The 72,089-nt window shown below is 38.6% G+C and overlaps 4 protein-coding genes across 4 annotated transcripts in view; all 4 read right to left on the reverse strand.

Annotated features, from left to right (window-relative positions):
- The window catches only part of LOC102026169 (ice-structuring glycoprotein-like), a 7,699-nt gene extending 7,363 nt beyond the window's left edge, over positions 1-336 (reverse strand). The window contains exon 1 of the mRNA XM_005392788.1: positions 251-336. The gene's annotated coding sequence lies outside the window, so the exon portion shown is untranslated. The remainder of the gene's footprint in view (positions 1-250) is intronic.
- A 6,137-nt stretch (positions 337-6,473) lies between these two features.
- Cabs1 (calcium-binding protein, spermatid-specific 1) lies at positions 6,474-7,782 on the reverse strand. The gene has a single exon (XM_013518486.1). It carries the CDS (start codon positions 7,708-7,710, stop codon positions 6,583-6,585), a length of 1,128 nt encoding a protein of 375 aa, XP_013373940.1. The 5' UTR covers positions 7,711-7,782; the 3' UTR covers positions 6,474-6,582.
- A 22,753-nt stretch (positions 7,783-30,535) lies between these two features.
- On the reverse strand, positions 30,536-31,660 carry LOC106149476 (vegetative cell wall protein gp1-like). The gene is made up of 2 exons (XM_013518472.1): positions 31,336-31,660; positions 30,536-31,263 (listed from the first exon to the last, which is right to left on the reverse strand). The coding sequence occupies exons 1-2, from the start codon at positions 31,658-31,660 to the stop codon at positions 30,536-30,538; spliced, it is 1,053 nt and encodes a 350-aa protein (XP_013373926.1).
- A 9,977-nt stretch (positions 31,661-41,637) lies between these two features.
- Csn3 (casein kappa) lies at positions 41,638-49,146 on the reverse strand. Its single transcript, XM_013518493.1, has 5 exons — positions 49,088-49,146; positions 46,659-46,720; positions 45,434-45,478; positions 43,788-44,259; positions 41,638-41,753 (listed from the first exon to the last, which is right to left on the reverse strand). Exons 2-4 carry the CDS (start codon positions 46,713-46,715, stop codon positions 43,810-43,812), a joined length of 552 nt encoding a protein of 183 aa, XP_013373947.1. The 5' UTR covers positions 46,716-46,720; positions 49,088-49,146; the 3' UTR covers positions 41,638-41,753; positions 43,788-43,809.
- Between the last annotated feature and the right edge of the window lie 22,943 nt (positions 49,147-72,089).

The following is a 72,089-nucleotide window of genomic DNA, read 5'->3' on the forward strand; positions in this document are numbered from 1 at the left end:
TGATAAACATTTCTTTTTTTCTCCTCATGCATTTAAAACTCTTGTCTCTTAGAACTCTGTGGAATTCTATGTAAGCAGATTTAGAGATTTTCAGTCCTTCCGCTAAATAGAAAATAGACATATCCAAATCTAAATAATTTTTCTCCATGCCACGGATTGAATCTAGGACCTTGCACGTACTTAACCAGCACTCTATCCCGAGCTCCACTCCCAGCTTAAGAAAATTGAAAATTTCAAAATCACACCATACCAGGGGTCCTCCTTCTGCACGTTTAGCAGTCAGGTCTTGCTCAGCTTCTGAGGTCCACAGGCTTGGAGGACAAGCACAGGGGATTCATGCCTTATGAAGAGCCTTTCTTTTATCACTTTTATTTTGCTAAGAAAATTATTACTATTATTTTAGCATTTTCTTTTCTGCTAATCCAAACTATTTCCTGGAACATAAACAAACAAGTTTTATAATCCTCAAAAGCTGACATTTGTCCTTTCCATGTTTCTTGGAAACCTCATGCCTAATTAGGTATGCATCAGAAAAGGATGGTTTATCATTTATAAATTAAATGCAATGCTTGAGCCAACTTCTTTCCTTTATCTGATACATTTTCTTATCATTTTACTGGCAAGTGATAATTATTACAGCTGGTACAAAGCCTAGGCCTAGTGAATATTGTCGTGATTAACTATGCTTTTTTCAGTGAAATGATTTACTGTTTTGTGCTAACGTGGGCTGTGAAGTAATAGAAAATATACAAAGATTATAGCTTCTTTTATGTTCATTTTTAGCTTTTTCAGGTAAAATACTTCATTTTTGGAATTTTTAATGATTATAACATTAACTCAAACAGTACTGAAGTCAGCTTAAAAATCAATTTAAACACTGTGCTCTTTTCTTGACAAAAATGAGAAAAAATTGATTGATAAATGATTTCTACGCCTTTACCATGTGTCTTTTATCACCAGATTCATAATCCTTTATTACACAGAATTTTGGATGATTTTGTCACAAGACATGAGCCAGTTATTGTAGAATACAAAATATGAACATTGTGATTTGACGTTTGTTTTGACATCAATAAATCTTGGTTGCCACAAAAGTGCTCATAATCAGAAAGAGAGGAAAACATCCCATGGGAGGCCTGCTGTAATCTCATTTATTATGCTCTTCTTTCAGGCTTGCTGTTAACAACGGCATATCCGCTTGGCATTAATTCACACTGCCATACATTAAAGAGCAGAGGAGAACCTTTAGACTTTATTCAAAAGGTGAGTTGGAGGGCACTAGATACGTTTCCTTTTCAATTTATTCATATCATTTATTTTTTAACACCTTTTTTAAGGACAGTGAATTAGAATAAGAACAACTGAAAATCTAAATAGGGACATAGATACAGACCCACGTGCTTTTACCTAGATAGTATTTTGTATATGAAGAGACTGATTTGATAAAATAAGTGATTTTCTTATAGTTTCAAGATCTAGTATTTAAAACTAGATATATTTGATTCTACTACTTTTACTTTACCTACAACCAAGGTACTTTTCAGTATTTTAACTTCTGTTGAGAGAGTTTCTGAGTAACTATTATAGTGAATCAGCTATGAGATTCTACAAGTTTTTTGTGTGTTTCTGTCAACTAGTAGATTCATTCATTTCAGTGAAACTAGCTCAGAGAACATAGGCCACCAGGTATGTAAGATTTTAAGTATATTTCTATTCATGGTGTGTGATTAATTGCATAATTTTATGTGCCATGTTTCCAAGGCTACTGTTTGGTCAACTACTATTCTACATGTTATAGTGTAGGACTGATGGATTGATTGATTTTGTGGGGGTGTGACTAGCAATAGATTGCTCTCCATAATGTGAGAAAATATCTTGTAAGGAGTTGAAGGCTTTTAAAACAAATACCAAAAACCTTGAGAAAGAACAAACTGTTCCTGAAGACCACAAAACAGAACTGTGACTTGCTCTGTGGATCTCAGACTTAGCACCACCAGCATCAACTCTTACCTCAGTTTCCAGACCACGCCTCTTCCTGCCTGTGTTTCCCGCTTTGTTCTTTTCTCCAGTGACGCCTGACTCAGATAAACTGTGATATAGTTTGATTGTTTTTCTGATCTCTTTGTAGTCGTGTGGGTCTCGAGTGCCCCCGAGTATCAGGTAATTTGTCTCAGCAATGTGAAAAAAAAAAGAATCTTTTCTTTTGAAACTTTTTTCTTTGTAGGTGTTGGGTATTGTTTCTTAGCAACAACAAAGGTGTCTAATACATTGTAGATAGAAATGTCTTGTCACACACGTGTCTTTTATAAAAAGAACACAACACAGATGTTCCTTGCCTTAAGTTAGAATTACATTCCATCATAAACTGAAAATACCACAAAGACTACATTTAACATACATATGCTACCTATCTTTGGAGCAGTCATAGCTTAGCAGCACAGTGACGAGAGTACACCCCTGGAAATGCGTAGATGAGTGGAACTTGTCATTTGCTGCCACTCCATCCATTGTGAGAGAGTATCACACTGCATGTCGTCAGCTAGGCAAAGATCTATGGTGATTAAGCTCAACTGCCAACTTGATGGGCATGGAAGCTGCCTAGGGTTTCAGGAAAGCACACTCTGGGTGTGTCTGGTGGGTCATGGGGGTGTGATTTTTGGGTCTCTTATTCTGCTTCCAGCTGCCATGAACTTAGCAGGTTTGCTCCTCCGTACTCCTTTGCTGCGAGCTTCTGCCTTGGAGCCAGCCGACCATGGACTGGCTTCCTGCAACTACAAGCCAAATGAACCTCCCCAACTTTAGGAGTGTCAGGTAGTTTGTCCCAGCAATGAGAAAGGGGATAAAACAAGATTAAAATTCAAAATTTAAAGTATGGTTTCTATTCAGTGCATATTTTTTCACACCACCATAAGCAGAAAAATCATAAGTAGAATCATCCTAAGTTGCTATCTGCCTATGTAATATAGGCGGTGTGACTGCAGACTGTATATAGTGGGATAAAAATCAGATCACCCTGCTTAGGTAGCTAGAAAACGTAGTGCATGAAAAGGTGAGTGTGGACAAATGATTGTGTTTGAAAGTGCAAGGGGTGCTAAGCACAGTGAAGAAAGACAGGGGGATTTAAGATATCTTGAGTTGGCAACTTCAGGCACTAAGTGCTTTCAGACTAAGTTCTTTTCAGGTATTTATTTCCCAGACACCTCCTATACCCCAAAATGCCTTAGCCTCCTTCCCCTGACTGACTGATGTGCTTCCTCCTGAATGACTGTCAAGGCGTCTTGGCCACAGAGGGTTTAGCTCATTGTTGGAGTTGAGAGTGGAGTCTATCTCACTTAAATCACACATGTGCATGTGCATGTGCGTGCATGTGTGTGTGTGTGTGTGTGTGAAAGGGGAAGGTCAGTGGTACAGAAAAATCTGGAGCACAATTTATAGCAGGAGAGAGTTGGAAGGAAGATGAGTAATACTTTAATGTTAGCATTAAAAAACCATTATTTACTTCTTCATGCATTCATTTACAACAGTTTATTGAGTGCATACTATGTGCTAGGTGCTCTTTTGCTCTTTGAGTGTGGTCTCTTTTCAGTCTTGTTGCTAAATCTTCCTACAGAGCATAGTGAGTGAAGACAGGACAGATGCACTGTGGGTTATAGGTAGGGGAAAAGATGTAGGGAATTGTGTGACTTGCTAAGGGATGTGACATTGAGGTAGGGTAGCAAGTAAAAGGCTCTAGAGAGGAAATGAGTGCTGAGGGGTAGGTGTAATTTGTAGGGTGCAAGACCAGAAGTGAGAGGACCAGCTATAGGAGAGTGGGGAGGCTGATCAAGGGGTGGGGTTGAAGAAAGAAGGGCAGCTGTGTTAAGACAAAATGATTCACTGTCCACACAGAGCAGTGTGACCGGTAACTTGGGCTTGGGTGTTGTGCAGATCAGCAGAGCTGTGCTTTGCCACACACTAGTGTGGTTATGTTGGTGCAGTGAGGTCTCTCTGGTTCACTTTGGTAATCTATAAAATGTGAGTGTTCCAGGTGAACATTCACTGTATGACTGTTGCTCCTTTCTGTTTATTATAATTGAGAATCAAGTCTCTGCCTATTCCATTATCTCAAGAATTGCATATTCAAAACCTTGTCTTTTATAGACAACCAAATTTCAGGCAAGTACCAACTTTAAAATAATTATGTCCTCCCAGGGTTAGCATGAAGTTGAATACAATTCTAAATCTAAATATTTCTGATCTGTATTAAAAGTGCAATAACAGCTATTTCATGATGTCTGATTTAAAAAAAATTCTTAAGAGATAAAATCTGTAGAATAGCTAAGATCAAATGTCTCTAATAATATATCTATCTATCTATCTATCTATCTATATATATATGGCCTAATTGACTTCCAGTTTTACAAAAAGGTTGAAGAAATTTGGAGGAAGATTAGAAAATTAGTAGGTAATGAATATTTTTAAATGATCATTGCCAATTGCCAGATGGCTAAACTGTATGCAATAGCTTTAGTTATATTTTCTTGAATTTGATAATTCGATATTTTTTATGTGTTGATTGATAATTTGTCCATCAGTTATTTGTTTATCTCTACTGCCCATGTAAAATGTTTGCCTGTAGGGGCTATCAACAATAATATAATCTTTTCACTGTCATGTATAATAAAAATTTATTTTTGGATATAATTTTAATTATTGATGGTATCAAATTAGTGAGTTTTTCTTATATGTTTATATTTCTCAGATCTGTTGGATAGATATACAGCCATTTTTGTATAGTTTTATTGACCCATGGATAAATACTTTACAGGAATGTTTTAAATAGTGCTCCAACTTAATTTTTCCCAAATATTTGCTTGTTTGAGCAAGATTAATTATGATATCCCTTGGTTTGTTGTTCATTTTGTCTTGTATCAAATTTTTGTGTTATAATGTGTTTCTGAGTTTCAATGCACTGCTGTCATTATTCTAGTTCATATTCTATATAATGATACAAATCTCTGTACTGCTCCTCTCTTGCATGTTTACTATTTAGCCAGTGTTTTGGTTTTTCCTTTCTCTTTCTTAATATAATAAGATTATGAATATGGAATGATTCTACTTTTGGTTATTAGAGCTAAGTTTTTCTTTGAACAAAAATTTAACTCATAACAGGTAAATATTGGAAGTGGCTTATATGTCCATCAACAACTGAATGGACAAAAAAATGTAATATTTACACACGGTGGAGCACTACTCCGCCATACAGAGCAGTGAACTAGAGTCATTTGGACAGTGGATGCTCCTTGAGATCATAATGTCAAGTGAGATAAATCAGACACACAAGTTGAACCATCTCTTGGTTTCTCTTAGATGAGAAATCCAGATTAAAAATTAAAAACAAAATAAAAACTAGATAATGGGAGGTAGGGAGATCATTCCGAGAGGAGAAGGGGATCAAGAGAGGGAGCGGGGGGAGAGAGGGGAAGGACAGGGGATTGAAAGAAGGAGTTGGGTATGTTATGTACACGTACCACTGCCATACAAGGAATCCACAAGGTCATAAAGAGGGAAGGGGGGGGTTAAGAGATGTGTAGAGGGGAGAAGGAAAGGAGGGAAAAGGGATGAAAAAGGAATTAAGATGTGTTCTGTACATGAACCAACTCCACATAAGGACTGTAAACATTATGTACGCACACATGTACCAAGTGAATTTTAATTTACCTATATCTTACGAGTTAAGTACTAGAATATCAAACACACCAGCACACAGTGAATAAGCTGCTGTCGAATGATTTATTGAAATCAGCGAAGTGAAAACAGACCCACTTAACAAGTCTGTGTCCAAAAAGAATGAAGATATATGACCTCGAATTGCTAACCAAGCACATAAGATGAGTACAGTATTCAGTGTTAGGACCTGAAAAAATGACAAAAATTCAGGATATGGATATTAACATAAAGAATATTAAATTGATTTTTATACTAAAGGTATTTCACACACAACTGAACACATTTGTGAAATGTCACTGTTTTAATTTCATTCAGTATAAGACCAGAGCCCTATCTTGTTTCTTACACGTGAATATTAAACAGTTACTAAACAGGTTTAATTTTTATATAGTGAGATTTGCAAATATGTTTTTTAAATAGAAGAGACTCACTGGTGGGACACCACTGAAGAAAATTGTTTGTGATATCTTTCAGTACTACAATAATTTTACGATGTTAATTTGATTTCCTTTATATCCTTAATTCTCATTAAAATATAACATTGAGGCTTAGCTAAAATGGCATACATCACTCCAGGAAGTGGCCTCCTTCAGTGCTGTCTCCCGTATCGGATATTTTCATTAAAACAAGTAACTGTTAGATCACTAAACTTTCACGACACTGGGGAAGCTCTTATGCAGCTGGTGTTTAAAACGTCTGCAAGATACATTCTGCTATAGGACCCCTGATCATATGCATCTGAACTTGCTAAGTCTAATACTTGCCTTAATGGCTACATTCTTGAAAGGTTTTGCTGGCTGAAAAGCCTTCTTGCAGGTGTGAACTGGCTTCCAGGTTACTGTGCAGCTCTGCGTGTGGCCCCTTTTCCTGCTTTCACATCATGAGCTCGTCTGGGTCTTCTTTCAATAGTTTAAAGATGCCCGTCTCGGCTGTGGAGGTGTCTTCTTCGTAGTTTGGAGGGTCGGAAAGCAGCTCGGTGTCCTCGGGCACAGATTCTGTTGTATTGTTTTCAGGCAAATCTTCTGTGGTGTCAGCAGTTGACTCTTCTGTGACCTTCACAGCTGCCGACAAAGGGACACTAAAGTCATACCTGGACTCAGCGGCGGTAAGCAAAACAGAATTGCTCTCTGCTTCCTTTATTGTGTGTTCCTGCATCCAAGCGCTGACTTCGTCGGTGGCCTCCTCATCGCTTAGAGTCTCTTCCAGGTCACCTTTGTCTTTCTCAGCAGAGGTGGTCAGTTCAAACACAGTGATGAGCTTCTCCTCATCAGTGTCACTTGGGGTAACCACAGCCTTGGGGTCGTCCTGGGAGGCTATGAGGTCAACTTCAGTTATCTTCTCTTCTGCGAGGGCTGTTATGTCGGGAATCGTGGGGAAGTCGTCTTCAGTGGAGGGGGCGACTTCATCCTCAGGAATGAAGGAGTCAGCGGGTTTGAGGGAGGAACTACAGTTGTTAACATCAGTCTCCCCTTTCTCAGCTGCAGAAACAGGGCTGCCAGTGCTCTCTGCCAGGGTGCCGGAGCCTTCAGCTGGCTTTGTGGGGTCTTTGGCCCCACCATCAGCGGTAGCCAACAGGATATCTTCTTTTGCTATAGTGGAGAAATCTATTAACGAAACAGTAGCAACTGGGGATGAAATCTTGCCAATGTTCACTGGAATGAAACTTTCAGCATTATACTCCTTAGCTGTGGAGTTTGTAGCGCCAGTGGGAGTGGTCATTTCTCTCTCCAGAGGAGCTGTTGACTTAATGTGGGTCTCAACTTCATCTTCTGATTTTTGTTTTTCCTTTGTAGATGCAGTCTTATTGCCTGTAGTTGGTGAAAAATCACTTTCTAGCATACAATCATTTGCTGAAGTAACGTGATCTCCTTCTGATGTGATAGTTGTTTCTGATCTAGGAATAGTGTTGTCAGCCCCAAAGAAAACGGTTGCCTCAGCTGGTATCTTACTGCTTTCTGTTGGAGGATGTGAATACATTTTTGGCAGTCCATCTTGAGCCATGGGTCAAGCAGCAGTGTACACTCCCCTGGGTCTTTCTTCTGGCTTAGTGGCACCTCTGGCCAGGACAGCAGTGCTTATCCCTGTGACAGGGGTATTGGTCATCATGGGGATTGTTGCATCAGCCCCAGGGCAGGGCTGCTGCTGTGCTGGGGTAGTTTCATGGCTGTGATTGGACAACTACTTGCAGGAGAACTGGGGTTAGATGGAAAGAAACTAGAGTCTTCCATGATTACAAAACAAAAACTCACACCAAATATTTCATTTGTGGGAATTTAGGATTGACTGTGTCTCTGTTTACAGAGCTGCACCTTCGGAGCAGAAATTGAAGCAGACAGAGCTGAGCCTGCTAGGTACTTGGTGGGCTTGGTGTCAGTGATAGGACCTCTAGAAGGGATGGATTATTATTAGCATCACCTTAAGGTCACTTATCTTCCAGGAGAGTAACAGGGACTTTTTGTCATGAAGCCACCTTCCCTTGAGGCTTATGGTACTTATCTGTCCAAAAAAATTAATGGCAGTTTTGGCAGGGAGTGTAGCTGAGGAAGGTAATGAAGTAGCATAATTTCAGTTCTTTTTTTCAGAGAGAGAGAGAGAGAGAGAGAGAAGAGAGAGAGGGAGGGAGGGAGGGAGAGAGGGAGGTCTCATGTTTTCACTAGGAATAATAAGGCATCAGTTACTGGACTGATAAGAGTCACTTCAGAGTGAGTGTGTTGTCCATGAGAGTGTCCATCAGAAGTTGTGTTGGTTGCTTTTCTCTCATTGCTGAGACAAAATACCTGACATCCAGAATTAAGGAAGGAAAGGTTTATTTAGCTCACAGTTTGCGGAGGTTTCAGTCCATACTTGGCTGGCTCCAAGGCAGAGTGGCATATGGCAGAGAAGACAGCAAAACAATGAGAGCGAAAAGGGAGAATCAGCCAAGAGCAAGCCTCTTTCCCTCCCTTATATTGTATGCGAACTATCCACCCCAGGGTGGGTGTAGCACTCCCACCCGTAATCCCAGCATTGGACTATGGATCAATCATAAACTCTAAAAGCCTGCCCTATGACTGCATGAGGCTTTGTGGGGACATCCAGTCACAACCCATAACATTGATGTGGAAACTGAAAAAGGCTATTGGGAGCTGAGAGGCTGTTGGGAGCTGAGGAAGGCTGTTGGGAGCTGGTAGAAGCTGTAAGGAGATGTTGATTCTCTTGGAGGAGTTTTCCATGCAGGTTTTCCTGATGAACTTGGCTGTTTTCATCCTCCGAGGAGCTCGGGACCTTGTTGGCACTGAGAATAGCTTCAGTTCACTTTGGGGGAGCTCTGGTCCTCATTTTGAGCATTGCTTCCTGGCTCTGAGGAGAAGAAGGTACACAGCTCAGTCTCCTGAAGAAGCTTGATTCATTGGCTTTCCTGATAGGAACTCAGCTATTTTGATCGTTGAAGGAGCTCGGGACCTCACTGTTGCTGAGGATGGCTGTGAAACCTTTAAGGGGAGCTCTGGTTCTTACTTGCACATGTTGCCTGGCTCCAGTACAGATCCCTCAGCCTGCTAGCACAGATCCTTCATTCTGTTGGTACAAACATTCTAGATTCCACCACTTACCCTTAGGCCTTCCCAGTGCAGATCTGTGAAAAAGGCCTGCATATGATGTTGTCATAGGCTGTGGTCCTCTAGTTGAATTAGTGGGAAGCATTGTTATGGGATCTAGGTCTTCAGCTGGACTCATGCAGGACATTATCATGGGATCCAGGCCCTCAGCTGGTTTCTTAGTATATAGTATGTGGACAGATTTCCTGCACTCTCTTGTGTATGATTCTTTGGGTGACTAGTATAAATAATCTTATAAAATATGTGTCCTTTATTATATTGTTCTCCCTTGCAAAACATAACTGCCAAACCAATGCAGAAGTATATGGTGAAATCCTTAGGAGACTGCACACATTTTAGCAGTGTTCAAGCTGACTTTGTCAAAAGATATAGTATAATCTTCCTTGACCAATAAATCATTGCCACCAAGGATATTATCTGACTTATAGACAGAGAATCAGATTCTATAGATAAATTTTATTTTATTTAAATAGTAATTTCTTTTGTGAGGATGTGTATCCATTAATTGGCACATTTAATGTTTTTCAGGAAAGTACTTAAATTATTATGATTTACTCTTTTTTATTAGTACATGTTTGCATCCTTAATGAGTGCAGTCATCATAGGGAGTTGGTCCATGTGCGTAAGGCACCGTCATTCTTATTACTTCCCCTTTTCCTCCACATCCTCCTCTCCATCTCTTGTTTCCTTTTCCACTTGTAAAAGATTATATCTCTTGATATATCGTTCAGAGCTTATATCTGCCGTATGCCAGCCACTGTAACAAAATCTTATGTGGCTAAAAGGTATTTTTTTCTTGTTCTGAAAGCTGAGATGTTTGACTCAGTGCCTTTTTAAAGCTCCAATATTTTTCCAAGTTCATGATAAAAAGCCTTTTGGGCTTTTTGGGGAACCTACTAATAAAAATGAGAGATTTCTTAAGAAGGCTACAGGAAGGCACATTTATGATCTTCAGGTATGACTGGCAAGTGAAGGGGTGCTCAGAAACAAGGTTTGAAAATCCTGCTATCATAGTGATATCCACCATTAAGGCTTAGTGTGGAGAATGTATTGTGATTCTTCATAAGAAATATTGTGTGCAATTTAAAAGAATCAACTATTAGACAACTGCTATCTCTCAAGGACATTAGAATTCCTGTTTTAGAAGAAGCTTATGTATTTCCAGATTTTTAAAATTCGTTAGAGAAAACACAGCTCTGAACCTTTGGTTGTGATTATGATCATTAGAAGTTTCCTAAGGAAGTTTCATGTTTGGTATCTGCGCTCACAAATAATTTCCATCTTCAGGAACAGTGAAATAAACAAGAGGATCAGCCTCATTTTGAAAATTATTTATGTCAACATCCATGTTTTGTTCTCTTTCCCTCCAGTGGTTGGAATGTTGGGTTCAGGACTGAGGTCATCATATTTATTTATTTATTTATTTTTAATTTATTTTAAAAATAAAAGAAGGAAAACATTTTTTTTTTTTTTTAATTTTAAGGATAAAAGGAGGGAAACATTAACAGACATACAACATTTTACAACATATCACAAGCACAATACAGACAATACAGAGTTACAAACAAAGTGGTAGGGTATTAACAATGGTGGTTGTATTACATATTGATATCTTCAAAGTGGCTAAGGAAAACATATTAACAAACAGACATCCATTTACAAAATAGCATAAGAACAATATAAGCAATACAGAGTTACAGACAAAGTGGCAGGAAATTAATGATGCTTGTTGTATTATGTATTCATATTTAAAGAATGTGTTGTCCTGTGGGGTCTCTACTTCTCTGTCCCAGGGAAAAGGCCTTACAGAAGAGTCAGTGGTACTAAGTCAGATGTACTTTTTTTTTTTTATCAGCTCCTCAGGGATATTCTTTAGGATAATTGTCTTTATCTGTAACTGAAGAATATCAGTCCCTAAAAGATGTTTTCCTAAAGCTTCTTGTTAGCTTGTGGTACAAGAGAAATTTCTTGAAACTTAGGTAGTATTTTTTTCTATCACGACAATGGGCTTTACAGTGACTTTTGTACTTTTTGAAGTTTGAAATTCAATATTTGCTGCTCTGATAATTGCTTCTGCCAGGGAAATCATCTCTGGGTAAGGTGAAGATATTTTTATTGGTAGGAATAATTGTAATTATTTCTAAAAGCAAATTCAAGTAGTCAGCCACAGAACTGGTTTTGTAAGGAATGGATCCAGCTTGGAGGGAATCCTGGGCTATAGGAAAGCTTCAGTAAATTGCCTCTGAGGCACAGTTAAAGTCTGTATTGGCTGATTTATCATCAGTGATTAGATTTTATTCCCTAAACAAAGGAGCTAAACAAAGAGTATGTGTTTGAAGAAAGAATGACTTCAAATATCCTGACTAATTCAGCATTTACTTTGTAAGGAGTCTTTCCTTTCAACCACTTTCCAGACTTAACTTGCTGTCAGCCTTGTTTAGAAATGCATGAAGACAAAACTCAGGCCAACAAAGCCCAAGTCCAAGGGAGAAACACAGGCTCCTAGATCTTCCCCAATTGTAGTGGGGGAGACAAAAAGCAACATGTCTACTGGGTTGCTTCTGAGTTAATCCCAAAACAAAATAAAGGAAAAGGCAAGTCATTCAGCTCTTTGTGCTTGAATCGCTCAAGTACAGGTGCAGCTGTGAATTGACCTTCAAGTTGAAAGGGGCAGGCCTCATATTTTCAATATCATGAAGCCTTTTAAAGATTAACTGTAACATCTAGTGTCATTTTTCTTTAAAATAAACCTCCTTTTCTGCTTTATAACAAAATATTAGTTCATTATAATCACATTTTGCATATATTGCCATTTACTAATCTACATATGGATTCACCTTAGTGGGACAGAATTGTGTTTGGTTTAGTGTCTGAAAAATATACTCATAATATAGGAAAAGGAAGTAGTATTTAAAAATGGCCTATAATAATAGTTTTTCTTTTCTGCATGATTTATAAAAATTTCATGTTGACCTTTTAAGCACCCACTTCCTTAATAAACTTGACACTGGTAAATATAGTTGATTTCTCTAGTTTCTGAAGTTAATAATCTATGTACATAGAATCAAGCAGAATATATCACCTTTATTGTGTCACCTGCTGGGATTATTCATTGATGCATACTCTAAAACTTCCATATAAATCTAAACTTAAGTAGTTCTTAACTTTCAGGCCTTTTTAAATTCCAGGCATAGTGTAACAGTACGTTAACTGAACAATACAGAGGTTCAACCTGAACTTAGTTTTCTTGCTATCCCTTCTCACTCCAAGACATCTAAAATTTACTTACTGTTAATTAAAACTTTTAAAAATCTATAGGTTTCTTGTACACAATGTAAATAACCCTAAAATTCAGTGATTGTAATATGCAAGTCTTACCAAATAGAAAAGCAAATAAGTTCAAATGTTTGTCATTTACATTTTTTTGTTTTTGTTTTTTTGTTTTTTTCCGGTACTGGGAATTGAACTCATGACCTCGTGCTTGCCAGGCAGGTGCTGTGCAGCTGAGCTAAATCCCCAGCCCCCTCATTTACATTTTTTAAAGCTTCCTCCCTTTTCCTCATCCTCTGGCTCATTTTAAAACATTTCTGTAGCTAACATTCTTTTATTACAAATTGGAACAAATACAAAATCTCTACCATTATATTCAAGACCATCACTGAATTTGAATACATTTATTCATGTATGACAATCTACGTTAACTCATTTATTCATGAACATGAATCTACATGTATTCAAGTACAGTTATGTCATCCTTTGGAACATCATCATATCTCTCTAAATCCTGAATTTCTTGTAACTCAGTTTCCTGTAGAACCATTGACCCCAATTCCTTATGTTCAGCAACAGAGCACTCCTTAAATGAGTGCTTCTTCTCCACGTAGCCTGCTTATAGTACAACACAGATGTCAGTGATTTTATCCCATGAATTCTTCACCCAAGTCATGACCTCTTACAGCCTGGGTATCACAAAATTTCCATTAAAGTAAGTGTTAACTGAAAACTTACAAGATGGGAGTGGCAACAAAAATGATGACAATTAATAATGATGGTCCATACAAAAGTGACAAAAAATTGCAGGCCCAAAAATTTAGAATATATTTCTTTATTTCACATGAGAGCATTAAGTATGTCTGTTATAACACACGATGTATTGAATTGTGAAGGTCATATTAGACACAGCCACCTCCATAACGTGTGCACGTTAGTCATGCCTCGTATCTGTCTTGCAATGGGTCATTCTGCAGTAAGTCTCAAGTTCATCTGTTTACGTAGGTGTCCACCACTCATCCACAGGCACTTGCTTGAGTATTTACAAGTACTTAATTATAATTTATATGGTCATTTTAAACATTAATGTTGATAATATTATTTATTTATATTTAATTGTATGTTAATACTATTATTTTATAATTTAACATGTCTGTTGTGTGTTGTAATGGATACTATTATTTTATAATTTAACATGTCTCTTGTGTGTTGCAATGGATCTATTAAATGTGTTCATCTGTCTGAGGATCTTAACTGGAGCCTATTTCTGGAGTAGGGCTTATATTCTGAGCATTCTGAAAAATCATGCCAGGTCTTATTTTCTGTTCACGTCTAATTTCAAGGAAATATGGTATAAAATGAAACAGCCAAAGAAGACTATTCAAGACTTCTTTCAAATAAAAATTGGGGAGAAAGACTGGAGGATGTCAGGGAGATGCTGGTCAACAGCACATTAGTCAACAGACGCTGGTCAAACATACGCCTGATTACTGACCCTGGAAATGTTTTTCTCCGTGAGCATGTGTTCTGTTTTTGCTGACTGGTGCTTACTGGTTTTGCTCTCCGACCTTCCCAAGAATGAGCAAGGGGAGCATTTCTTCTTTGCTGATTGCATTTCAAAGGAACGGCTCCCAGGTCCTTAACAGGGACCCTCTTGGATTGTAAAACCGACAGGAAACCTTTTAAAACATTTACACAGCAAAGGCTGGGGAAATAATTTACAGCTGGATTTATTTAAAATAAGGAAACACTCTAAAAAAAGAGAGATCATAGGCCCAAAATCAAGAAGAAAATTGCCTAAAGTTTAGTCAAGTTGAGGGGAACATGAAGTTCTTTATCAACTTTATATTTAAATATTGACCTTTAGGAACTTTGTAGAAGCACAAATAAATCTATTTTTAAACTGATACATAAAATCATAGAAATTTTACAATTAGCATATGACTTTTTAAACTCTTTCCAAATGTATGCAGGACTGATAAAATGCATACAAGGAACAAATCAGTTTTAAAATGACTTACTGAACAAATGCCGGAGACGTGCAAATGAAAACATCTTTTTAAAGGGAGAAAGTAAAAGAAGCAAAATTTCTAGAATAACCTCATTTTCTAAGAGAAATGATAGTAAATTCTTTAACAGTTTTGGAACAAGTTAGGGTCAGAAGTGTAACTCTACTGAAAAAATATTTAGGCCTACAGAAGTTTTGAGAAATAGAAAATTTATTCAAAGTCCTAACAAAATTACCTAGCTTTTTCAAAATTACTACTTTATATTTCTCAGATACCCCATTGCATAGAGCCTTTAGCACTCTGCTTTTGAAAGGAAAAGCCAGTGGACATTTTCCCATGAGGTGCGACCCTTCCCCACATTCTGCTATGAAGCCCCGTAATTATGAAGCCATTAAATCTATTTACTGTGCAAAACCTTCCACATCAGTTTCTAGAATAGGAAACCCTGGGGAAAAGGACCTGAGCTAATGCCTACAGACTCAGGGAGCAGGTCCCAAGAGCAGCAGGTGTAGTCTCCTTCCTTTCACATCTGTAGCTCTCTTTCTGTGATAAGAGAGAGCTGCTTTTGACACTGTGGAACCCACAGCTCTTCTCAGCTGTTTATCTTAAAGCCTGTCCTTGATGCAAGCTTTTCTTCTCTCTCCTTTTATTCCATATATTTTTACTTTTCTGACAGCTTGTAATTCTGTTAGAAGAAAGCATATCCGGTTACATATTTAGGTACATGTTTGATGTTTAGAGTGCAGCACACTTAGTTTGTGATTTTCAAGATTTTATCCATCATTACAGTTACTTTGGATATTTTCATCCACTTTTACCAAGAAAACCTTACATGAAATTTTAAAAACCTGTCCTAGCAATTCTTTCTCTAACATAGGTATTCTTTTGATCTTAGAGATTATTATTATTATTAGTAGCAGTATTGATAGGAGAAATATAACTCAAAAAATGTGCTACATGTCAAATAGTCTGAGTTTGTGTCTCTCAAAATGGAAGAATGATTTCCAAGGGACAGTGGAGGTTAAGAATAGGAAAGGTTTATTTAGAGGTAGGGCCTGAGAGACAGGAGAGGTCCTGAGAATGGGTACCACCAAGGCCCTTTGTCAGGGGTAACTTATACAGCAAAGTCACAGTGTAGGAACAATGTGGGTCAAACTACAATCAACCTATATGACTGCTAGTACAGCAGCTTGGTTACTGTTGATCCAATAGGGAAATCAGTCACATAGTAAGGGTACATGGAGAGAACAAAGGCATTATGGGAAGGGTTTGGTCCAGACACTCTGGTCACTCACGTGGGTGACTGATGTGTATCTGGACTTCACTGGACTAGGTAATACCAACCACAGTACAATCTTTAGTAACTGTTTATCCCTTAGAGAGGTGTGTAAGTCTGGTCATTGCATCGTTGTCTTGAGGCCCGGCCTTCAACGGATGCTTCTCCAGCCAGTTTTGGTGTGTTCTTATCTTTTACATTGACTTTCTTGAGGCTCTGTCCCTGCCTGCCTATTAATTTCTGTGTAACTTAGTTGCCTATAATATATTTGCCATGCTGGGGTTGAACCTAGGGCATCATCCATGTTAGACAAATGGTCTCCCACTGAATAACACCTCCTGCTTAGAGTACCAAATTCCTTTCTTAGAGTTTTAGGTTGTGCCTCCATATCCACTCTAGTTCTTCTATTATAGTGTATCTTTATTCTACAAACTTTTCTAATTCTATTTTCTTTCCCATAGATTTTTCTTATAGCATTTCATCATCATTTCAACTGAACTTCACTGAAAGGCAACTCTTGCTATAGTTGTTAAGAACGGCTACTTACAAGTTCTTGACTGGCTAATTCATTCTTGTATTTGAGTTTGTGTACAGTGATTTCTCTGTCTGAAGTACGTTTTGGACTTGTGTTTTCACTCTTGTCATGTATCAGGTGCCTACCAACTCAAACATCCCCAGGGAATCTTGCTAAAAAATGTAATTTCTACAGGACTCAGTGATAATTATTTTTTAAAGGCCAATTGATTATGATTTACATCTATTAAACTATCTTTTGTGATCACCCTTCTAGAATTCTAGGTTTTCTGAGTGTTGGCTTAATTATTAAGACATTTAGATTCTAGTCTTTGTTTTGCTAGATGTGTTCTGAATCTGAGAACATTCCATACTTCTGTAATTACACGGAAAATTAAAGAGTAACTGTCCTCTTTCATGGAACTGCCAGTCAAAATGTAGACATACAAGGAGAAACTAGCTATTACGAAAGGTATTCAGAGGCTATGTAGACCACTGTTTCTTCATCTAATATCTTCATCTAACTCTTTGCATGCATTAGTTGATCTGTTTACTGAGATGCTGCAGATGAACGTTGCTTTCATTATGCAGAAGTAGTGAAATGGCACTTATAGGCTTACTGGCTACAGTTTTAACAGGTTGCAGTACTGTGCTGCTAATAGCAGCAGAAACATCCAGCTGAGGCTGTATCTGTGGTGACTGTGGTCATGGTCTCTTCCACTGGAGTTGTAGCTTTAGTAGTTGAGAAACCAAGTTCAGCATTAGAGGCAAGTGTCACCGGGGTAGTGGAGGTGGTAACTGGGAAACTGGTACTACTATAAACAGATAAGTTAGATAGAAATTAGTAGGTGAAGAGTGATGGGACCCGAGAAGTAGTCGGTGCAAAACATGCGACACACTAAGATTATGGCTGCAGGTGAATCTGAAGAAAGCAAGGTCTTAGGATGGAGACACAATAACCAGCCCTGCAGGCCTCCCCAGAAATGAACAGCAACTTGAGATTCTATTGTGATCAGTACCACCTGGCCCAGCACCCCTAGATAGGCATCAGACACATAAATGGAGACCAGAACATCTGGACTCACACTCCCACCCTTCTCCAGGGATGCCTATGTTCTCGCCATGTACCCTTGCTACATGGCCCATTTCTCTATCGGGTCAATATTTGCTAAGCAGCTATACTCATAATCCTATAGGTTGATTGTAATCTGACCCACATTGTACTCACATTGTAACTCTGCTGTATATGTCACCCCTCACAAAAGGCATCAGTGGTCACCTGCTCAGGAACCCTTCTAGAAATCCAAGAGCTGTTATTATTATATTTAATACTCTGGGTTTATGACTTCATTCTTTGATGTTGCGAGACCATGAGCTTGGCACATCTGACATCTAATAGATTGGGAGTTATCTTCCCCGTCACAATACTGGCAACTGTTGGAACCTCTGAGGCTGATAGTGTAGTCTCAATTCTTGTGGAAGCTGCACAAGTGAAGTGTGGTTGTTATAGGAATTGTGAAGCAGCTGGAGCAGCGTGTATAAAAGTGGTGCCTGATTCTAAGTTTCTGGAGTCAGCTGCAGGGGTCGTGACATTGATGAGTGAAGCTGTGGCATCTACGCCTGGAGTGGTGGCAGCTTCAGAGGTTGTGATATCTGCCTATTCGTGTAAGTCTTCCCTTGGGGTTGTCACTCCCTAAACCTGGGTGGCTTAGCCCAGAGTGATCAAAAAGTATAAATGAAGAGCAAAATGCAATGGTACCTCAAATCATGAATCCAGTTCCACAGTTCTGGGGAGGATGGCTGCTGTCATGTTCATCACGGGATGAAGAGTCCACAGACGGAAGCAAAATTTTGCCAAATGCTTCTGGTTGCAAACTGAATTGTTTGCAAGCAGAAACACTTGTGAACCAAGGTTTGATTGTAAAAGATAGATAATAGGAAGTAGGGAGCTAGATCTTTGGCAAAGCAGAAGGGAAGGAGAGGGAAGAGAAAAGGAAAGAGAAAAAGAATTAAGATGTACTACGTGCATGTACCAGTTCCCCACAAGGAATGTAAACACTATGTACTACAAACATGTGTTAATGAAAAAAGTGATCTGAGAAAATATTTTAAAAAAGAATGAACAGCAAACGAAAGTTACAGAAAAAGCAAAATGAATTGAGTTTAATTTTAAAACACAACAATTAAAACTGTACTTGTTGAGAAAAAAGACCAGGTTGGGCTGCAAAGACAAAAGTGAGAGGAGGCCTTGTTCAGCTTGTGATCCCCGCTCCAGTTGTGCTGCCAGCAGCAGTTGGATCACTGAAGGTTGTCGCCTTCATACTGGTGGTTGCAGCTGTTTCTGAGGTGGTGGCAATTGTTCCCGTCAGTGTTGGGTCAAGGATCCAGCAGTTGTAGAAATTAATTAACAGTGGATGTGAAGTCTGTTTCTGTGATTGTGGCGTCGGGTACCAGCTGTGAGTACCGAGGGCCATCGTGAAAGCTGCAGTAGTTGCATTACCTGCCAACTCAGTGGTTTCTTCATCCACTGCAGCACCAGCTTTGAGGCTTGGGTCACCTGTCATTTGAGTGATAGCCATATCCATCGGAGTGGCACAGGCCAGGTGTACTCTGACCTTGGTGCAACTGTGTGATATGAGATGGTTGCAGTTACGGCAGAACCAGAAGAAGCTGAGGTAGAAACGGCAGGTATTTGATGGTAGCAGAAGCAAGAAGGATGGCTGCTCTGGCTGGCGAGAAGCAGCACTGCAGGGGGTGGCCACAGTCTCTAGTGTAGCACTGCACTAGTGGGCTGCACGGGTGTGGCTGGTGTGGCTGTAGTGGTGGTGGCAGCAACAGCAGGAGAAGATGTTGTACCTGTGTTTGTTGAAGCTGTAGAGGCAGCTTGAGTGGCAGAAGCAGTACAGCTAGAAACAGGGAGGTTGAGGCAGCCACTCCCTTCCCTTCACTCAACTGTAAACACAGCACCAGCCTAGTGATCATCTGCGTCTGAGCTTAGGAGTTTGCAATGCATGAGGCGGCAGATCATCAAAGCAGTGAGAGATGCAATGAGCGGCACTGGAGTCAGAGGCTCTGAGTCTTTAAATACTGGAAGGCCGAATTACCGAGGGCTCCTGTCTTGGCTTGGGGGTTATTTTTGCAAGGGGAACAATATAACACAGGACACGTACTTTATATAATTATTTATAATAGTCACTCAGAGAACGATATACAAAAGAGTGCAGGAAATCTGTCCACACACTAAGACCAAGGAATCCAGCCGAGGGCCTGGATCCTGCAACAATGTCCTACATGAGTCCAGCTGAATACCTAGAGCTCATAACAATGCCTTCCACGAATCCAACTGGAGGCCCAGAGCCCATGACAACGTCTCATGCAGGCCTGTTTCATGGATCTGCTGGGAAGTCCCAAAGGTCAGTGGTGGAATCTACAAAGTCTGTGCCAGCAGGATGAAGGATCTGTGCTAGCAGGCTGAGGGATCTGCACTGGAGCCAGGAAGTGATGCTCAAAGTAAGAACCAGAGCTCCCCTGAAAAGTACGACAGCCATCCTCAGCAATAGTGAGGTCCCGAGCTCTCTGATGATCAGGATGGCCGAGTTCCTATCAGGGAAGCCGATGCAGCAAGCTTTTCCAGGAGGCTGGCAGTGCACCATCTTCCCCTCCAGAACCAGGAAGCTATGCTCAAAGTGAGGACCAGAGGTCCCCAAAGTGAACTGAAGCCATTCTCAGTGGCAGCAAGGTCCTGAGCTCCTCAGAGGATGAAAACAGCCAAGTTCATCAGGAAAGCCAGCTCCCCACGGCTTCTACCAATAGCCTGCTTCTTCTCCTTCTCCAGGTCTGCCTCTTATGCTGCTGGCAACAATCCCCAGGTGGGCCTCTCACTCTCAGCACCATGCTTATTCAGTTCAGCTGAGGGTTATAAGTTGTCCACCAGTTATCAGTCCACTACAGCTCCTCTTGCTCCTCCTTTTTCCCTTTGCCCTTCGGCCTGTTCCTGCTGCTACTGTCCCATGATCTTCAAGACATGCAGTACTACATACTGTGTGGTGTGTGCTTGGTGGTTCTTTCCTTGTGCACAAGAACCTGGACTATTTTTGGCCCACTCAGGTGAAACGGAGGTATGTATCACTTGGAGAGTGACATCACCTGCAGTGTTTGCTCCAGCTTCTAAGTCCTCTCAGGTAAGATCAGGTGCCATGGCAGGCAGAGGCATAGGCTAGGAGCGTGCTGGAACTTGCCCCCATGTTGTGGCACTGGAAGTAGCTGTTCCTTGGGGTGTGAGTTCCACTGAGGCATTGCTGAGGATGGCACAGATGCCGGGTTAGTTCTGTGGAGGGGGCTCTGTGGATGGGTGCCTATTGTGAAGGTGTAGTGGCTGATGTCACTAATGCTGTGGTGGCAGTCATTTGGGGATGGAATTTTAGATGTGCTTGCTGGTTGTTGCATCTGACTCTTTGGGAGTGGCACTTGCACGAGTTAAGACTACTGACATAGACACTTTCTCTTGAATATAGTACAAGGGATAAGTTAGTAGTAACTGGAAGTGGGCAGTAACTGTACTGGTTGAGGTATGATTTAAATCAGCTACTTCAGTCATAATGCCTGTTGGGCCAGTGGGCTTGATGATGACGGCCTGGTGGTGATGTGCATGGAGATGTAACAATTTGCCCATGAACTTGGGGGAAGTGGGCAGGGTTTGACACATCTTCCAAGGACACTGTGTACCTGGCTGATTTGCTTTATTTATTTATTTATTTATTTATTTATTGGTCTTTTTGAGACAGGGTCTCACTAAAGCAGTTCAGCCTGGCCTTGAGCTTACTTTGTAACCCAGGCTGGCCTTGAACTCACAACGATCCTTCTGCCTCAGCCTCCTGAGTGCTGGGATCACAGGAGTGCACCAGAATTCCCGGCTACATGGCTGATTTGGTTGTGAACAAGGAAGTTTAGTTTGCTGAATGGATTTTTAGCAAGTGGGCATAAAGGAGCTCTGGAAAGGGCGGAGGCCTGAGGAGGCGATGGAAATGGTTTTGCAGCTTTCCAGGAAGGTTCCCTTTTCCCGAACTTTTTCTGTGCAGCTTGAACAGATTTAGACCCTTTGGATTTAGATGTCTTCAACTCCCTCCCTTTTTTGGCAAGTATATATTTCCTTTATTAAGATTTTTTTTCATTTTTTTCTTGCTAACTGAGGTGGTCTGTTTAACCCTGGAAGGGACTTAAGCTGACTCAGTCTTTTTAGAAGGCTCAGACAGTTTCTTTTTGGATGTGCTTAGCCTGATGTGGGCTGTTAGAGTTGTGAACTGGTTCTCTCTCTCTCTCTCCCTGCCTCCTTTCCTGCCTTCTTCCCTCCAACCCTCCCTCCCTCTCTTTCTCCTTCTCTTCTTTTCCTCATCCTTGTCCCCCTCCTCCTCTTTCTTTTCTTCTTCTTCCTTCTCTTCCTTCTCATCCTCCTTCTCCTATTTTCTTCTCCTCCTTGTTCTCTTCCTCATCCTTGTCCTCCTCCTCTTTCTTTACTTCCTCTTCCTCCTCTTCTTTTCCTTCTTCTCTTTCTCCTCCTTCTCCTGCTCCTCCTCCTCCTCCTTCTTCCCCCTCCTTTCTTTAATAGTTTTACAGCGTTAATCTTTGCCAGATGTGGTTTTGCAGTCTTTATACCTGCCAGCGGCATAAAGCATTCCTGTTGTTTTCAGGCAGGTGTAGATGTCTGGATTTTCTTCATGGCTGGAGATCTTTTTGGTTGTGGCTGAGTAGGTCCAGGCTGACTGACTGGTTTATGTTTGGTAGAGGTGAATAGCCTCTTCCTAGTCATTTTTAGTTTGCTACTTCTTCCAGATATTTTTCTCTTAGCTAGTAACTGACTTAATTGTTTATTGATCGATTTAGACAAAAGGTTCTTTTTTTAGGCTTCTTTATATTTTTTCTTTTTAGTCAGAGTGTTTTTAGGAACTGCAGGTTTGCCTCCTCTTCCCTGGTTTGACTGCTTCCTGAAAGTTTAAAAGGAACTCATATTGAGTTGGTCTTTCATAGAGGCTGGTAGTGTGTTTAGTACTGGCTTAAGTGCTTTAGACTAAGTTATTTCTCCGAAGGGGAAATACAGGTGTTTGAGGTTTTTCTTTAAAAAACATTTCAGTTTTACCTGCAGATGTTTTCCTTTTTGTGGTATCTGCTCCTGGCCGAATGAGCTCTTCCGTCAAAAGTGTGGGCACTGTCTTTTTAGTTTCATTTAGACATTTTGTGGCTTTGAAAGTAGCTCTTATTGATGCTGCCTCAGCTGGCCATTTCTTGGAGTTTTTTGTAGGTAAAATTTTTTTGGGAGACTGGTTTAACTATTGTTGCCTGATTTAATTGTTTTCTTTTTCTTTTTGGTACCAGGAATTGAACACAGGACCTTGAGCTTGCCAGGCGGGTGCTTGTAGCACAGAGCTATATCCCCAGGCCTTAATTTTTTTTTTCTTGAAAGATAGAGCTCCTTTAGATTTACATGGTTATTTCTTTTTGGAGTTGGATAATTGTTTTTCTTGGATGGTATAGAAAAGGAGTTTTTTCAAAGTCACGAGGAATATTCTTTTTGGCAACTGCTGTAGTTGTAAGTTGTAACTGTTTCACAGCAGGTATAGATTGGACTTGTTTTTGACTTTTAAAAAAATAGCTGAAGAAGCTTTTGCTGCTACTATCATCTTGGCAGTAGTTTGTCAACTGTTTGTTCGGAGTTTAACTTTCCTTGTGGAGTGTTTGGTCTTCTTAGACCAGAAAAATGGAAAAGTCAGCTCTTGGCAGAAATCAATGTAGTTTTCTTAGGACTGGTTTGAAGATTTAGTTTTTGTGATGACTACTCAAAAGCTTTATTTTCCTAGAATCTGAGGAGAATCAACCTAATGCTTGTTAGTCTGTTTCATAGCAGGTATAGATTGGACTTGTTTTTGACTTTTAAAAAAATAGCTGAAGAAGCTTTTGCTGCTACTATCTACAGAAAAGAAATAGCCCTAAGGACTTTTCGAGTCTTAAAAATGACGCAGGCATAATGGGGGACTATAGGCAGGTGGGAGAGATATACGAGGATGGGTTTGAGGTTTCCTTGTGAGCCGCGTGAGTGGAGATCATTTCCTGGTATCTTTAAATTTGGGACTGGTTGACTGCTGATTATCATTTTTACTGCATGGTTCATGGCTGCTGACTCCATGCACTGCAGGGGGAGAGAACAGAAGGTATTACCAAGTGAGACACTGACTCAGTCATTGTATTGTTTTCTCATTTTAGTTGTAGAAACTAATGTGTTCTGCATAGGAAGGTGTTTTGTTTTCAAGTATGTTATGGTTTTTAATTTGAAAGCCCCCAAAAGCCTCATACATTCGGAGCTAGGGAGTTGGTGGGGCGTTGGTTCACGGGACTCTACCGCTGGCTTGGTGTGGGAGGTAGGGTCCATTTGGAGAAGTGGGTTCCTGGGGGTGTGGTATGCAAGAGTATATCTCCCACCTCACTTCCCTTTTCATTCTCACTGCTTCAGGCTGCCACAAGGTGCGCAGCTTTCCCAGGCCCCTCTGTTATGCTGGCCTGCCTAGGAATTGCATAAACTGCTCCTCCTTTTAAACTGTGTCACATATTTTGTCCCAGCAATGAGTAAAGTGACTATGACAAAGTATATTTTAATTTACATATGTATGGAAATTTCAAAAGATGGTAAAAAGCCTGAGACTGAAAACTGATAATAATCCCACTTTATTATTATTATTATTATTAATAGTGCCACTTTGAACATGGTACCTTTTTTCTTCCCCCAAGTCAGCAGGGGGCCATGCAGAGAATATTTGCTTAGGCCATATTCTCTGCTGGGCAAAATGAGACCGGAAGGTGGCCACCTGGTTCCCTGGCAGCCCCAGTGCTTCTTATGCTGCTTTGGTCATACTCACAGGGAGCAATTGCACTTGGGTCAGCTAGAAACAATGAAAACAGGTGCCACCCACAGCTGCCAGCACATGGAACTTATAGTACCTCTGCTTTCCCGCCAGCTATGGTGCACAATCAGACACCACCCAACTGTACAGCACCTGCAAACTAAGCTGGTGGCTTTTAGAAGCATGGTGGAAACTAACTTGACTCAAAGTTCTGTGCAGTTAGTCTTCATATTTAGCCTCAGAATCCAACCCAAAGCCCCACCCATGCAGGGAGATGTCTGCTTTCATGCATTTTAGAGAAGCACAGGGGCTACGCATGTCTAACCCAGGAGGTAAAACAGTGGCTCAGATCAGCCCAAGCCTACTTCGCAGCTCTGCCCAGGCAGGGAGACGTCTGATGGTACACATTTCAGAGATGCAGATCTCACTGAGCGGGGAGGCTAAACAGAGACTTGGCTCAGCCAGAGCTGAGGGCTCAGGGCTCCATTCACATAGGGAAGCAATAGTCACTTACACAGAACTAGTCTCTCCCTGTCCCACAGAGTAGCTTGGCCTGGCATCAGATCCCGGACTGCAGCTCTGCTCAGCTGCAGACCCCAGGGGCAGATCTCCCAGCCAGGGAACATGTATTATGCCTAACCTGACCAGAGGCCACCCTTCTTCAGCCAGAAACTGCACCTGGTGGCAGAGCCCATCCAGTGCTTCCTGGAGTGTGAAGCCTTGCTATCAGCACCACCAACCGCAAAGCAAAGGCAGCGACCCCACTAATCAGGGAAACCATGGTAATCTCAGTCTGCCAGCTAACACTTCTAGAATCCTAAACAAATCCAAAACTAAACAGTGAAGGTCTGTCTCTGCCAAAGCATATATGTAAAGGTTGCCTTTCTTTAACTACATTGTTAACTATAAATTCAGACATGGAGAATGTGTAGATCAAAGGTGTTGTTGAGGCTGGTGCAGATGCCAGGGTTGTGGCTGTGGAGGCCGCTCTATGGCTGCTGCTGAGTTAGTGGATGATGTTGCCAAGGTTGCAGTAGAGGTACTGTGAAAAGAATCTCTGGTACCCTGGGTTTTGCATCACATTTCTGAGCTGCAGTAGAAGTCGAACAAGTTGTGGCAGATGATATGAGGTTTCCTTCTGGATATGGTTCTAGTTCGTTAATCCAATTAACTAATTAAAAGCTAATTTCTTTATATATTGAATTAAATGTACAACTGCTTACCTTAATAGACATATGAAAATATTGATTATAATTTTAAATTTCATATTTACAGTATTATAATAAATTTCATTTATTTATTAATGTGTTTAACAATGCCTGCTTTAAGCTCTACACAGCACTGGAAATACATCAAACAATATTAATGATATGCTACTGAAAAAGTACATGAAAGAGAAGGGCCTTCTTTTACCAGGATGGCTCGCTTTTCACAGGAAATTGCTTGTATTTCACCTGGACAATGCCCTAGGGCAGAATTTTTTTGAATCCTCCTTTGCTTCAGGAGACTTTTAGGTTGGTGCTTACTGGATAGTCAACGGTTTAGTAAACTTGCCAGTACTAGAAGGGGACCCAGTTCTACCTTTCCGTGAGGACTGAGTGGTCCTGTTGAACAGTAAAGGCCACACTCAGACTATTCAGCTGATTTGACGCCGGATGTGATTAGCTTTCTTTCCCTTTCCCTCAGAACAGTAATGACTGTGTGTCCTCTCACGAAATGTAAAGTCATAGTTTTGTTAGTTAAATGTGGGGACACAGCTGGGAGGGGTTTTGAGTGAAAGGGTTCTTGTCTTCAGACATCAGAAACCATAACTTATTTTGTTTACTGACTTTCAGAAGAGGGAATATTTTTGTCATTTTATTTTTTATTAGTACATGTTTCCAATGTGTCTCAAGGTACATCCGTTTACCTAAAAATGTCTCAAGTTTATCCTTGTCGATGGCCTAATAGTACTCCATTATATAGAAGTACTACATTTGCTTGATCCATTCATCCACTGATGGGTATATGGGCTACTTCCAAGAATTAGCTATTATAAATTGTGCTGCTATAAACATGGGTATGAATATATCACTGTGGTATGGTGACTTATCCCTTTTGGGAAGATACCTGGAATGGGCAAGTTGGGTCAAATGGAACCTCCAGTTTTAGTTTTCTTGAGGAATCTCCATATTGACTTCAATAGTGGTTGCACCAGTTTACATGAAAGGTTTCTTTTCCCCGACAGCCTCCCCTGCATTTGTTATTGGTTGATTTCTTGATGATAGCCATTCTTTCTGGAGGCAGGATCTCAGTGTGATTTTAATTTGCATTTCTCTCTCTCTCTCTCTCTTTTTTTTTCCAGTACCAGGAATCGAACTCACGACTTTGTGCTTGCCAGGCAGGCGCTGTGCCACTGAGCTAAATCCCCAGCCCCTTAATTTGCATTTCTCAAATGGCCAGAGATGCTGAACATTTTTTCATGTATTTATTTGCTGTTTGTTCTTCATCAGAGAAGTGTCTACTGAAGGAGGAATCTTTTTTTTTTTTTTCCTCCGGTACCGGGAACCGAACTCACAACCTTGCGCTTGCCAGGCAGGCGCTTTGCCGCTGAGCTAAATCCCCAGCCCCCCTGAAGGAGGAATCTTGATCTTCCCTGTAGCTGGTCTTTGTACACCGTGTGCCTTCCCTTGCTGATGTTCATGTGACAGAGTTTCGGTGCATCTGAATGTATTCACCTATTTAAATAGAAAGTTAAAATGACAGAGAAAAGCATTTGTATTTCTATGGACACAAATTTTTGCAGTGTTAAAATGGAGTAAATTGTCTTCCTAATTATTGGGTGGCTAATAATTCCACCCAAGAAAGATGCCATGGGGTGGGGGGGGACCACCCCTATTCCTCCAAACTACACCACTGCTATGTTTTATTTTTCTGTTGTTGATATTACATGTTTACTTAAATTTTAACGTCTTTCCTAACGTTAACAAGGAGATTGTTTTTTAGTGAGATCAATTTGATTTTGTGAGTAAAAATAACTAAAATGACTATTTATGATTTTATTTAGAAGCTTTGTGGCACTGGGGAGCCCAGGACCCATGTCTGACATTTCCTTCTCCATCAGCAATCACTGTGGTGTGACTGCATCTGAGTCCCAAGGCTCTAACTTCTATGGTGCCAACTTAAATATATGCTTTCGCTGGTCCTGAGACTTGTCTTCTACTTCAGAATTGCATGTCCAGCTGTATGCTTGATGTAGCTGTTTAAAACCCTAAGCAACCACCTCCAATTTAGCATTTTTACACTGAACTCCTGATTTCCCTTACCCTATAATCAATACTTGTAGCTTTCGCCATTCTGTTTCAGTCCAAAACCTTTTAGCACTGTCACTTTTCTTTCCTCTGACTCTTCACATCTAGTCCATCAAGGACTCCTACAGAAAATATCCAGGACTGTACCTTTTTGTCACCTCCCTCACCCAAGCATCACCCTTTCCTGGCTCCTGTGAAAGACTCTGACTGGTCTGTCACGCCAAGGAGTCACAGCAAACGGGTTTAAGGTTTAGGTCCGATCACTTCACAACTTACCTGTGTCATTGGCCTTTCACGACTTCCTCAGAATAGCGGTTGGAAGCTAAAAGATTTTGTAAAACATCTATAAACAAACGTCTGTGCATATAGCGTGATGCCTTCATTCATCCCGTGAAAAGAATTGTGCTTCCCAGACATTTATCACAGAGCTGTTGGTGAAAGAAAGGGAAATGGAGACAGTGTATTTGCCCACAGGAGCATTAATTCCATAAATTATGATGAAATTATAATGCGAGCCTTTCATATATGTTGTTAAATACGTGGAAATTCCTATAAGCAGAGAAAATAACCTACAACAGTGTAAGGTGTGGTATTTCGGTAAGAAGACCATGTTTACATCCTCTGGATAACAATTCTGTTTGCTTTTCTTAGACTTTTTAAAATTTTAAAGTACATTTAGCTTACTCTTCTAACAATATTTAGAAGCTAAAATATAAATGGCACAGAATGTTTTTTAAAAATTTAAACCAAAATTGTTACAATTGTTTCACTCAGATTTACTTGTTTTCAGAACGTTTTATTGAAGAGGAAGGTTTGTCTTGGAATCTTGAAAGAGTGTTGACAAAATGCAGGCAAAAGCTTCTACCTTTCCTTGCACGCAGGTTGCTGCTGCATACAGCTGCGTCTTGGGGGACACTTCTCCAATAGCAGAAATTCTTGCTTGAGCTTGAAGAAGATGTGAAAGAAAAGATACACACTGTAGTGGATTGATAACTGGTGGTCAACTTATAACCCCCAGCTGAACTGAGTGAGTGGTGCTGGGTGTACCCACCTGAGGACTGTTGCCAGCAGCATAAGAGGCAGACCTGGAGGAGAAAAAGCAGGCTGTTGGGAACTGAGAGAGGCTGTTGGGAGCTGAGAGAGACCGTGGGGAGCTGGCTTTCCGAAGAACTTGGCTGTTTTCATCCTCTGAGGAGCTCGGGACCTGGCTGGCACTGAGAATGGCTTCAGTTCACTTTGGGGAGCTCTGGTCCTCACTTTGAGCATAGCTTCCTGGTTCCAGAGGGGAAGATGGTGCACTGCCAGCCTCCAGGAAAGGCTTGCTGCGTTGGCTTCCCTGATGGGAACTTGGCCATCCTGATCATTGGAGGAGCTTGGGACCTCAGTGTTGTCGAGGATGGCTGTGGTACCTTTTGGAGGAGCTCTGGTTCTTCTGAGCATCACTTCCTGGCTCCAGTGCAGATCCCTCAGCCTGCTAGCACAGATCCTTCTTCCCGCTGGCACAGACTTTGTAGATTCCACCACTGACCTTTGGGCCTTCCCAGCAGATCCATGAAACAGGTCCGCATGAGACGTTGTCATGAGCTCTGGGCCTCCAGTTGGATGCATGGGAGGCATTGTTATGAGCTCTGGGTAGTCAGCTCAATTCATGTAGGACATTGTTGTGGGATCCAGGTCCTCAGCTGGATTCCTTGATCTTAGTGTGTGGACAGATTCCCTGCACTCTTTTGTATACTGTTCTTTGGGGGACTATTATAAATAATCATATGAAGTATGTGTCCTGTATTATATTGTTCTCCTTGCAAAATAAGCCCCAAACCAACACACACATCTTACTAAATTAACTTATAACTATCTTCTTTAGGCCTTTTGCTGTTTATCTAAGTTCTCGAAGATTTCAGTATTGATTATGAATGATAGTTTATTTCTCCTCTCTTATAATAGTAAGATTTTTAGGCAAAATCATAAGATATTTAAATCTACCTAATACTGTATCAAAATACAGGTTATTTTACTTCAGTTCTTCAGAAGAATAAATGCTTTTATGTATTTTCCACCTTCTCTACCTTTTGTCTATCCACTTCAATTTGTTTTAAAATGTTTTCAGCATTTACTTACTTACTGAAAACCTTGAGACTTTCTAATGATAACAGATTCTTCAAATGCAGAAAATATCACATTCACCAAATTGGATATTACCCAATATTAGCTACTATTTTTATTATTTAGCACTTGTATTCAAATGACTTCTGTAAGCTATATGAGAATAATGAAAAACTGAACAGATTATTTGCTTTCTCTCCAGGAAGATAATTCCTAATAAAATTACACTAGGTTAAAATATCTTATTTACGGATTATATGTTTATAAATGGAAACAATGTTTTAAAAGCTCCACTGCTAGCGGCATTATTTCAGGACAACACTAGTTGCAGTAGCAGCAGCGCTCTTATTTGAGATTGCAAGAACAATTTAACCTGGAAATAAAAGTAGAAAAGTATGGGTGATGAAGCAGAAGGTTAAAGTAGGTTTTGCTAGCTACTGTAGGTTGGCTGGCACTTGAGGTCTGTTACAGCGTCTCTTCAAGTGATCGATGTATATTATCATGAAAAACTCAATATACATATAAAGTACAAAGTAAAAGACAGGTAATAGGAGAAAGAGAGGAAGAGAAAAGAGAAGAGAGAGAAGAGAGCGATTGTAGTCCCGCACAATGTATCTAAAAGTGTAGCCCGACAGTGCAATTGTCTTACATGCTTTAGATGTTCTTTGGCCTATCAGTCTGGTTTTCAATCTGTACACATGCTAATTAACTTCGTAAGGTCTTATCAGATAAATAAAGGAACCTGACGCTGGGAAAGTAAAAGAAGGGTGGAGGGAGGGGAAAAGGCATTGAGACGTGCTGCGTGCATGTACCAAGCCCCTGCAGTGAATGGAATCACTATGCAGTGCACACACGGATTGATAAAAGTCAAAAAAACAACTTAGAACCCAAACTGAAGGCATTGTGTTCGCCACAGAAAATCCCAGCGAGTTATTCCGGGCTCTCCTCCGCGCGGCGCACACGGAGGTTCCCGGTTACAGTCGGGCCGGCGGCTCGCTCCCAGCGCAGCCGGGCGCCGCTCTTCCGCGCGCACTCTCCCCGGCCTCTCGGGGTTTCTCTGACGGCCCCGCAGGGCGCTGGCTGCGTCCTCCGCTGGGGCTCCGCGGCTGGGTCCCCTTGTGGGGCGCCCTTTCCGGCTGGGCGAGGTGCTCTGTGGCCCCCGGTGCCGGCCCGGGACACGGCGCAGTTCCGAGTGCGGCTCGGGCCCCGCAGGGCGGGGCGTGAAACACAGTGGACGCGGCAGCCCTGGCGATGAAGACCGCGGAACTGGAACCTCTGGAACCTCTGGAACCCGCGGCTTCTCCTGCCACCGCCCGCCTAACCAGGGCGAGGGGCGGGGCCTGGGCTTCGGGGGCGGGGCCTGAGGTTGCGGGGGCGGAGCGGGGCGGAGCGGGGCGGAGCGGGGCGGAGCGGGGCGGAGCGGGGCGGAGCGGGGCGGAGCGGGGCGGAGCGGGGCGGAGCGGGGCGGAGCGGGGCGGAGCGGGGCGGAGCGGGGCGGAGCTCGCCCGCACGTGCGGCTGCGCGGACTTGGGCCAGGCGGGCGCCCGGGCGAGGTCCCGCGCGCGCCGCGTGCGCACAGCCCTTCATCCCCACCATGGCACAGAGTCACTAAGAGAGAGGGGCGGGAACCGCGGAAGAGCTAATCCTGCTGCTGTGAGAACAGAGCGGAGTTTGATGCACGCCCTCGCTCCTCTGGAAGCCTGCGTGCAGGGGCTGCGCTGCCCCGAGGCGCGGCAGACGGAAGCCCGCGGGGCGGGGCCGCTGCGGGTCGCGCAGGGGGCGGGAAGCTCTCTGCCGCAGGCGCCGCGGCCGCAGTAGGAGGTGCAGGTGCGCGGCCTGGGCGGCGGGGCCTCGAGTCCAAGCCCAGGGCCGCTCTGCGCGACTCGGGACAGCGGCACGGTTCTTTGCATGTTTGAAATTCACCATCTACGAACGACGAGAAATAATGTGTTACTGTGAAGTTCAGGAAGATAATCACTTTCTTTACCTCTGCAGTGGCAAGCATTCCGTGACAAATTATTGGCTCAAGAGCGCACGACGGGCGGAGAAAAGAATCATCAGCGTAAATCACTCACTGTGAAGCGTTTCATTTTCAGAAATGTCGAAGTGTGGAACTCTATCCGACTTAGGGTTTAAGATTCTATGAACATGTGAAACGTTCAGATCTGTTATATACGGAATATGGGAATTTCTACAGGGATGGGCCAGTTTACTTTCGTATTAAGCTTAAAAAATGATCCGCTTAATAAACTAAAGAAAGTTGCAATTCAAATATATTTTTAGGATGATAGTGGCTCTTTAGCGGTAGTAGCACCAAAAGCTGGTTTTAGAAGTGTTTTATTTTTATCTGTTATTAGTGTATGTGTGTGACACACAATGGCTGCATTCAGTTCCAGGAATTGGTCTTGGCCATTTGTGATCACGTTACCCGTCCCTGATCTTCAAAATGTCTGCTTTCGTTTCCGCTTCTTCTTTTACGCTTACATTTTGGGTTTCTCTCAAATGATTTCCAGTACTGCAAAAGCATTTGCATGTGTAAACTCAAGTGCTGCCGCATCTGCTTCCCAGCATCACTTACACTTCTAAAGGTACCTACTTAAATCCTTGGAGAGGGGAGTCCCTGTGGTTAGCGGTGAGTCCTTGGCTCCGGGTTGCTCTTCCAACTACTGCGAAGACGTCTGGAGGCTAATAGTGTGCACTTAAGAAACGTTCTCCAGCTGATTTCCCTGTCTGCCGTTTCGGCTTCAGTGAACTAAAGGAAGCAGATTGACTGTCTTTGCCCTCTTCAGTTACAGATTACTGTGTTGAGGATATAAAACTAAGTAAGCAGATTATAAAGATTCACGAGTCTTTCTCTAATGCCTCTCCAGTTTAAATTTGTTGTGTAGGCACATATTTAGAGGCTGTGGACTATATTTCTTAAAACACTGACTTTCAACTACCTATAAAAAAGTTCCTTGCTTCGTTTTGTTTTTGTCTGTGTTGTTGGTTTTTTGCTTTTTTTTATTACTCTTTTTAAAAAATTCCTTGAATGACTCATAAAATGTTTTATTTTATTCTAGAAATTAACTTAGTACTTTGACAACTCACTGGACAGATGTTTTCTTTTTATGATAATTAGGACTTCAAATGTATACTGAATATCCCTGTTTAAATTCTAATAAGGCCAGACAAAGTAGCGATTACACAATTTTTAGTGTTTGTAACAACAAAATTATTAGGTCAAATACTGACTCAATAATGCCATATTTTACGTGTCTTATAAACCCTTCTGTCACGGTTGGAATCCTCAGTCAATGTATTTAATAATATTATTTTGACTTTTTAAAGATTTTGGTGAGTTACAGGCTTGAGGAATTCAAATAAATGACTAGGTACAGTACTGCCTAAATAAGCTAGGGGCATAAACAGTAGGACCTTGGGAGATCACACACACACATACACACACATGAATACACGTATATACTCACACAGGTACACAGACACATTTACACATACGTGTACACACACATATACACACAGACACATGCATACTTCACACATACACACACACGGAGACAGACACATTTTACACTTTGTAGTCCAGGCTGGCCTTGGACTCACGGTGATCCTCCTACCTAAGCCTCTGGAGTGCCGAGATTACAGGCATTCACCACAGTGTCCGGCTGTCTTTGATAGCATTTTAACTGCTACTAAAACTATATATTTCTTCTGGTTTGGTTATATTAATTAATTGGTGCTGAGTTATTATAGAAAATGTGAATGCTGGTGTAGCTTTTCCTTAGGAAATGTTATTTTCATTATGGCCACCAGCTTTATAACATGCTTTCACACAATGCTGTGACTTACAGTTAACAGTAAATTATGAGCTCAGTGTAGTTTGATGGTTTTTTTAGTTTTAGCATTTTAATACAGTTTTTACTCATTTGAATGAGTGTCCATGCATATCCTGGTTGACATGCTGAGGTTATAAAATGTAGGACATCATCTAAAACTATCAGCAGTAGAAGTACCACTTTTACTCATTTGATAGACCTGTTTCTAGTTTTATTTTTATTTATTTACTTGGTCTTTTTGATTCAGGGTCTCACTGTGCAGTTCAGGTAGGCCTTGAACTCACTTTGTAGCCCAGGCTGGCCTTCAACTCGGAAGAATCCTCCTGCCTCAGCCTCCTGAGTGCTGAGATTACACATGTGAGCCACCACGCCCAGCCTGCCAGTTAGTTTTAATTAATTAATTTTGCCAAATATTTTACATGTTCGGTTTCTCGAAAGAATTCGTGCTTAAGATAAAAAAATTAGAAAAAAACTTAGCTGGTTGTGTCGGCACATACCTGTAATCCCAGCACTGGGGAGGCTCGGTTAGGATTGCCAGGAGTTTGAAGCCAGCATGGGCTACACAGCAAGACCCTATCTCAACACCAACCCTCCAAATTAGAAAAAAATTGAAATAGCAAAAGACTTGTTATCACGTGATCTTAAGAATTTCTTTTAAAATTAGGTTAATTAATTATATTTTAATTGTTTTTATAAAAAGATTTTCACACTCCAAATTTTACATAGGCATTCATTTCTATTACATATTAACTTTTTAAACATAATTTTAATGATTCATAGTTTTACCACAAGATACTTTCTTTTCCATTCTTTAATTAATAGGTTCGTTCCCCCAAATAACCTAAAGAAATCTTCTACTTTCACTTGCTTTTAGTTCACTTTTTAAAAAATCACTTAAAAATTTTTTTTGATGTAGTTCAGTGATAGAGTGCTTACCTAGCATGCCTAAGGCCCTGAGTTCAATCCCCAGTACCACAAAACAAAAACAAAATCAAAGCTTATTTTGGGGGCTAGGGATACAGATCAGCAGCACAGGCAACTGCCTGGCAAGCACAAGATCCTGAGTTCAATTCCCAGTACCCCCCCGCCCCCCAAAAATTAAGTAAAAGAAATCACCAGTTCTGAAGTCAACTGAGCAACGCATTGTTAATCCTCCAGTAGCGTTGCTGACGCTGGTGACTAATCCCACCTAACGGGTCCAAAACTGTTCTCCTCTTGGTTGGCAGGGTTTGTTTTTTCTTATTTCTCCAGGTCCTCTGGGGAGGGTAACCCTCATTGCGTTCCCTGTTCTGGGGTTGGGGGAGGATGCCTTTTGTATCCTAGCAATTAAAAGAATTTACTGTTCCTTGGAAAATCAACCAAAAGCCATAAAAGTCATAAGACTTTCTAATCAGCAACTTTGCAGAACTCAATATGCAGCTTCCTACAGATAACAGCTGTGCATCAGAAAAGCAGACCCTGCAAAATTCATGTGCCTGCCCCAGAATTTGGAAATACCTGCGCCTAGCTCTCTGATCTGCCCCCTAGAACTGTATTCTCTACCAGCCTCCTGCTTCCAGCCTCTCTGCAACATGTCTTAGGTAGTTGTCTCCACCTTCTTTGGTTTCCTAGATTTCCAAATCAACCCCCTTCTTTGCCCCAACAGCTTTTCCAGGAGTCACAGGCCTCTCTGAGTGATTTCAGGTTGTTTGCAGTTTTTCATTACAGTAGATAGTTTAAAACAGATATATTCGTTATTTTCCTTTTAGTGTTAAAGTGTAGCTCCTATTTACTTTTATTTCATTGCCATCTTTATTTTTATTCATGGTTATGATGTATTAGTTCATAATGTTACTATGAATTTTCTATTCCTTTTGCTTCTCTGCAGAGGAATTTGTGCAGAAATTGTGCATAAACATAGGATGGTTCACTACTGCCAAAACATCTGCAAGCTTTGAGGTAGTCAGAGAGCCTCACAATTGGACAGGGTTCTCGTTTATGCTTAGTCTGGGGAAGAGGGTTACCTTCCCTTCATTCTGTTGTAAGGGAAGCGCAGTATATTATTTAATTTTTTTTTTTTTGGCTTTTTTTGAGACAGGGTTTTGCAATGTCGTTCAGGCTGGCCTTGAACTTGCAGCCGTCCTCCTGTTCCAGCCTCTCAAGTGCTGGGATAACAGGTGTGTGCCCTCATGCTCAGTTTTGTTACTTTAATATTTTTAGACGAGGATTTGAAATCTAGCATTTCTTACCTCAAACACTGGGGGCATATAATTTCCAAGGGGGCAAGAAAAGAGTAATGAGTCCACCTCATTAATTTCAATTCTAAGGCAAGGATGACTGAACTGGACAAAATCATCCTTTAAGCGTTGTTAGCCGATGTGTTTTCCTGTAGGAATCTTCATATGTACATCTTACTCTTATTTTTTACCATCCCCCAGCCCCCGTTCCTGCTGGGATAGAAGCTGGGGCCTTGCACCTGCTGGATGAGGCTGTAATGTGAGCTGGTGACGCTGTGTTTTGAGGCTCTCTGTATCTCATATGTGTAAATTGAATTAGCAGGTATTTTCCCAGCGAATCAGTGGTAATTTCTAGAGCAATTCTGGGTTATATTTATATGCAAAACAATTTAGAGCACATACTTCTAGAGAGAAGTTGAAGACCTTAAACAATAAAATTAACAAATATATAGTGGAACAAAAAGTGTTAGACGCTAAAAGCAGAACTAAGGAGATATAAATACCTGCACTCATAAGCTAGAGCCTTGCAGAAAACACAATATCAAATGTCTCTATAAGGCTTGCATGCAAATTTGGGCGTATTGTATACATAAGCATGTGCATTTAGCTATCTCAGTAGCTCCTCCTGATCCTACGCTAGGAGCATTTCTTCAGAATCATGGTTGGATATAAAGACAGTGAGAGAAAACACAATCTTACTGATACACAAGTGACTGAAGATATGAAAACACATTTATGTTCCATCAGCTGTTAGGCATAGAAAAAAATTGAGATGATCCTAGGTGTAAGTATTATGTCTTTCAGTTAATTTCTTATATTTCATAAAACAAATGTTTGTAAATATTTAAATAACTATTGAATGATTATCAAAGCTAGTTTTCATTATGACAAATCGTATTTTTATAATGATTTTGTTTCTAAAAGCATAATTCCATTAAAGGTGTTAATTGAAGAGAAGAATTAGGGGCTGGGGATGTAGCTCAGCGGCATAAGAGCTTGCCTGGCAAGCACAAGGTCCTCAGTTCAATTCCCGGTACTAAAAAAGAAAAAAAAAAACTGGGCGTGGTGGTGCACGCCTGTAATCCTAGCACTCGGGAGGCTGAGGCAGGTGGATCGTTGCAAGTACGAGACCAGCTTGGGCTACCAAGTCAGTTCAAGGCTAGCCTGAACTGCATAGCGAGACCCTGTCTCAAAAAGACAAAAAAAAAAAAAAAAAAAAAAAAAAAAAATCAAGAGAGGAAGTGTCCTTAACTAGTGGTAAAGTAAAATTTAAGAGTTTATAATTCTTGAAAAAATTCTTGAATATTAATTTTTAAACAATAACTTCTTCCTATATCTGGCTTATGCAATAAAAATGATTAGAGTTTATGTAAAATATCACAAGGTTTAGTGCATCCCTGGAGAAGAAAAGCTAAAATCACGTACCTGTTAAAAGGAACCCTTTTCCTGCTATTACCTGCACAGATAAAGTATTGGGAATCTTTAAAGTGCTAGGAATGGGTCAGTGGTTCTCAAGTTATATTAAGAGTTAATCTTCATTTAACCAGAAAACAAAATTATCTTCTACCACTAATTTGGTCTCTGAGGAGAGAGAGAGAAAAAAATGAACAACCAAGTGATGACTTAATATTTAATCATAAATATTTCATGAAGGAAAAATAATGTGACTCTTGCTCAATAAGCATTTGTTCTTTATATCTACTTCTCTTAGTAATGCACACGTTTACCTTGGAATTGGAAGAAGTGATGATAGAATGTGATGTTTTGTCCTTACCCAACTAAATAGTTCACCTTGTCTGCGCTACATCCTTTGGCCATTTCAACTTTATAAAAACTAACTCTTTTCACTGCTAGAAATTCTATTTGTTTACTGTTGCAATCACCTAGCACTCTTGGGATTTCATTAATTTGATTTTTATCAAATTTAGTGTGGCTATATATAAATTGAGGTGTATTTTAAGTCTTTATGTTAGCAACTTTTAAATTTAAAAACTTTATTTCAAATTTATTTTTTATATTTTATGTATTATTTAATGAAAAAAATCTCAATTTCTGTGTACACTCTATATAAATTCAGAATTGGCATTTAAAATGCATGCTGGCTGTGACATCTGCTACTGGCTGTTTATACATGTGCATGCTCAGAAGGGCCCCACGTGGGTCTTACTGTGTGAGACACAATGAGAGCAGAGCAGTAAGTAATGTGTGCACCGTGTGTTTGTGCTGCAGTGTTCAATATTATTTTCTGTATGAAATTTTATGAGTGTGAAGTTTTGAAAAGAATTAGTAATGGCAATTAGTAATGTAAATAAAGACGCTTTAATCCTGTTCCTTAAGTATGTGTTTTATCTGTATGAGTTTGAGAGTACCTATTTGAGAGTATTGTAAAAATCCTTCTTTCTAAATTATAAATTTTAATTATAGGAATTTTCTTTTTCTTTTTATTGTCAAAGAAAAGTACATTTTGTTTTAAAACTAAGATCTTTTTATATTCTCGCTGTACCATTTGGAACCCATTTTATTAATTTCTAGGTACATAAATAGAGATATAACTTCAGTCTACTGTAATGGCCGTATAATACTACAAATTAAGACAGCATTTTACCTCTTTCTGTAACTTTGATTATATCCATGAATCTGCAATGTAGTCTTTGCTTTAAATTGTTAATATGAATATTATTAGTTTTTTGAAAAGTAGGTTTTTTTATTAGCTTTTATAATTAATTCCTAGATTTATGGGCTAGATACTGGTTTCCAGTATAACTCTGTCCTTGAGACTTTTGGGGGTGCACATTTAGCAGCTTTTTGAAAGAGATCTGGAGCCTTGGAGGTTGGTGGAGCTTTCTTAGCAGAAGCTCTCCCAGCGCTTGCTGTGGAAAGCTGAGACCGAGGAGCCGGGCTTCCTGCATTCAAGAGGGCCAGGACTGGTGTCTTCCTTTGGTGTCTTCATGCTGACTGTCCTATAGCATTGCCAGCCAAAGACTTTTTCCTTTCCTTTTTCTTTTTTTTCTATTTTGAGAGAAAATGGTGTCCTCTTTGTGTACAATTAATAAGTTACATCAGGTTTATTTAATATTTTTCGTTCATTAAAAAAATAGATTTTGGCCTTTTTTCAGATTTTCTTTCTTTCTTTCTTTCTTTCTTTCTTTCTTTCTTTCTTTCTTTCTTTCTTTCCTTCTTTCTTCCTTTCTTTCTTTCTTTCTTTCCTTCTTTCTTACTTTCTTTCTTTCTTTCTTTCCTTCTTTCTTACTTTCTTTCTTTCTTTCTTTCTTTCTTTCTTCCTTCCTTCCTTTTTTCATTCTTTCTCTCTTTTTTAATTTACTGTCTTTTAAAAGTAGTCTTAGGCCCACAGAAGAATTGAGTGGAAGGTGCGACGAGGTTGCATGTAATTCTTTCCCTGCCGTCCACCTTGCCCGTCCCCTTCTCCCACTGGGATGGTGCAACTCACAGCTGATGAACACACACTGACTCATTTCCATACAGAGCTCACTGTCAGGGTTGCACATTCTATAGATATCTTTTTAGAAGACAGAAATAATTTATTTTCATAAAATTATAGCATTACTTCAATGACAAATTTAAAATTTATCATTTTTTATGGTATGAGGTATTTCACAGTTTTATTTTTTAACGTCCTTGTTTTTCCCATTCCAACAATAGTTGTAGATATTTTGTGATAAGTGGTTAATAATTTTTAATGTGGGAAATGATTATATTAGTACTATAAAACATTTATTTTACAGGAATATTTAAAAGTTTCATCTTTCCTTTCAAGAGTTTCTGGGACTTCTAAGTACATTCCAATAAAGTATACATAAAAGTTTGTGCATCGCCCTTGACTACTAGTTTTATAAACTTTATTGCACTATGATGTCATCGGGCACCTACCATGGTGTATCACGTGGGAGTGTTAGCAGGAGTACATCCCAGCATCTCAGTCGTTTAACTAGTGTGCCAGAGTTAAGACAGTCTGTATTTTTGATATCACAATTAAGTTATTCTGTTGACATTCAGCTTTCTTTCCTTGAAAATTGAGATTATTATAAAAATTTATTTCTCTACACTTGAATGTTTTTGGGAGTGGTAATATCATTCACAGTGGTTTTTTTTTTTGAGTATACAATTGGCTTAACAATGTATCATGGGTTTTAGTAGCTTTCATTCATCCTAATGTACTGTTAAGGGGGGTAGTTTTGCTTTTCTTTCTGGATTTTAGCAAGGAAAACCTATGCTATTCTTTAGAATGCTACTTCATTCCTTAACCATCCCTTTTTTTGGTTTATTTACCCATTTGTTTATTGACTATTTATTCAGCTCCTGCACTATGTGCTAGTGCCGGGACTAAGGGACAGGAGCACCCTACCCCATCCGGCTCTTCTCCCTCATGCTGGTCTGATGAGTTTTCCCTCATGTGTTCTAACAATTCTATTCTTTGGGTCTCATATCTAGGTCCTTCTAGAATAGAATTCTAATTGATTTTAGTTTTTGGTGTGAGATACAGTTTCAATTTAATCTTTTTGCTATCCAATTTTCTCAGCACCATTTTGTGAAAAGATTATTTTTACTCCATTGTCTCTCCTTGGTGCCCCTCTTGAAGATTAGCTATACATATTTTGGTTTTATTCCTGAGCTTTTTACTCTACTCCATTGTGATATGTGTGTTTCTAAGGAGCATGGAATTTATAGTGAGGGCATCTTGATTTAAATCTCAGCTCTCCTTGGGGAAAATTAGCTCATTTCTCTTTCTTTCATAGCCAACACCACGACAGCAAAAGAATGCACCCCTTAGGTTCATGCTGAAGGAGTAAATGCATATGAATAGAAGGCTGGCTGGTGTATAGTGTGTGCTATATAACTGTTCAGTGCTTACTATTACTAAGTATTCTTATTGTTCATATCTCCACAATTTTTATAATACCTTGTATGTAGTGGATGACTTTTTAAAAACTAATAAAAACTTTACCACTTTAACATATGACTTCTTCAAGAAATTAATAACATTGTTAGTGGCTATAGCAGATGGTGCTTAGATACGCTATATTCCTGGCCATTCTTCTTGCTGTGACTCTAGCATTTGAATAAGAGAGCAGGTAAAAGGCTGCAAATCACTTCTAACTGTAGCATGTCTGTGGCAGGTAATTGCAGCAGAATAGATGAGTGGTTTTTTTCCAGTAGTGCACTAGCAGTTTTTATGTTTGTTGCCAGGATGTGGTATCTATGGGCCAAGCATGAAAGTGACCTAATAATTTCCTTGCAATGTTTCTTTAAAGGAAAAATCATACCATAGACTTTTAAAATTTGTTAGTATTTTTTTTAAGATGGAAAGACCTCAGACATAGAAGCTCCTAGGCATGTGTGTGTGTGTGTGTGTGTGTGTATTTGGACACAAACTGTGTGTGGACACTGTGTGTGTGACTGTGGATTCCAGTCTGGAGGAAAGTGGTCATGCATTCTTCGGACCCCCATGAATTTCTATCATTTCGTGACATATCTGCATTTGTAGCTGTGGTCATCTGTAGCTTGTCTCTGCCTGGAATTTGCTCTTGGGAATTTGCTCTGGACTCCTATCAGGACAGTGAAACTTGAATGTTCCCAGGAGTCCCTCCGTGGTCCTCCTTTGGATTGAGACACCATGGTTTAGTTCTTTTCTGTCTAAGTTCATTTAAACTTAGGAAGTTTAACTGTCCCAATATTAGCCTAGAGAGAAACAGTTCTTAAGCACTGTTAGATTGTAGACCATATGGAAGACTCAGTGAAATTATGATCCCTGCCTACAGGCAAACTGTGTGTGCGAATTCACACTGTACTTGCCTTGGTAGGTGAAAGTTTCAAAGAACCCCTCGGCCATCTCCACAGACTCTTTGAACTCAAGACATTCAGCTGCATTCAGTTGACTTTATTGTGCAAGACTCATAAAAATTAAATGACTAGTATGTAAGGGGAGAAGAAAAAGGAGCTGAATCTGTGGAAAATCACATTTTCTCTTGACTGAAGATGAAAACTGGCTGAAGGAAAGTTTGAAATCGTCATTTGGTTTCAGCAAAATCTATGAAAAATAATGACAGTTTAGAAATTCAGTTCATAGTGTGCTAATAGCTCTCATATATAACCTTTCATTTCATTTCCATAAGTTTTCTCATATCTATATCCAAGGAATTTACCATATCTAATGTTTCAGTTTAAATATTTAAAAAGGACATATAGTGAGCTGAAAATAATAGACCTCACCTTATATTTTATAAAAGATACTGTCCTTATATGCTTCTTTATAAGAGATAGTGGTTTCATTTCAGGACACTAGATTCGGGAGGTGTGAACAAACGCAATTGTTGAATAATGATTACTCCATTAGAAACATAGGTAACAATAATTTTGGCTATATAAAGTACATACCTACCTATTAAATCACTTGCTATCATGTTGATTCTGTTCATTTTCTTATGTTATTTTCTGACATTGTATAAGTCAAATATTTATCCAGCTTATTTTTTTTTTATTAATGTATGCTATTGAATTACAACAAAAAACCACAATTTACACTTAAGGTAGTGTAAAGAAGTCATATATAGAAATACATAGCATAGTAACTAAGCTCTATTGTTTGAAGATAAACAAGTTTAGAGTGACTCCAATTTTGTACTTTCTACCTGTGGTAATTACTTAATATCCATAGGCCTCCTTTTTTTTCCATTCCTAAATTTGAGAGAACAGTATAATCTGCTTCATTTGACTGTGGTGGGAATCAGTTGATATAGTTACGAAAAGTTCTTATCATTTAGCAAAGGCAGGGTGTTTGTTAAAAATAAATTTTACTAGGTATTTTACTTTACTTTTCTGATATACTTCACAAATCGATGTGTTTTTAAAAATTGTTTCCAAAATTTGGAACAATTGTTCCAGATGTTCTTATTGAAACTTATAGTAACCTATGCTGTGAAAAATGAAAGTTCAAAGAGAGAGAGAGAGAGAGAGAGAGAGAGAGAGAGAGAGAGAGAGAGAGAGGGAGAAATGACCAGCTAAAGATGTAGGAGAAAAGATGGCTGGAGGAGGCTTTTCAGGCCTGTGCTGTCCTGTCAGATCTCACATCATTGTGTGAGATTTTGTTTCATAAAATATAGACAGTTTGATGGATTAAAAATTTTGTTTCAGGCCGGGGACATGGCTCAGTGGCACAAGCACCTGCCTGGCAAACACAAGTTCCTGAGTTCAATTCCTGGTACAAAAAAAAAAAAAATGTTTCAAAGAAACTCAAATTTTATAACTTTCTTTCAAAATTATTTCATAGTTCTTGTGAAAATACCTACTTCATTAATCTTTCTCTTATTTAGCTTCCTAAAAGTTTCAAATTATTTTATATCCTGCTATTATCTGTTGATCAAAATAAAAACAACATTGTGCGTTACATTTAATATTCTGGAAGTATACTTTCAGTACTTTTCCTTTTTTTTGTTTCCCCCGGTACCGGGAATCGAACTCACGACCTTGCGCTTGCCAGGCAGGTGCTGTGCCGCTGAGCTAAATCCCCAACCCCTTTTAGTGTTTTTCAAGTTAACCATTATATTTCTTCCACAGGTTTATCTCAGAGTAAATCTGCAATGCCTGACTTGATGGGTCTTCCGAGGAACAATGTCTGAAGTAAGGAAATGCATGGGAGGTGCGTCATTTCCTTTCACCCTATTTATACCAGAATTACAGTCCTTCAGGATTGTTATAGAATTAAAATCTATTTAAACTCATGGACTCTGAGTATTTTAATCTAAGGAAATTTGTTTTGGGGATAAAAATCATGAGACTGTTACATAGTATTTCACTGTACTGTTATTGTTTGTATATGAATGGGTAAAATAGACTCCAGGAATGTTCTAATTGTCAGAATAATTTTCTTCATTTTATAAAACAATTTTTCCTTTCTTGCAGAAATGTAATTGATCACTGCTATGGGTCTTCTAAATTAAAATTATAATTAGTCCATTTGGTCTGCTCCCATAAGTCAAGTTATCTGTACGATTTTAGATTTATGGTTGTACTGATAAACCCATTTTTGTTTTCTGGATGTTCACTTTATATTTTACTCATTTACCTGTATTATTTCCTTGCTGTTTCTATGCCACGGGTGAAGTGGCTGGGACTTCGGTGGCCTCAGGAGCACGGATGAATTCTGAGGGCACTTCAGGGACGTTCTCAGGGCTCACTGCAGGCACCGCAGCAGGGTCGGGAGTCGGTACGGGAGCAGCGATGGTCTCAGTAACAGGGAGAGTGGCTTTTTCTGGAATTTTCTTTGGGGGAATGACCATAAATGAGTGTCTGGTTCGGTGAGGTTGCGTGGTAGGCTGGTGGCTATTTGTTAGGACTGGCCACTTGGGAATTTGGGCTTGTGGCTGAAGCACGAAAGATTGTGCATAAAATGGGTGGCACATATACGGGTTAACTGGTACAACTGCTCTATTTTGGTAGTAATTGAGCGCATTATGAAGATAGTTATTCAGCATGGGGTGACTTAGGACATATGGGACTTTTTTTTGATTGAACAATCTTTCATCATTTTCACAACACTGAAAAAGAAAATGCAGAAGTTATTGTAGAGCAAAATGTAGAGACACAGTAAATCAACATTTTTTGAAATAACGTAGTATTTGATGTTTGAGTAAATGCAATATTGGTAGTACAAAGCCTAACAGTCATTATTATTTTATAAAATATAGATATGTGCAATTTACTTTCAATTCATGATTTTTGATATTACTTTCAACCCTATAAGAATAATACTCATTTTAAACGAATTAGATGAAGTAATTTATCATGTAAACCACATTAACCAGAAGTTGGCATGTATGGGAAGCACTCAGTAAATGCTGAATATCATAAGTACCACACAGAAAAATCTCATGAAAACTGACGGTGTCCACAGGCACACATGCACACATTCTTACTACTTGTTTGTAACTGCCCCCCCCCCCCCCCGCCCGTTCCATTTATCTAGAGATTAGCACAAGGGACGGCAAGTTTTATTTTCCCAAAACTAATAAAAACAAAATAGTAAAATGGAGGAGGATTTCTTTTTTAGTTTAATTCTGTCCACAAAAGATCAGAAGGGGCACTTTCTACTTTTATTTGCCTCTGTTCTACTAATTAAGTACACTCTCAAAAATGTGTCAGGAGACCTTCACGAATGAACAGAAATGAATCAACAAAATTACGCTGGAAATGTGCATTTCTGACAAAAAAAAACATATTTAAGGTACTCACACATATTTGTGAAACTAAGAGGAGTCTCTCTCTCTCTCTCTCTCTCTCTCTCTCACACACACACACACACACACACACACACGCACACACGAGAAGCATTCAAAGATGTGTCAAAGACTTGGAAATTACTCCCAAGCCTTAAAAGTAGACAGGAGAAATATTAACCTTTTCTTGTGTTTCTGGTTTCTCCCAATATTAAATAGTGAAAGCGTTTTCTCATGTTGCTAAATACACATTAAAACCAAAGACACAGGGCTTCGGCTGTACAATAAATCCAAGACTTTCAGATGAACATCGAGGTAAATTTGTATCATCTATTGGTAAAGTAGTAGATTCTTGTTTCTTGGTTTTTTAAAGAGTAGATTATTCTGTGCGGATCAAATGCTTATTTAGTTTATGGACAGGAAATGTCTCTCCATCACTGGCCTTTGCAGAATGCATTTCAGAGTCCACGTCTATAATAGAAATCATTAGACTTACTGCGAGTTGCTCCTGGTTCTGCACCTCTGCAGCCTGAGAAGTTACCTAAAAAAGAAATAATGAGAAGTAGGAAGTTAAAAAGAAGGAAAGCAGAGTTTATTTTTTTGTTAAATATCATACTTAGTATGTTAATTTTTGGCAGAGATAAATTAGCATATAAAAGATGGTATCACATTGTTGTTGTAATTTGTATAATTGTGACCTCTGAAAACAGTGAATGGTAAAATCCATAATCTTTAATTTTTCTTTTGAATTTTTAGTTTATGTCCCTTGGGGTTGAAACTTTGGTGAAAATATGAGGAAAAATTTGTAGATAAAAGTTGGTAGAAAGAAAGAAAAGGTGAAAGAAAAAAGGTATATGTCTAAGTAATACCAATTTTTAAAGTAATTTTGAATCGAATAATTTACCTGATGGATATGAAATAGATGTTAACTTAAAAGCATACCTAAACTTAGTAATAAATTCAGCAAGAACTACTGCCCTCCAAATTTTATAATCTTTACAGGAGGGCATTAACTGTTATTTGTGCTCTTTGCAAACACAGAGCTTGGACTTCATGAAAGAAATGAAATCCACCAGTAGCCAGAAAATGAAAATGTGGCAAAAAATTAGAAGAGACACAACCCTTTTCTTGGTCCATCTTTAAACACAGTAATTCAGTGCCTGCCAGCCATGGAGCTGTTTATGAACGTATCTCCCTGGGAAGGAGTCAGCTGGGGTGTTGAAGGCGAGAGCGCAGGGCGAGAGAAACTGGTGACTGCACTGCTAGACATGGTGGAAGTCACGGCCTCTGAAAGTGGTCGAAAGAGTAACTATGTGGCAGATCTTTTATCTGTTAACTCCATAAAGAGATTGGAGTCGGGAGAGATGAGAATTTAAGAGAAGTTTTGATCCTGGACGTGATTTCTTTCTTTATTTGTTATGAATTATCACTAAGACATTTATAATTTAAAAATATTTTCAGTATTTCTCTCTAGAATGTATGGTGTTCCATAGTATAGGAATTTGAATTCTATCCATGATAGAGTGTGATTCCTCAATTGTGATAACTTTAGGAATATCTAGAAGAATGTAACTTTAATTTTATAATAGAAAGAAGTACAAAATAACTATTATGCAATTTGTTACATGAAGTATAACTGCATTTATAAATTTATATAATTAGAGACCTTAAATAAAATTTCTTAGAGTTTTACTGGAATTGGTTAAATGAAATTAACTCACCAAAAATGGCAGAGTTATTGCCACTATATTCACAACTAGAAGAAAAGTTTTCATCATTTCACCTAAAAAATAAAAAAGTTAAATTATAAGAATCTATTACTGATAATTCCAGTGATTTGGATGTAATGTTTACTTTGAGAAAAATAAAGCCAGATTGAAAGACAGATTTAACTAACATGAAAATATATTTAACTAAAAGTATTAGAAACATCAAATTTGGAGTAAAATTTTTAAAATTTAATTTTTGGTAATATTGCTGAAAGTATCATAACAAATTTAATCATCTGCCCATGTAATACACACCAAGAACCTACTAGTAGTGAAATATTAAGCCAAATGTTGAGATAGCAAGGTGGCTCTCACGTGAGTATTACCAGCAAATAGCACTGATTTTAGGGTGGGAGTTGCAACATATACAAAACACTCTAAGAAGAAATGAAGTGGAAAGTGCCAGAAAAGTTGTTTTCTTCAAATAGAAAGTCTCAGTTAAGAGAATCAGCAAAAAATCTTTGGGTAGAAGATGACAGTTAGGTGAGGCTTCCTTAGGAAGAATTTAATGGGTAAACAAGTATTTCACGCAAAGGAGAAGGCTTTGGAATATCAATGAAAATTTTGATTAAAGTATTGTATGAGGGGGAAAGGTAAAATGGGAAAACAGCTTCCAGCAGAAAAAGTAGGACGTTAGATGCTGCATAAGTGGGGAGTTGGGGCTTTGAAGTAACAGGTGACGGTCTGTGTGGCCTAGAGACTGATGTGACCACACATTCCTTTGAAGGACTGTTGATCTGAGCACACTTACATTTCCCTTTCCTGGGCATGACATTTCTGACCTGGAACAAAGAGCTTGAACTAAGTGATTTCTGAAATTCTGTGCTCCATTACACATCTAACAGTACGTAAAATGCAACAGGGATTGGAGGGGTATAAACCTGAGTTTATCATAATCTAAATCTACTTCTTTGGTAATTATAAATGATATGATTAACTTCACACAAAGGACAAATATAATTTTGGTGTCTTTGACTAAAGAGAAATACTGTACTAAGAGAAATAAATTAACTTTGTTTTTCTACAAGAGAATGTGGTACCACAACTGCCTATTTGATTTTAATAAAATATTTTTCTGGGCAGTAATGTGACACCTCAAACTCCGATATTAAAATCCATGTTGTCTTTGTGGAGTAAATACCAGAGGCATCTTGCTGCAGTTATAGATACTTCCATACCTGTGTAAATGCAGGTCGCTGCAGACTGAGATTGACAAGATTCACAGAGTCAGTGCCGGGTATGGAGAAGACAATAAGCACACTGGACTCCATTTCCCTCTCTTCTTAGGTGATTCTTGGGTGATGAGAGAACTGTTACTAAACTGACCTCAGAATCAGCTCTAAAAAGGCCACTGAATGGAAAAGAGCTCATGTAGAATCAAATCTGAGCAGTCTGAGGAAACATATGCACCTTATTTGTTCTTCATTTGCCAGTTTCTTTTTAAAATCACTGATTGAAAAATGATCTTTCTGTGGCGAATCACAGACTTCTTTTTTATTTTAAAGATAAAAGAATGAAAAATTATTAACAAACAGACATTGCACAAAAACAGTAAGAGCAATACAGAGTTTCAGGCAAGGTGATAGGAAATTAACAGTGGTTGTTGCATTGCATATTGTTTTCTGCAAATTGATCACTCAGATAAACAAATATAGGGATGTAAGATTGATCAGACAACTACACATTAATTGTTCCTTTCAATAAACCAACAGAAATCAGTAGTATACCTATCCTGGCTATCCTGTGCATACATCTATCCTTACATAAAAGCATTTTTATAACAGAGACAAGAAAGAAATTTTATAAAATGACAGTAGTGCTTCCATTTTTAGTATGAATAAAAATCAGAGGTAAAATGAAGTTTTATGTATCAGCTCCTTAAACCAGCAAACCTTTCCCCTTATCACTTGGTAAGAAGATGACACAATTTATATAACAATGCAGCTTTCATGAGCATATAAAAGGCACGCTTTAAAACAATAATTATACCTAAAAATAAATTATAACTTTTAGATGGAGATAAAATTTGAAAGTAATTTATGGATCAATCTGGATTATTATTATAGATCCAATTTTCTGGATAGTTAACTCTCCAAAGGGTTAGGATTATTGTCTTAAAAGCTTTCTTATTTAGAATTCATGATATCTAATTTAGCCAGTATCAAACCATGACTTTAAGCCAGAGTTGAAAAGAAATTTGATAGTAGCATTATCCCAAATCAGAGGTTGAGGTTAGAAATGCACATTAGAGTGATGTTTGGATGTATTCAAGATTTGCAGTAAGGCTAACAGAAAGCAAATGTGATTCTAAAGTAGCACTGATGACATACATCCCAACCGACCACATGGGGAGGGAATCAGGGGCAGATCAGAACCTTTACCTTTACTGTGGCAGCCGGGGCTGGGTTGGCAGTAGGTCTTGCTTGGCCTCTCAGCTGTAGAGAAGATCAAGAAAAATAACTGAAGACTAGCTATGGGGTATTAATAGCTCCAGTCTCTTTCTATTCCCCTCCTATTTTCCACCCAATAGGATGACGGCAAAAGGAAGACCTGACGTCAGCAAGATCATCTTTGGGTCAGTCACTTAATGAAATGCGGGGGGGGGGGGGAAGAATTACCAGCTATGAAGCTTGAAGAAGGACATTATGTATCTTTTTAAAGAACAGATTTTATTGCTTTTTAAAAATACAGAATTAAAAGTATACATGCATGTTAAAGCTATTGTTAAAATGATAAAAATAGGTAGACATAATACTTTCATATTTTATCTTTTATTTTTTTTTTTATTTTTTGGTTTTTCTCCGGTACCAGGAACCGAACTCACGACCTTGCGCTTGCCAGGCAGGCGCTTTTGCCGCTGAGCTAAATCCCCAGCCCCTACTTTCATATTTTAAATGTTTCATACAAGCAACCGTACATCTAGTAGGGAGTGTAGTTGTTCTTTTTCCTTCCCCTGTCTTACATGACCAAGAACACCATTTCATAATTTAATCCATATAGGAAGCATTGTAACTGATATAAAGTGGGGAGTCATCTGCATTTAAGCTGTAGCATGTATTCATCACTGTGTTCAAGATGTGAGTACTGAGTATACACTTATTTATTAACTTCTTATGCACAAACTGTTCTTTTAAATTTTTAAAATTTCAGTAATATTGTTTAACCATTTTGGATGTCAAATACTAAATTGGGGATAATTTTCTGTGTCAAGGGCAGGTTATTCTGATATTATCAATAGTGTGGATATTTTGGGAAGAAATAGCTAATCAGAGTCTGCCTGCCTAAGTCGGGAGAGAATATTTTCTTTTACTTGCAGTTTTCTGAGAGTAACATTCAATGTGGCTTCACTTTGGTTGTGAAAGTGTGAAGAAGTTGAAGCATTTACAGGAATCAATGTAGAACTGCCAGAATGTAAACAAGAAATAATGTCAGCATTGTAGGTATTTTTGTACTGTGTCTGTTTCTCGGAACTATTTTACATCTTAGAAAGCTGGGAACATTGTTCTGAATCCTGGAATCCTTACTCAGCTTGTGTAGAGTAAGTTGAGAGTTTCTATTTCTCAGAATCACTGGTTTCTGCTGTTCAGAGACATGGTAGAGTTTCAAAACTGAAGAAACAAGCTACAAAAGTTGTAAGATCAGCCATTCTATCTGAATCACTCAGTCACAGTTCCTTTTGTCATCAAAGTCAAGGATATTTGTAAGTTTATGGTTTGGTCAATCCTCAAATTATGAAGGTGGCTTAATCCATAGCCATTTGATTTAGCAATGAAACTGATTTTAAGATGAGTGTTTAATTATTTAATTCATAAGTGCCAGAGACTAAGAACATTTTCAGAAGTGTTGTTTTAGAAATAAAATGTATTTCAGAATCAACTGGAAATGTTAGGAGTTCCCCAGCCCCTACCCCAAACCAAGAGAAAAATATTTCAGCAGTGAGATCAGCCCATGGTTTAGGGACTTTGCAAAACTGGAAGTCTTCAAGCACATACAGTATTCAGGCATTTGGGAAATACGTGCAACCAAAGGTGACAAACATCCCTGCCCTTATGAAGCTCATTAACATTTATTTGAATTCTAGTGACATCGGATGTTTTTCATATGCACTGATCTAAGGCAACCTAGGAGAGGCAGATAGTTTTGAGTTAAGGTAGATGAGTTTCGAGATAAACTAAAGGAACTCTGAATTCGAGCTATCCAAATATTTTAGTGTTTTCCAAAGAAAAACAAAAGGGGAATAAGAAATCTTAGCTCTTACATCTCCAGGAAAATGAGATAGTGATGAACAAGGTCCTGAAAGACAATTTCTGCAATCTGAAACAAATGCAACAGCCTTGCTTGTGATAAATTCATTTTAGGATGCAAAGCCTGCTCCTGAAACACCCTTGGCCTATGGGAAAGGACCCAGTGGAACTTCCCAGTCAAGCCACAGCTTCCTACAGTTTAGGTCCTGGTAATAACTGTGCATCCATAAACTGTTCACATTGTGGGTGAGTATACACTTATTTATTAACTTCTTATGCACAAACTGTTCTTTGGGTAAGAGGCTGCTGTGAGCACAGAAGTTCATGCCTGAAGCACTGACAAAGGGCATCATTGTAAGTAGCGATTATTGACTCGTGCGTTCCTTTTTACTGCTAACAACCTGTTATTCTGCTAGCATTTCTCACATCCAACATGTGCTCTCTTCGTTTGATCTCTTGTGCATGTACTTTTATTTTTTTCTGTTCCATTTTTTTCCCAATCACCTCATTACTACTAGGCTGATGTCAATCCTCTTGTGTCCTTAAGATACAAGGTTTGTGACAGCAGCTGCAATGTAAACATATTTTCTATGTGCTTAATTACTAAGGGTTCAGAAAATTGGCATTTTGGTGTAGAAAACTGTATACTTCAGAAATTTTTTGATATGTGAAAATTAGCGTAAGATGCTCTTAAAAACTGTCACTACAGCAAGATGGAATATCAAACTTTTGCTCCCCTGTAGCCAATTTATTTACATCAATAATACATGCAGATATGGAGTTTATATTATAAAGAAAACACTTCCAGTAGGATAACAGCCACATCTCTCTTGTGGAAAACACCTAACATGACATCAGACGCTTTCATACAGTCTCAGAACAGTGGGTCTGTACATGTTCTGAAGACAGCACTGTCTTTCTGGTGAAGAGCAACATGACTTGGCATTAGTTTATTCATAAATTTATGCTTTAGTAAATTTTAGGCTCCCAGGACTTCTGGAGCCATTAGAAGAACATAGATAAAAGGCAAATTATAATCAAGAAAAATGGCAATTTATGTAAAACATTATTTCTCCAGTTGATCCTAGGACCTGTTGTAGCTGTGTCCTATATTTATTCCAAAAGGTCTTTCATTTCTCTAACATCATCCAAAATAAGCAGTCTACAGCCATACCACCCTGAACGCACCCGATCTCATCTGACAAAATAAGCAGGCAGGTCAACTATGAACTTCATGTAACCAAATCTAGTGTTAATGGTTAGAATCTCTTATTCAATCTTATAGTAACCACTGGCATGACGGTTCGTCTATCTGGCCTGTAATGTTTTCTTAAACTTCTTTTTCTTTTCAAGTTGCTGGTTGTTGTTTCCTCCTGTACTGGGGATTAAACTGGAACCTTCATTCTGAGCTATATTCCCAGGTTTTTTTTTTTTTTTCATTTTCAGCTTTTGAAAAAAATTTATTTTGAGATAGGGTGTGGTTGTTGCTAAACTGCCTAGGCTGGGCTCTAATTTGTGACCCTCCTGCCTCAGCCTCCTAGACTGCTGTGACTAGTGTGCACCACCATACCCAGCTACTGGATGCTAATAAATTTTCTTTCAATTTCTTTTATTTTCCTCAGACTCTAAGTTTGGAAGAACTTTTGAGGACTCTTCCTGAGTGCACCATCTCTCCATCTTTTTGCTGTTCTCTCTTTAGGACCATTCTAGTTGACTTATTCCATTCTTGTTACCTTAATTCCATCAACCTGCTACTGACTTTACTAAACTCCAGGTTTAGGCATACAATAGCTTTTTAAACATCTCGAGTAGCCTGTGAAATAGATACTCACATTCACCATGAATACAATGAAATGTTGAATCTACAAACACATCCCATTTTAAATGAGTATATCAGTCTTCCTGCATTAGTAAGTAGTGTGATGATGTTCACTTTTACCTCTGTTGCTGGAGTCCCACACTGGCATCTCATATCCAGACCATTCCAGTAATTCCCATCTTGGCCTGTTTATGTCCACTCTTACTGCTTTATAGTTAACTTTTATGTACTTATTAAAATTTTATTTTCTGAACATGTACCTGATATAATTATTCTTCTGTTTAGAAGCCTTGAGCAGCTTCCTGTGGCACTTAGAATACATCCGAAACTCCTTCTGCAGGCTGTGGTATCCATGTAATTTTATTGCCCCCATACCTTATCTTGTAGCACTTTGCTGTCATTGCAGGCCAGCTTTAAGGACCTTTCTCTAACTACAGTACGATGTGCTGAAGTCTTTCCTGAGCCAGCCAACTTTCCATTTTATTTGTGGTCCTCGGAATGTCCTCGCCTGGTTCTTCTCATGTCCCCTTTTCATTCTCGGGGTTCAGCCCAATGTCTTCTTTTTAGAGGAGCCCTGCATGGCTCCTTCATCAGTCTTTAATTTTAATTTTATTTTCTGTATGGCATATAGTGATATGATTTTTTAAAGATTTTGTCTTTTTCCATTGGGGAATAAGTTCCTCTTCTGCAAACCTATGTCTGGGACATATTATGCACTCAAATATTTATTGGCCAAGTGATTAATTATTTGGATTATGTAAATAAACATGGCAATTTCCTGTGTCATTCCATACTATAGAGTCAAAAATCTTAGGGAAGTAATGTCCTGGAAATCTGCATAGTTACCAAGTACCTAAATAAATTTTTATATGAGATGAAAGTTTGGGAGTCACTGCCTCCTTCAGGATGAGGTCAGAACCTGACCAAGACCATTTCTAATGGGGGGCAGGTATATTAGCTGCCACCTCTGGAATTCTAATTTACTTCATTGAGAGCTAACATATGTGGGTAGGAGATGAAGTTTTCTGGGATCAGTTTTCTTGTGAGAACAATAGAAAAGGCCTCTCCCTGCCTTTGGGGAAGCTGGACTCCCGCCATAGATGCCTGAAGCTAGAATTCAGTGTGACTTCTGCCCTTACTTTATTCCCAGGCTAAAGGCTTAAATGCTTGAAGGAAACTAGAAGCTGCCTTCAGACATGTAAAGGAGGAACACTTCAGTCATTATAGCCTTGCTTTTCACCTGCTTCTTTGCTGGGAGGCTCTTTCAGCTATCTTGGTTTGATTCAATGGGTTTGGCCAGAACTTTCCTTTTCTTTGTTTTTTTCTGGTATCGGGAATCGAACTCACAACCTTGCTCTTGCCAGGCAGGTGCTGTGCCACTGAGCTAAATCCCCAGCCCCAAGCCAGAACTTTCAATGTGACCTGGTCACTACTGGATTGACATAGAATTCTGGTTAAATACTATCTCTTGGATATATCAGTTATTTACATAATGAAATAACTTATCAGTGATATTTGATCTCTATATTTATATGAAAAATTAACAGCAACTTTATTTACAAAAAGAATATGAAGATATATACTACCTTCCCTTTATCTTCTCAGATCAGAAGTTGTTCTTGAGGTTAGAGTTAATTCTATACTGTATATTCATCAGAAAGAGGTCTGTTACTAGTAGGTTCTATACTCATTAGAATTTATTAAAGTAAATCCAAATCAATTCATTGGATAGATTCTAAAGTACTTTACTCCCATCTTTTGTTCTTTTTGATTTTGCCCAAGGAAGCCAAATGTGACTGAAATGCCTGCTTGGGAAGAGGGTGGAGAGCTCACTCACAATGTCTGAGACTCTGGGTTTAATCCTTCACACCACAGAAACAAACAAAAACCCCACTGAGTATAGACTTCACTGTTCTAACATCTATCAATCATTTAATTTGTGCTTGTCTGTCGATAATCTTTTTATCTGTTAAGGTTCAGCTCCTGGCCACCTGTGGGACCTTTCCTAAGTTGGGCAGGCAGAACTAGTTTCCTATGGACTATGTAAATTTTTAAAAACCGTTCTGTGCACCATTTATTGGAAGACTTATTACACATACTGAAATTTTATACATTTTAAATTACCCCCAGTAGACTAAGGAGGGTGAAGAACAAATCTTTTTTGCCCAAATCCCCAGAATTTAGCAGAACAGTTGACAGAGTTTGGCATTCATGGACACAGTCAATCGCAAATCAAGCATATCTAGAAAAAAAGACTTCAGAAAGTTTCAAGAAGGAACCTTGAGCCTGCTTGCGTGGATTGCCGTGCTGAGCCGGCGCGGAGAGGGCGAGGAGCCAGCCTCGGCCGTTCCCCAGATCCCGGCTCTCCAGCCCGCTGCTTTGGCTGTACACTTCACAGCTCCATCAGTCCTGTGCTCCGAGGACCTCGATGGCTGCATTGTGCTGAACACCACAGGCTCCTTCCCTTTGCTATTATTCTCCAAACAACTTAACAGCTGTGTAGCTAGCATTTGCATTATACTGTGTATTAGAGATTATAAGTAAGCCAGAGATTCTTTAACCCATACTGGAGAATGTGCACAGGTTATGTACAAATAATGCAATTGTATATACGGAATCTGAGCATTTGTAGAGTTTGGTATTTCTGGGGGTGTGGGTTAGAGTGGGGCTATCTTGCAACCAACCCATGTAGATACTGCAGGATGACTACAGTTAGTCTTTAAACACATGAGTAAAACCTGGAAGATTATGGGGGAATTGTGGGTACTTTTCTCAGGGAATTAACAAACTGTATGACTTTGTTTTCTTTCCTATGAGTAATCTTAGAATTATGGGAATGTAAAGTCTACATGAAGTAAAGGTAAAGTGCTACCTACTGAATATAACAGATTGCATTTTAAAATAGCAACACTCGTGGACATGTTAGTTTTATCTATATTTTTAGATGGTGATTGACTATGGTCATTTATCTTGGGAAACTTAGATAAAATTTAAATTGGGATTTTCCAAGGTGTTGCCATGTGCAAGTATGCTGTAAATTACCTAGCAAAATACTTGGAGGATGAACATATATTTTACTTTATTATCTATTTTTATTATTGATTTTTTTCCTCAAGAAACACACTCTGGGAAACAGTACCTCAGTGGGTTCTAGGCCCATACACCAACATCAGACTACAGAAGAAAGGGGAGGTTTGAACAGGTTCATTGGGAAACTGTCCTACTGGTACCACCGTCACCCACATCCAGAGCATGAAAGATGCCTGAATTCATTGGGGGAGGAGCTGCTTAAGTTTAATATATTTGCTTATAAATATGATGGTTAAGTGTAAATGGCAGGATCTTATCCCACTCTCCCAGGAAGTTAAAATAACATATTGGGAGGTGGATAAAATAAAAGTTTTTGGCTGAGAGTTAAGGACATGTATGAAAGACAAAATAAACCCAGCAGGAAGACAGTAAATTACTCCACAGCTTGTGCTCCCCAGCACTGAGCAGCCTTAGTCTCCGCCAATCCTAAACCCGATGACCAACTCTCTGTGCCCTCCCATGTTTCCCATTGTGCCCTTTGCCAGACAGTGGCCTCCAATGTTTCAAATAGCTCAAAGTTGGGAACCAGTCCTTATGGAATTAATTCACCACATTGTACTGAAGACTGATCTTCTTGATGTTGCTCTCCTTTTTTAATTGGGATCACTGACTTTAATAGGAAGGAGTCATTATTCAAATATTTGAGGAAACTGTAATCTTTGCAAATGGCCAGGGGACACAGCAGAATTCCTGGTCGGGACAGGCCAACTGGCTCGTGAGGCTGGCCATGATTTTCAGCCAGATTATGCAGGCACAATGGCAGAATTTCCCTGACTGAGGCTATGAGTCTGGGAACAATTTGATCTGCTCTGGAGAAATATAAATTATTAAGAGTAATTTGCTAATTTCCTGATAACTAACTGTGGAGACAAAGGCAGCCATTGTAAGACAATGAAGGGCATATTGTGCAAGTAGAATCTTGTTGGGTGGCTTGTGTCAAATACTACAGGACAGTTTCTTCTCATCACCATCTGCTACCATTTCTTTCTTCAGTACTTTTTACTTCACGTACTCTATGTTAGTTACTTGTCTTTCATTGCTGGGACAAAATACTCCACACTCAAAGTTAAGGAAGGAAAGGTTTATTTAGCTCACAGTTTGTGGAGGTTCCAGTCCATAATCAGCTGCTCCAAGGCGGGGTGGCAGATGACAGAGGGCAACAGTTCATTGTGGCGGAAGACAGCAAAAGCAACAAGAGCAAAAATGGGAGGAACGCAATCCTCTTTTCTGTCCTTGTATTGTAAGCAAGCTACCCACGCTATGGCAGATATAGCACTCACATCATTGCTGTGCCCTCCTCTTTCACAAGCTCAGGATGTTTACAAAGTGAAGTCTCTAGACCCCTGCTGAGTCACTTAGTTAAACTTCTAAACTTCTTAAGTTGACACAACCTATCAACCATTACATACTCAGCACAGGATTTGTGGGAGCTGATGATTAGGACAAATTGTTTCTCTACAAAATTCATAAAATTTGCCATGTGTATTGACTCATTGTAAAAGAGAATAAATACTTGAACTAAAAACCTCTGAACTTGGTTTCCTAAGCGATGACAATATTTTTAAAAAGAGATATGTGTATGTTCTTATGATGCTTGTACTTATTTCGTGACATGTAATTCTACTCATGCCTTGATATTTTATGGGTCCTGCTATTTCTGTAGAAGAGTATGAGTAGCCAAGAAATTATTCAAGTGGCTATGCTAATGTAACTAAGTAGAACTGTTAACGTTTAAATATTGATTTTAAGGTTCTTTTCTTACAAGAAGAAACTTTTTACTCATATGTTGATATATGTCAGACATAGGAATAAGATTTTCTGTTTGGAAACTAGGAATTGAAAATGTTATGAATACATTCCAACATTCACTGAGTACCTTCAACTGTGCTAACTACTGGGGAATAGTTTCTCTGTGTGACATTCCAGGAGGCCACACAGGATACAGAAATGTAAGTGAACTATTCTACTAGAAGGTACAGAATGATAACATCATGAAGATTAGAAATAAGGTACTGGCCTAGTGGGTCAAACTGGTGATAATCATTCAAATTCAAAAATAAGAGAGTTTGTTTCTTTAGGTGAAAATTGCAACATACGACTTGATTCTTAAAAGAGAAGTTGGCACTTAACAGTGAGACAAAAGGGTGAATACTTCTCTGGGCAAAGCCTCAAGCCAAGCCCCGCTGTGCTGGAATAAGGTCCTGCAGGGAGTGGCAACCTGCACAGTCTGAGCGGGGTGGGACTCAGGCTAGCGTGATGGAGGGGATTGGAAAAGAAGCTTGTAGTTAGACGTGGCAGGCCATGAACTGGTTTTGTGTTGCAAGCAGTAAGAAACAACTGAACCAAATTGGCTAAAGCAATTGGACACAATAGAATAAAGTTCAGATTATGATTTGAAAAAATAACTTGGGTGGCGGTGTAGCAGCAAACTGAACAGAGGAGAAGATGGGTGATGGTTGTGCTTATTAGTGGAGATTTGCTTTTTCCTCCTGAAATAAAGGGAGAGGACACAGACCCACTAGTGAGGTAGATCTGTTTCTTTTCTCTTCTGCCAGTGGTAGGTATATGACCATGGAGGTCCATAGGACTTTTATGATCTTCAGTTTCCCCATGGATAAAGTCAAACTGGTTTACACAGCTTATGTGATGATTGGTGACATAATGACTTGGTAAATGTACTTTGTAACCTACCAGCATGATATATATGATATTCCAAGGATCTTACACATTATGTTTCTTAAAGTTACAGGCAGTTCTCCTTTGTATCCTATACCAACATATGGAGCTTACTATCCTATGGTACCTAGGTGCAGATTTAACTACTCAGATATTTTGAATGAAATCAACCTCTGGCTCATAACAATACAATACGTGGAACTATACAATATAAACTACTGAATAAATCTTTTTGTTGTTGTTGTTGTTTTGTTTTTTGAGACAGCGTCTCACTATGCAGTTCAGGCTGGCCTTGAGCTCACTATGTAGCCCAGGTTGGCCTCAAACTTGCAACGATCCTCCTGCCTCAGACTCCCAAGTGCTGGGATTACAGGCGTGCGCCACCATGCCCAGTTTAGATCTTCATTTAGGACAGTTTTAGGCAGGTTGATTTTGGTCTCCTCCATTCTCTATGCTTTACCCAAAAAGTTTAGAGACCAAGAAAGGTCCAGTAAAGTCTACTGTATTTCATTTTCACTGGTAAGGGACATTTAGAAATTCAGAATCCTGAGATATCCCTTTTTATATTTACTAAAGAGGACCACTACAGATATTGACTAGAGAGCACTATTTGATGCTTTAATTATGTTTATTTTTCTTCTATAACAGGACTATTGATTCTTCAAGGAAGAGGTTCATGTTCAACTTTTCAGCAATCTGAAATAAATGAAAAGCATTAGTTATTAATCTTAGCATTTGTCTTTTTCTAGGGAATATGTAAATTTTTGTATTTTAATTAGAAACATTGGTATAGACATATATTTAATTTAAGGACTGGGAAACTTTCTACTCAAGAAGACTGAGTAGATGAAGGGTAGAGCTTTTAGTAGTGTGTATTCACTGACAAGTTTTTTCCCCCAATACAGTCATATGGGTCATAATGTAATCTTCAGTAGAGCTTACTCTCCCTCAATTCACTGGGTAATTCACAGGCTGTCCACTTTGTTTTTGATATGCTGAGATGATAGGGCTTCAGTTATAGGTAGAGCATGAGCTTTTAGGATTTTATGACACTGCCACATTCAGAAGACAAATATAGGCGTTTATTAATAGAAAAATGACACTATTTTCTAAGGACTTGAATGAAGTCTACCTTAGATTCTAAGTCCACAAATTCATCTACTATGATGTCCACCTTGATTAACATTTTACCTTTCTTAGCCCAATGATTAGGTCCAAAATGTGTGTTGTTGATAATAGTAGAAAATGTTTGAATATTTTACAAGTGTTTTTTGATAATAAAAGTTTCTTTTCCATTACATTATAGCAAACAGAGGCTTTAAACTAGCCTGTCATTTGAGTCATGGAGGGATGCATATATGAAAATGGCGAGTGGAGATGCCAAGAATTTCTATGAGCAGAAAATGTTAGAGCAAATTAGGACTTAATGGGACTGACTGAGAATACTGTAACTGTTTTGCTATGCAATGATGCACTTAAATCAATACACAATGGGTAACAACAGCAACAACATGATTGTATTATGGACACTTACCATTTGGTTCATGTTAAGTTGCACTGTGACTTTTCTCTCTTGCTTACTTTCCTTTGGGAGGGGGAGTTTCAGTTCCAGACTGAGCAAAAGCATCAGGAAGTAAGTAAAATCTATAGCCTGGGTACGCTTGGTTTATGATTGGTGGATAATGGCCAAATGGGTACCAGTCAGGGGGTAAATAAACCCGTGGAATAGATTCATCGCTGTCGCCGATCTGTTGAGGAAGAGAGAAAGGCTTGCCTTACTCTTTACAAAGAAGAGGAATAAAATATATCTTTAACATATTGGTTATCTTTTTTTAAACAAAATTTACCAGCTCATATCTGCACTACATCAAGTATGCATTCTTCCTGGGAAGTGGGTACATGTATGTAGCACAGTTTATTTCTTTGTCAAATTCCCTTCCCCGAAGAGAAAAGGAATAAGGAAAAGTATACACACACACACACACACACACACAAGACAGTTAAAATAGTTATACAGCTAGTTCATTGAAAAGAAAGATTTGTACTATATTGTCTGGACATTATTTCATGCCTGTATCTTGTACTCTGAATAACTACTATGAAGATAACAATGGGCAATGTATTAATTATTGTTACTTTCCTATTAGCCTGATTTGAAACTTTGTTTTATTTTTTTTCTGTTTTTTTCCTCTTCTCTTTAAAAAAAAAAAGAGAGAGAAACTGCGATGAGGAAAGGGGAAAGGAAGGAAGGGAAAAGGAAAAAAATATATGCACAAGACAGTTAAGATAGTAATACAGCTAGTCTTAGTTCATTGAAAAGAAAGGTCTATGCTAATATTGTTTGGACAATACTTCATGCCTGTGTCTTGTACTCTGATGAACTACTATGCAGACAGCAACAGGCAATGTACCAATTATTGTTACTGTCCTACTAGCCTGTTTTGAAACTCTATTTTGTTGTTATTTTTACTCTTTTCCTCTTTAAAATAAAAAACAAACAAAGAATCCCTTTCCCCTTCTCCCCTCCCCCTCCCTCTGCCTCTAAATCCCTTTTCCCCATTTTCATCCTTGTGGTTATTGTTATTCTTAGCTCGTGTTTATGAGAACTATTTGTATTCAGTGTTGCTATTAGATTCCAGTACATGGCAGATCTCAATTCTTTTTACCCCCCCACTCTCCTTGCCCTCGGTTTCCTGTACCTCTTCTCATGTGCAAGAGATCTGTCCCCTGGATCTAAAGTTCTTCACCCTTTCTACTTTTACTATGAACAGAGATTTGATTAATTTTAGAAAATCAGAGATAACCATGTTCCTGCGTTCCTGGCTTTTCTATTCAAAGCCAGTTTATCAGATACAGTAATCTCTTCTACAACCAAAAAATAAACTCGGGATATTGAAACACTTTAATATTTCTCTCTTTACTTTTACACGAGGTATTTATCCAGACTATGTAATGAAAACAACCTCTCTTCCTAGATCTCACTTCTTTCTTTTCCTTCTCTTTCCTCCCTATCTGTCGGTGTCCCTATCATTTTCCATATTCTATACTCTGCTTTTGTTTGGGTCTCTAAATCATGCTTTTCAGATAACAAGATTTCTGACAAAATACAAACAAATCTTCAAACTAGACTTTCCTCTTAAAATTTTAGTTTCTCCTTAAATATTTTTGGTTAACCATTAAGACCAAAACTGTTCTTTACTGAATTTGTCTCGAGAAGAACCATCAACAATGGCTCACTGAGACATTTGGGACCTGGAACAGTCCTTATGACTGCATTAGGGCCTGGTCCTCACAGAGTGGGATCAGAGGTGGCAGAGACTTTAAAAGGTGGGGCCCAGCGAGAGCTTTGTCATTGGAGGTGTGGCCTTGAAGAGGACTGCGGGAGGCTCCTCTTCCCTCGGTGGTCCTGACCTCATGAGGGGAACTGCCGCCTCCTGCATGTGCTCTCCTCACACAGTGGGCTGTGCTGCTCCTGGGCCAGAACCTCCAAAACTATTACGCAAGACAGAGTCTTCCTCTTTTCATGTCAGTGTACGTCAGGTATCTTACAGGAAGCTGAGTGCATACCCACATCTCTCAGTTCTCGAGTTTTAATTATTTTGTTTTTACCTTCTCTGGAATGAACACTGTAGAGGTAAAACAGAGTGCCATCATGGGCATTTATGGGCCTTTACTGAGCTAGATGATTCCAGTGAAAATATCATAACCCAACTCATCACAGAATGATTCACATTTCAAAGATACTTCCCTTCCTATGGGTGGAGCTAATCCTCCTTGCTTAGTGATGACAGGCAAACGCATTAAGATTCTCTATAAAAGTTTGGGAGGTTTGGATCTTTAACCACAATCATGAATATTTTACATAGAATGCTTGCATGTGAAAAAGAAGAAAGTAACTTACACTTTGTTTTTCTAGATTCTGGTCTTGAGGGACCTAAAGTTCAAAGAGTGAAATTATTTCAATTCATGTTGATGAAAACACACAAAGATTATATATATATATATATGATTTATATAAAATTATATATAGTCTATATATAATGGCTTCATTGTATCTAATTTAAAAATTTAGGTTTTTATTGCCCAAAAAATATTGTAGAAACTATTTCCTGAAAAATGTAATATGTATTTTGAGATGGTTCAAATTCACTACTGCACCAGAGCTATATGGAATTGAATTATGCACCGAAGAGTATATGGTTGATAATATTTTCTGGGATATAATCTAAACAGGCAGGTTCAGGTGTCTTTATAAAGTAGAGCAGAAAAATAACACAGCACTGAGGTTTATGAATTAGAAAAAAATTTGCATTTTAGAATGCAAAAGTGAATCCTTACCGGGAGACCAACAGCTACTGCCAAGATGGCAGTGATCAGAAGGAGAGTTTTCATCTTGTTTGGAAATACTGTAGAAGTCAGAAGAAAGACCAGATGTTAACACAAATTCATAAGATACAGTTGTGATACAAATGATGGAACTAAGAGCTTCCTGACTATGGGTAGTTATTTGTAAGGTTAGAACACCAATCTATTTGTGACTGGATGACGTGGTTCCTTAGGTAGTCAAAAGTGATTTGTAATTTTACAACTATATTGCATCCGTTCTTTAAAATATACATTTACATGTTATTTAACAGTAACACTTCTTTTAACTAAATTCTTTTAATTAAAGTTTTCTGGAATGAAATAATGCATCAGCTTATGCAAAGAATGCTACTGTGGGGGTATGCAGTTATTTTAGGAAATTCAAAACGGTATTATATATGGAATTAATTTAGATGACAGAAGTATCTGCATTGATTCCAGGCAATTCTTCCTCCAGACTTATGCCATTTATGAGGATCTATTTTAAGCATTTGGGGAAAAACATTTTCAAAAGTTTTTTCTAAATCTTTATTTTCATTTTAGGCTCTTTATTGTATTACACATTGTTAAAATGTATCAGTTAGATATTGATAATAATTTCTTGAGTTTTAAGGTATAGTTATGTTTGAGAAGAATTAAATGTAAAAGAAAAACATGCAAAGTTTTTGCCTGTTTTTTATTGTAGTGATCCCATTTCAAATTAAAATACAAAATTGCAGTGATAATGTAATGATTTTGACAAGACAGGAACTTAAAATTGCCATCAAATTTAGAATTCTATAAGTACTTTGACAGGACAGATAATTAGCAGTAAAGCATACACACTTTAATTCTCACAGACACACGTGTACAAGCACACAGCTTGCTTTCTCTGTGCAGAGTTGCAGTCCACACTATCCAGGATATAATGATGAAGCATGATTTCATTCATATGAAGGCCAATTAGGATATGGATGTTTTTATCATGTAAAGCATGGTGTGTTGTATAAAGAAATTACAAAATATTGAGAGCATATAGAAGGAAGAGTGAGGAACTAGTTTTGGAAGTAATAGAATTCAAGTGGGTCTTACACATGGAATGATTTTCAGCCGGTTTCAAGGATTATTTAAAATCACACTAAATGGATAAGTAAATAAACCACATAAAAGACTCTCTTGGGCCTTGTACTGAACTCAAGACATAGCATGAGTATCAACTATCTCCTCTTAGTTAACTACTTCTCAAGCCATGTGTTGGTATGTGCTGGAGAAGAAATGATGTTCTGGATAAATTACTTGCACCATCAATTTTATTCATGGATTAACAGGAAAAAGTTAAGCAACCTATAGCAGATATAGAATGGAGTGTAAATACCACACACATTTTAAAGGTAAATAAGAAGTTATAAATAAATTTGCAATTGTTCACACTTAGAGTGCAAGATCCCTCTCTTTGCTAAGTTTAGCTGCATAAAATTTAAAATGGTGAAACTGAAGTTTGTAAACCTTAAACTGGCATTCAGCACCTTACCTCTGTGACAGCTCCTTGTAGTCCCTCTGAAACATGCACATATCCTAGCAGAACAGCCATTTTAAGGAAAAACTTTGCAGACAGAAATGATTATCTAATTACTAAGTTTACAAATTAAAGCAACTGTTACTTAATAGCCTTAATACTTTTGACAGGTCAGTATGCATGCATATATAACAGTAGAAATATATATAAAGAGGTGTATAATTTTGCTTAATGTTGATATTTAAAAGCTTTCTTACCTTGGCGTTTCCCCTCTGTTCTTTCTCTCGGATGGTGTTGTGAGAAATCGCAGTGACTGGGCTGGAATACACAGCTCTTTTATACACCAGGAGTGCGATGGATGGAGCACCTGTGGCTGGAAGGTCGATCCCCAGGGATCAGTTATTAGCTGAGTCATCAACTGTCACAATACAGTGAAATTGAGGAATGACTGACATTTGCAGTTTCATGAAAACTTTGGTTGGGTGACTAGCAAATGTATCATTTTGTGGTTTTCTTTGTAAATTTTGTGTATCTTGTATATGTGAAATTTACTACTGTACAAATATAGGTGATTATATATTATATGTATTTATATATATCAAAATACTCCTCAAGACAACACTCTAAGAACAAAATGTGACTGTAAAACCATTTCACTGTATAGATAAAGAGGATGAGAAGGAGAAAATGTTGGCAATTGATTTAAGGTATTATAACTAGTTCTCTGACCAAGATTATACCGAACACTAGCAATTTGGTTCCAAAACTCATACTCTAACTAATGCTTCATATGTCACTGTAGCAGAAGGTTGGTAAAACCAACACAAATATAGAGAAATATTAAAATTTCTTCACCTATAGCCATGTTTAAACTTTTCTCACTGACTTAAAGGGAACTATTTCCATCAGAAACTCAGTCTATTATATTTGATATGTTATTGTATACTGGTTTTCACTATTCTCATTCTCAAAAAATTTTTCTTCCATGGCTTCTTAAAATCATTTTCCCTGTTCTTTTCCTTCTAATAGCAACCTTGAATCTTACATTCTTAATTTTTTTCCTCAACTTACTATACATGAGCTGTTATTTTCTTAATCTTTGCTTGGACTGAATAGTATGATCTGACTTCCTAAACTATGCTCTTAGGTAAAAACTTTTTTCCAGTATAATGGTATAAAGAAATATATTTGTACCAAAAGTCTTTCATCCAACCTAATTTTTCTGTTTAGATATCTGATGAGTATATTAAAGCCAACCAAAACAATATTGAACTTGTTTTTTTCTTTCTAAACCTGCTCCTTAATTTTACTTCTTCAGTTGATGGCCACCAATCACTGTTATCTAAGCAAGAAATCTGAGCTCACCACATTGCTTCTCTTTGTGCCTTCCCTTCCACGTCAAATGATCATTAGCCTTGTATACTCTTACATAGGGTCCTGGAATCAGTCTCTTCCATCTCCATTGTTATTTCCTTGGTTTAATTCCTCATTCTCTACTGGACTGTTATTACAGCTTTTGATGAAATTCCTTGTCTCCAGTATTTCTCCTCATTTATCTTCATTGGTAACATTATAATAATTATGCTAAGGTGGATTTCATTGTTTTAAAAATGGAAGCTATAGTAAAAAGGGTATCATAAATTATAGCACACAATTTGAGAGAACTGTTTCATCAAACAGTTCTTATCTTGCTACATGAGAAGCATGCAGAAAAGTTTTATTTCTTTCCATTTTCAGATGTATTTTAATCTTTCCCATTCCTTTCCACTCTAAGTTATTTATTCTAAATTCTAATAGTAACTTCTAAAGCTTATTCCATAACAGAAACAGAAAAAAACACTTAAAATTGGCTTTATGCTCACAATTGGCTAATCTAGGTAGAATGTAATTTATCCTTTGGTGTACTATTTTCAGTCTTTTGAAGGATTAAAAATTTTTGAATGGTGCAAAGAAGGGTAAAGAAAAACTGAGAAAAAAGGATAAAATGGAAGCAAAGCTTTGCAAATAAGGAGGGGAAGAGGGGTTAAGGGGAGGGGAGGGGAATGGGAGGAAAAGAAAAGGAGGAAATAAGACATACCATATACATGTACAAGTTCCCTATGATGAAAGTGATCATTATGCATTAAATTTGAAGTAGGGGCAAGAATCTAGGGGAGAGTTGCATTTTTAATCCTTAGGTTCCAACACCTAGCATATTTACTGCCTTAGAGTAGGTGATTAATATATATATATATAATATACATTATATATATTAAGTGTTTTGTAGAGGAAATAAAAAGGTTGGGGGTTGTAATCTAGAAAAAGGATGCTGTGTATGAAAAATTGAATGCTGCCGTGATAGAATTTACTAAGAAACTGCACAATACTTTCTGACTGTATTTTTGATAATATAACTTTGGACAAACGGATCAAAATATTACTATGACAATACAATGTATTGCTGATGCCCGAGTAAGGGTAGGGACACCCTGTTTTTCAGTTACAGTTTTTAGTAATTAAACCTAATCCTTATTCATGTGTAAATATGCAGGTAAACTGTGTGGTCCAGATGTTTTCATAACTTTGGTGTATAACCATTTTGAAATTCTTTTAAATATTTAGGTTTAATCTATTGAATCTGCAATTTGTAATGTTGCAATTTGTAATGTTGAATTACAAACTGTAGTGAATCTGCAATTTGTAATGTTCTCTACACATGGTAGATAATGGACAATTATTCATTTTATTGAAGGAATGTTTCCCTGGGTTCACCACCTAGCACTGAAAAAGAAAATAAAGGTATAAGAGGCATTTTAAATGGTATTTGGAACTGGGTAGCGGTTTTAGATGTTATCTGAACCTGAATGTAAGGCAGCAGCTTTTGAACTAAAGGAAGGTGAGAGTAACTATTCCTTCTGGTTGTTGATGTGATTGTGTTACCCTGCACAGCCACCAACTGCTACCTCATAACATGCTATTCTGGCTGAAGTCATGCTGTAGGAGCTGCTGCTGCTTTCCTTGTTAATCTTTATTCAGATGGCTAAATTCTAATAAATAGTAAAGATCCTTCCTGGCAGTACATAAGTTCTAAGTATAAAAGTTCACTCTGCCAAGTCTTCTGCACAGGGTTGTCTTGAAAGGGCAACTAAAATGATTTGCCCTGAAAGAGATGGCTTCATATCAAAGAGGTTGGACAGGTTGCCATATAATAGAGGTTATTTTGGGGCCATAAATAGCAGATGTAAAAATGAGTATGCCCTGATATTAAAATACTATATAAGGAAAAAATTTTAAAGATTCAAACCACCCATCTCTGCAGATAGAAATTCAAGGACAGTGGGTGAGGACAGCCTGCCAAACAGCAGAAGGGATTTTGGGTAGTGGCTGGTGTGGGTGAGATTACTTTTCTGTACATGTTCAACCATGATACTCTTAGGCTGGGTGGTACAGGGATGATTACACCTACTGGAACATTTTAGCAATCAACTAAACAATAAAGCCCCTCCTGGCGTTAATGGATTAGAATTGCTGGCAGGGCAGTGCACATTGTAAGCCACACTGTGTAGATCTTGGCTGATGTATTAACTGACTCTTCAGTAAGAGAAGAAATATTTTATAGCACAGTTTGTGGCCTGCAATTTTCAAAACACACATACTTTTTGGACAATCATTGCTCTTCTCTTTTAATTAAAAGGTAAGAAATCATCTTGCCTTTGCTAGGCATGCATACTAGATCCACTCAAAAGAGAATTTCTTTTATTGTAAAGAGCCTGTGAAGGCTTTGCTTTAAGACAATGGACACAAATCCATCCCCAAATTTTCTTCAAAATCTCTCTGAGCCTTATATTTTGAGCCACAAGTGAGTTCTGTGACTGTGACTCCTGCAAAGGAGTTAGAACCTTGTGTGTCAGTGGTGTAGGATCTCAGTGGTTGTCTGTTCTTCTATCCTTGGCTACGGGGCTGCCAGTTTTTATGAAGGGAAGAGGACGTGCCGTTCTGCTGGGGCTTTGTATGAGCAAGTGCAAGGGCCACTGTCAGACACGCCATGTCTGCCCTGCTGCTCACACTGGCACCAAGGAAGTGCCTAATGAATACCTACTGAGTGCAAGGATTAAGCTCCTTGGGTCCTGCTTTGGAAAACTAGTGCTCTTGTCAGTTAAAGCATAGTTTGAAGCCCAAAGGCCATTATCTTAAAAGCTCCATTTATGAACACTTTTCTGCATTTATGAAATATTATTTTTCCAGTGTAATGTAAATTTTTATCAAATTTTACCAATAATTTGATGTATTTCATATAGTTTAAAGCAGCTCATATTTTTCTGAGATGCGCTGGTACCGCACCAGTGTTGCCCAGAACTCCACAGACAGTCTTCCTGTGATTTCTTTCTCCTCGCCCTCTCTCCTCTTGTGAAGACTTAGGTAACTGCCTGTCTTCAAGCCAAGCATTCTGGCTTGAATTCTCACCCTTTGATAGCTTCTCATTTATTCAGAATTAAAATAAAATAATTATCTTCTCATTTTTCATATAGCGATAACAAAATTTATATGAAAATGATAGTTTTGTATGACAGTGTATCCATAACAAAAGTTGTATATTTGATTTGAAAGCTTACTTCAGGTACATATCTGATCTTGATGTTCATGGTAGAGAATGTCAAGCTTGCCTCTTTATTTATAATCTTTGAATTACCAAAATATAAGAAAGTTTCTGCAATGAAAAAATAATTATACTAAACATAATTGTTCCTTATAATTAGAAAATACGTTAGCTATATGTTATTTTCAAAATGCTTATGTGCTAAAAACTGACAAATGCTTTAGAAGAATTACTATATATACACAGTAATATGCCATATAGTAATATGTATATGTAATATATATAGTTATATATATATAGTTATATATATATGTAGTAATACACACACATACACACACACACAATAGCCCTGTGGGAGAAACTATAATCTTATCCTTATTTTACAGATGAAACAAAGGGGCTTAGAGAATTAAGTACCTAAGACTGTAAATCTAGTAAACTGTATGACTGGAATATAGAATTGGGTCCTAACCACAACACAAGGAACATAAAATGATTTCGGGAACTGTCCACCTAGTGAATCATAGTAGGATGTAGAAATTTTAAATCATTTGCTATTTTAAAATTGGTTTTATACTATAAGAATTTACATTCGGATTTGTTTGAACATGACACTAATTCATAATGTAGAGAGTCTTTTAATTTTAAATACTTTAAGTAGGTATATTTAAACACATGATATATTTCTACTAGGACAAAGGATGTTTGCAAACCAGCCAAGTTTTTTAAAAAATCATAATGGGATATCTTAGAAGACAAATATTAATTTTTTATTTTTCAGATATATAAAATATACAAAATTCTTAATAGGATTATATGATATACATAGTATATTGGTAATATTTGCATGTCTCATTACTTGGAAGAAAGTAGATAGAGCTGCTCAGCTCTGGCTTTGGCATTGAAGTTATGGACAGGAAGATCAGTAACTTATACATTATAATAATCACTGCATCAACACTGGTTTTACTTTTGAGTATTGATAGAGTGGACATTACAATGAATTTGTATTTATCATGACTCACCAAACTTATATGCTTAAGTTTTTTTTTTTAATTTTTTATTTTAAAGAATAAAAGAAGGATAGCATAATAATAGGGGGGACTTAGCAAATTACAGACAAAATGGTAGGAAATTATCAATGGTTATCTTTTTACATATTATTATCTACAAAATAGTTTCTCAGGAAAACAAAAGACAAATAATAGTGAGTTAGAGACAAAAGAGGTAGGAGATTATCAAGAGTTGTTGTGCTATACTTTGGTATCTTCAAAGGGGCTTCTAAAGAAAATAAATAGAGCTATACATGAGTGACCTATTGAAAAATCATTCACTATTCTCAATGGTTGTTGTAGGAAACACATAATAATAAATATACATCCATTTATGAAATAGGATAGGAACATTACAAACTTTACACAGTTATGGATAGATTAGTAGGAAAATATCAATGGCTGCTGAAATACGTGGTGGTATCTTCAAAGTGGTTTCTCAGGAAGACAGAGATATGCAAGAAGGATCTAATAAGTAGTTACAGCCTAAGGGTTGTCAAAAATAGCATATTACCTCCTCACCAGTGACTCCTTTCACTGAGGTATGATGGCTGGAAGGAAGGCCAGGATTGAAAAGAAGGACCGAGAGACTCGCACCTGTGTCTAGCAACAGGCTGTTTTCTTGTTCCTCCATAGTCATGATTACCCAGGACTCCTCGATGGAGATGACGGTCTGGCCAGAGGGAGAATCAGACCATGCCCCAAGCCCTCTCATTCCTGTTGGACTAACTGGTAGCATGGGTCTGAGCTCTGGGGCCTCCACCTCAGAGGGCAGACCGATCTCCAGTGGTCTCCTTTGCATCCAGGGCATGGCCCATGGGGCCTCTTAGGGCAGTTCCTCTTGAGGTAGCCTGGCTTTTAACAGTGGTAGCAGATGAATGCAGTTGTCGAGTTCTTCTTGGAGCCCCGGGTTTCAGACCTGGGGTCTGTTTCTCTTAGTGGTGCAGCAAAAGCAGCTGCTTTTTCTCAGTCTCTTTGTTTTCTCTTGCTTAAGTTTTTTGCATTAAAAGTATTATCAGACTATGATGAAAAGTTGGATACAGATATGTTAAAATGAAGCAAAATTGAATTTTAAAGTTTGTTTTAGCAAACAGCAATTAATGAAGTGAGCAGCCCCAAACTCCAAGTGGAACACAAGGGGAGACTTGGAAAGGCACGGAATTAAGGCACAGCAAACATTTAGTTATAATTGCATGGTTGTCTTATTTGTTTTATCTTGTTGGGAAGCTTCTAGTTAAATAAATTTTTTGGTTGCTTCTGTCTGATGGAGATAACACTCTGATTTTCTTTGCATAGTCATTTGTAAGATAGCTCAAATTAACTCATGTTTGCAAATCAAACAAGGTTTAGGTCATCTGTGAGACCTAGCAGACATTGTCATCTCAGGGATTCATTAGGTTTTACCTCCATTTTAATTCACCTAGATGGAATGCTGGGGATGAGGTCATGTGTGAATTCTGTTTTGGTCTAGAAATAATCTTGTTCCCTTCCACATTAGATAAGAAGCACCCAGCAGAGAAGGATTGGTTGGGAAAGCTCTGAAACTATCTTGTGAATTATCAAATGTGATGAATAGTGTTCCCCACAATCCCCTCAACTTCAAAACACATGAGGCTTTTGGGAGTCATTCTTGGTCATAGATTTATGTCCCACTCCCCTTAAGAGTCTTGTCCATCTCAGTACACAAGATGCCTTTAGTCTCCCTCTTAAGAGTCGCCAAAGTTCTAGCATTCCTGAAAAGTTCAAGTCAAGTCTCCTCTGAGATTCATGGTAAATTGAGGTATGAGCCCCTGTGAAAACAAAAGGAAAGTTAAACACTTCCAACATGCAATGGCACAGGATAACATTCCCAGTCCAAATGGGAGAAATGGAGGTTTAGCAAAGAATTGAACCAAAGCAAGACTGAAACCCAGTGGGTCAGATATTAAGCCCTGTAGCTGCGTGTCTGGCTCCCAGGGCAGGTTGTGGTGAGAGGTGTGCTCCAAAGTGTTTGGGCAGCCCTGCCCCATTGCCAGTTGCAGCCCTTATAGCCTCTCTCGTGGTGGCTCTGCTCACTGCCTTTGGCT

The sequence above is a fragment of the Chinchilla lanigera genome, unplaced genomic scaffold, assembly GCF_000276665.1.
Source record: "Chinchilla lanigera isolate Chin_1 unplaced genomic scaffold, ChiLan1.0 scaffold00046, whole genome shotgun sequence".
Classification (NCBI taxonomy): Eukaryota; Metazoa; Chordata; class Mammalia; order Rodentia; family Chinchillidae; genus Chinchilla; species Chinchilla lanigera.

Bases quoted from the DNA above. Each gene is read 5' to 3' on its own strand.
- Cabs1 (XM_013518486.1), bottom strand. From the start codon at position 7,710: ATGGCTCAAGATGGACTGCCAAAAATGTATTCACATCCTCCAACAGAA.
- LOC106149476 (XM_013518472.1), bottom strand. From the start codon at position 31,660: ATGCTTGCCACTGCAGAGGTAAAGAAAGTGATTATCTTCCTGAACTTC. The intron at 31,264-31,335 runs GTGCATCAAACT...CCTCTCTCTTAG, and splicing joins GCTTCCAGAGGAGCGAGGGC to TGACTCTGTGCCATGGTGGG.
- Csn3 (XM_013518493.1), bottom strand. From the start codon at position 46,715: ATGATGAAAACTTTTCTTCTAGTTGTGAATATAGTGGCAATAACTCTG. The intron at 45,479-46,658 runs GTGAGTTAATTT...TTTCTTTTTTAG, and splicing joins CAATAACTCTGCCATTTTTG to GTAACTTCTCAGGCTGCAGA. The intron at 44,260-45,433 runs GTAAGTCTAATG...TTTCTTTTTCAG, and splicing joins AGAACCAGGAGCAACTCGCA to TGTTGTGAAAATGATGAAAG.